This window comes from Numenius arquata, unplaced genomic scaffold (assembly GCF_964106895.1).
Source record: "Numenius arquata unplaced genomic scaffold, bNumArq3.hap1.1 HAP1_SCAFFOLD_257, whole genome shotgun sequence".
Classification (NCBI taxonomy): Eukaryota; Metazoa; Chordata; class Aves; order Charadriiformes; family Scolopacidae; genus Numenius; species Numenius arquata.
Genome location: NW_027414631.1, coordinates 95,834 through 165,632, shown reverse-complemented (window position 1 = coordinate 165,632; position 69,799 = coordinate 95,834). Strand labels below are relative to the sequence as shown.

The following is a 69,799-nucleotide window of genomic DNA, read 5'->3' as shown; positions in this document are numbered from 1 at the left end:
ATTGACTCAGCGGGATCCCTTCCCTCAGCAGGGATAACGGGGGTCCCTGCCTGTCACTCTCTGGGTGTCCTGTCTAATAATAAGCCCAAGAAAGGTGACATTTACATGTAATTCTGAGAGGAGAATAGATACTTCTGGAAAGAAGTGTCTCTCCCCAGCTGAGGGAGGGAACATCAGGGATGACTTCATCCTGTTTCACAGCAGGTTCCCCTGGAGCCCCAGGGACACCTGGAGGGAGCCCAGAGGGGCAGAGGACGTGCTGCCTTGGGATGCTCCCTCTGCTGCTGAGCTGGGCCGGGCTCCTGGGATGGAGGGAGCTGATGGCCATGGGCAGCGCTGCAGAGAGACAGCTCTGCCCAGGAGCAGCTCCTCTGCCAAGCGCAGCAGGGCTGAGGGGGCTCCCAGCGTATCTCAGGGAGGAGAGCATGGCAGAGAGAGAGCTTGAAGGTGCTCAGGACTGGGAGGATGACGGAGAGCTCACTGGAGGAGAAATCTTTGCAGCCCTTGAGAGGGTAAGTCTCCGGGTGCAGGGCAATGCAGGAGTAGTTCCTGGAGGGATCTGCTAAAGCTGGCCCAGCCACAGCTTATGGGATCTGTAAGGGGGGGCATTTGAAAAGCTGTGAAGCTGAGTGTGGAACCAGGGGTGCCCAGGGCTGTCCTTCCGAGCGGGGTCTCTGCACCCCAGGCCTCTGTGTGCCAGGGCAGGGACTCTGCCACCTGCCAGGGTCAGATCTCAGCCTGCCCGAGGAGCTCCCCATGGAGCTGTGGGGAGAAGCTGTGGGTGGAAGGAGCGACCTCTGGCAGGGAAGGGTTTTTCTGTGTGTGCTGTGTGGGTCAGGGCTGCTCACAGCTCCACACCACTACAGGACATTCCCAGGAGACTTTTCAAGAAGCACAGCAAGGAGGGGGCTACATGAAAGGGCAGGATCCTGTTCTTCCAATCTGCTACTCTGCGTTGTCCGGGTGGGCAATGGGACAGAGAATCTCATCTCTCAGTTTAGGAGCAGACACTGAATTTCCAAATCTGTTACTTTTAGGGGTGAATACACTATATGAGTAAACCCCTGGCAGAGAAGGGTTTTTCTGTCAGGAGTTTGCTGTGTGGGTCAGGGCTGCTCACAGCTCCACAGCACTACAGGACATTCCCAGGAGACCTGTCTAGGAATACAGTAAGGCAGGATCTACCTGAAAGGGAAGGAATCTCCTACTCTGGGTTGTCTGGGTGGGCAATGGGACAGAGAAACTCATCTCTGCCTTCAGAAGGATGCACCTAAACTCCAAATCTGTTCCTCTAAGGGGGTCAAGAGTACCAGAGAGTATCAGGAAGCCACACACCCTGGCTTACAGACAGCATCAGCATCGCTTTTCAGCCTCCTCATGTGGCCCTGATGTCCCCACGGAGCCTGCACAGCCAGAGGTGGCCCTGTGCAGTGCCCGGCTGCTGGGAGGTTCTGCAGGGCAGAGCTGAGCCCCAGCGGGTGGGATGGGCTCTGGGAGCAGTGGCAGGAGGAGACCTGGGGAGAGAGAAACAGCTCCTGGCAGGGACAGCCCCGGGCAGCAGAGAGATGGGCAAGGGCTGGGGGGAAACTGCCAACACGCACTGGGGGAGGGTGCCTTCAGGCAGCTCTCTCTTGGCCCTTCCCTGGAGATGTCTTCTGGGCAGTGTCTGCTGGGCAATGAGCTGACTCTCTCTTTAGAACCTCCCACCCTCGGGACCCCTGACTGTCTGCTTTGCCTGTCCTGCTGGCCTTGCGAGCTGCCCCCAGAAAGAAAGGCACAGCTCTCCCCTAGGATCCTCGGGGGGGCTGAGCCTTTCCTTGGGGGGCGGCACTCTCCTCTCGGAGCCCTTTGCTTCTCTCGGAGAGGGGTTGTGTCCTGCTCCCTCCATCACAGCTCCATCTCTGGGCTGGCACCGAGAAGAGTTCACGGATCTGCCCTTCAGAAGAGTGTTTTTCTGCTCCTGTATGAGTTCAGATATTTGTGGTTTTTAAAGAGCGATTTGTGTGTGAAGTCATCTTCAAGGCCGCACAAGTGAAAGCGCAGGGCAGATGGGAAAAGACCGACGGACACTGCAGCTCTCCTGGCTCTGCTCTGAGCCACAGAGAGCTGAGCCCTTTTGCTTGTCCTGTCTCTAGACTCTTGACATCTTCAGTGATATATAAACGAGGATTTCTACCCCTCAAAAGAACACTCACCAGATGTGATGGGGGAAAATACCAAACATGCCAAAATTATGATGAGGACACGCTCAGCCTCTCCTCTGCAGCCCACGCTCTGGAGAGTCCTGAGTGCAGATATTGAACTTTGCATTAAAGGTGGATTCCATCTGACATCCCTTGTGAGCGTGGGAGCTGTCACAAAGCAGCTCCCATGGACCCACTGCAGCAGAGCAAAGCTGACTCCTCAGCAGCACACGGGCTGAGGTCCTGCTCCTCACACCACACTCAGCCAGCACCAACCAGAGAAAGGAAATGCATTTCAGCTGGGGGGGATTTCTATGAAGAATGGAGAGGTTTTGCCTAAAGAATTGTGTCTCATAATTTTCCTCTTTTTATTCTTTGGACAGAGTCCCCAGGGGAAGAAAGAGAATATGTCCAACGGCAGCTCCATCACCCAGTTCCTCCTCCTGGCATTCGCAGACACACGGGAGCTGCAGCTCTTGCACTTCTGGCTCTTCCTGGGCATCTACCTGGCTGCCCTCCTGGGAAACGGCCTCATCATCACCGCCGTAGCCTGTGACCACCGCCTCCACACCCCCATGTACTTCTTCCTCCTCAACCTCTCTGTTCTTGACCTGGGCTCCATCTCCACCACTGTCCCCAAAGCCATGTCCAATTCCCTGTGGGAAACAAGGAACATCTCCTACTGGGGATGTGCTACACAGGTTTTGGTTTTTTTTTTCTGTGCTGCAGCAGAGTTTTATCTTCTCACCGTCATGTCCTACGACCGCTACGTTGCCATCTGCAAACCCCTGCACTACGGGACCCTCCTGGGCAGCAGAGCTTGTGTCCACATGGCAGCAGCTGCCTGGGGCGGTGGGTTTCTCCATGCTCTCCTGCACACGGCCAATACATTTTCACTGCCCCTCTGCCAGGGCAATGCTGTGGACCAGTTCTTCTGTGAAATCCCCCAGATCCTCAAGCTCTCCTGCTCACACTCCTACTACAGGGAAGCTGGGCTTCTTATCTTAAGTTGTTTTTCATCTTTTGTTTGTTTTGTGTTCATTGTGCTGTCCTATGTGCAGATCTTCAGGGCCGTGCTGAGGATCCCCTCTGAGCGGGGTCAGCACAAAGCCTTTTCCACCTGCCTCCCTCACCTGGCCGTGGTCTCCCTGTTTGTCAGCACTGGTATGTTTGCCTACCTGAAGCCCCCCTCCATCTCCTCACCAGTTCCAGACCTGGTGGTGTCAGTTCTGTACTCAGTGGTGCCTCCAGCTGTGAACCCCCTCATCTACAGCATGAGGAACCAGGAGCTCAAGGATGCCCTGTGGAAACTGATGACCAGATGATTTTAGAAGCGATAAACTGTCTTTAAGAATGCTTTATAAAGTCTTTTTATGCAAATGACTCCTAATGTAGCTCCTTATAATCCAAAGACATCTTCTTTAGTTGTTGTTAATTTTGGTCGTGGTTTGGGGTTTTTTGTTTTATTTTGTATAATGTTATCCAGAAAGTAATGTTATTGTGCTGTTTCTAATTGCACGTCTGTCCAACTTTGTGAGGCCCACAGACTGTGTAAATGAGAACCCGAGGTCTCTGCGTGTTTAAACAAAATAAAGAATCTTCAAGTTACTTGTTTGCCCAAGACCCTCTTGTGAGAACTTCCCTGGAGCTGCAGGGTCACTGCCTGTTTGCAGAACGGAGGGGAAAGAGTCTCAGCGCAGCAGTAGTGCAAGGGAGCACATGCGCTTGCTCTGCCCAGAGCTACTCTTTCTCACTCCCACACTCTCCTGAGCCCTGGCCTTGCTGTAAGGACCGAGTGCTCTGGCAGCTCATAGTCCTGCTGTGTGGCAGCCCTGTCACCACCGGCAGGGACAGGCACTGGGCGCTTCTCTGACAGAGCTGGGCTCCCTAACAGCACCTCCATCCTACCCGGGGGTCTCCTCAGGGCAGGGCATGGAGGCTCAGGTCCTCTTCCAAAATTGCTCCCAAGAACCTGCCCAGGAATATGCCCTGCAATCCAAAACACCAGCGTGCAGCTTGACGGTGGGAGTGCACAGGGTGGGGGCCAGCAGCAGTGTCCTTGCTCAGCCAGGCCCCCCGGGAAAGGCATGAAGGACAGAGCAGGTTCTTCTCTGGGCCTGTGTCTGCTGGACACCCCAGGGGAGCTGCCCCAGGGCAATCGTCACACACCCAGCCGGTAACAACCACCATTTCTAGCTCTTGCCTCTCACCCCAGCTCGGGGAGGTTGGTTGTCCCTCTAAGGAAGTCCATGTTTGTATTGTACGGATGAGAAAAATTCATGCACCCTCAGCAAGGCTGCCAACGGCACCGAGCTGTGTGGCACGGTCGACACCCTGGCAGGAAGGGATGCCATCCAGAGGGACCTGGGCAGGCTTGAGAAGTGGGTGCGTGTGAACATCATGAAGTTCAACCCAGCCAAGCGCAAGGTCCTGCACCTGAGTCACGGCTATCCCAGGCACAAACACCAGTTGGGCGGAGAATGGCTCTGAGAAGGATTTGAGGGTGTTGGTGGATGAGAAGCTCAATACCAGCCGGCAATGTGAGCTGGCAGCCCAGAAAGCCCCCCGCATCCTGGGCTGCATCAAAAGAAGCATGGCCAGCAGGTACAGGGAGGTGATTCTGCCCCTCTGCTCTGCTCTCATGAGACCCCACCTGGAGCCCTGTGTCCAGCTCTGGAGTCCTCAGCACACGAGGGACAGGGACCTGTTGGAATGAGTCCAGCGGAGGGCCACAAAGATGATCAGAGGGCTGGAGCACCTGTCCTACGAGGAAAGGCTGAGGGAGCTGGGGTTGTTCAGCCTGGAGAAGGGAAGGCTCCGGGGAGACCTTATAGCCGCCTTCCAATACCTCTTTATCAGGGAGTGTAGCAATAGGATGAGGGGTAATGGCTTCAAACTGAAAGAGGGGAGATTTAGGTTAGATGTCAGGAAGAAATTCTTTAGTGGGAGGGTGGTGAGAGCCTGGCCCAGGTTGCCCAGAGAAGCTGTGGCTGCCCCATGCCTGGAGGGGTCAAGGCCCGGCTGGATGGGGCTTGGAGCAACCTGGTCTGGTGGGAGGTGCCCCTGCCCAGGACAGGGGCCTTGAACTTGATGAACTTTAAGGTCTCTTCCAACTCGAATCATTCTATCATTCTAGGATTCCATGTGTGTGTGCTGAGATGCACTCGAGTGTGTACAAACGCCATCAGCTATTCCTGGGGGTTCCACAAAGACCTGTGGGACAGACAGTGTCTCGAGGTCACGTCACTTGGAGAGTAACGTCCCCTGGGAAAACCCCAGGATGCAGCACTGGGATGGGCTTCCTTGAACCGTGGTCCCTGTGTCCATTCCTCAGCCGTGGGGCATCTCAGAGAGGCGCAGAGCAGGAGACACCCCACAGGGCTGAGGGGCTGCAGCCCCTGGGAGTGGCCACAGGAGGCCAGGGAGTCTGCTCAGGGCCTCTGCCTGTGCCAGGGAAGGACTCGTGTCTCTGAGCAGCCCTGTCAGAGCCCTGGCACTGCTGTGTGTGACGCCAGGAACAGCCCCCACCATCCCAAGGAGATTTCTCTCACCTCACTTGTCCGGGTCATTGCAAATGCCGCCGTGTGCCACATCACCCTCCCCTCTCATTATGGCCTGTCCCTGTCATTACACAGTGTGAGAGAAGCAGGTCTGTGGAGCATGTCACGTGCGCAGTCAGAAAGGGCTCTGCAGGCATGAGCAGCATTGCCCTCTAGAAGGCGATGGCATTTCTCACCTTTCCCATACACAGAGCACGGCCAGGGAGTTTGATGCCGCCAGAGGCTCACGCACCTCCATGTTTCACCTCTCTGAACTTCCTTCACAATTTCTCTAAGCACCAAAGAGAGAAGCAAATGCTCTCACTCCTTGGTATCCTCCCAGGAGAGAAGGGGCATAGAATCATGGAATCGTCTAGGATAGAAGGGACATGTCAGATTGAGTCCAGCCATCAACCTCACACTGACAAAACCCATCACTAAACCATGTCACTAAGCACAGCATCTACCCGTCTCTGAAATACCTCCCGGAAGTGCCGGGTCCTGCATTTCGGTCACAACAACCCCAGGCAACGCTACAGGCTTGGGGAAGAGTGGCTGGAAAGCTGCCCGGCAGAAAAGGACCTGGGGGTATTGGTGGACAGCCGGCTGAACATGAGCCAGCAGTGTGCCCAGGTGGCCAAGAAGGCCAACAGCATCCTGGCCTGTCTCAGGAACAGCGTGGCCAGCAGAAGTAGGGAAGAGATGGTGCCTCTGTACTCGGCCCTGCTGAGGCCCCACCTCGAGTACTGTGTTCAGTTCTGGGCCCCTCACTACAGGAAGGACATTGAGCTGCTGGAGCGTGTCCAGAGGAGAGCCACCAAGCTGGTGAGGGGTCTGGAGAACAGGTCATATGAGGAGAGGCTGAGGGAACTGGGCATGTTTAGTTTGGAGAAGAGGAGGCTGAGGGGGGACCTCATTGCCCTCTACAACTACCTGAAAGGTGGGTGTAGAGAGGTGGGTTTTGGACTCTTCTCCCAAGGTAGTAATGACAGGACCAGAGGAAATGGTCTGAAGTTGGGGCAGGGGAGGTTTAGATTAGATATTAGGAAGAATGACTTTACTGAGAGGGTGGTCAGGCACTGAACAGCCTGCCCAGGGAGGTGGTGGAGTCGCCATCCCTGGAGGTATTTAAGAAATGTGTAGACGTGGCACTTCAGGGCATGCTCTAGTGCCCAAGATTGTTGGGTTGTGTCTGTTTGTGGGTGGGGTCGGGTGTGGTTGTGGGTGTTTGTTTTGGTTTGGTTTTGGTGTTTGGTGTTCTGGGGGTTTTTTTGGGTTTTGTTGGTGTTGTTTTGTTTGTTTGTTTTTTTTTTTGGTTGGTTGGACTTGATGATCTCAAAGGTCCCATCCAACCAAAAAATACTCTGTGATTCTGTGAAATACTCCATGGGGCTCATTACAGTGAAGAAAGCCCTAACAAACCATGTATCTTCCTGTTTCTTTTCTTCTAGTCTTGTACACTTCATGAGAGAGTTTTCCTAGTGGGCTTACGGAGAAAGATTTCAAAGAGCTTCTAATAAAAATGGCTTTTTATTTTCAAGGATGTAGTTTATTATTTTTCAGTTTAGAGAAGAGGTGAGAGCAGCATTCTCTGACTGATATTGATCCAGGGTCTCTCTTGAGGAGATCTGGACTGGTTGGAGAAGCTGTGCCTTGAGGTCTCATGCAGCATGGACAACCTCGCTCCACACCTCCCCAACCCCACCGCGTCTCCCATCGGAGTGGAGTGTCTTCTCCACTGCAGTCTGCGCTGGATGTTACAGCTCCTTTGCACCAGCTCCCACCTGGTGACCTCTTTCCCTAGAGACCGGGCTGCACACGGGCAAAGAGGGACTTTCTCATTTTTGAACAAGCAAAGTAAGACTGATAAGAGTCACCATTAAAATAGAACACGCATACTGTGGAACAGATCACCCCGAGAGCCATTATGTGGCGCATGAAGGACACCCAGCGATCAGGCCCAGCCAGCACGGGTTCAGGAGAGGCAGGTCCTGCTTGAGAAGCCTGATCTCCTTCTATGACAAAGTGACCCACTTGTTGGGTGAGGGAAAGGCTGTGGGTGTTGTTTACCTGGACTTTAGCAAGGCTTTTGACACAGTCTCCCACAGTATCCCCTGGGAGAAACTGGCTGCCCGTGGCTTGGCCAGGAGGACTCTCCACTGGGTTACAAACTGGCTGGAGGCCGGGCCCAGAGAGTGGTGGGGAATGGAGTTAAAGCCAGTTGGCGGCCGGTCACGAGTGGTGTCCCCCAGGGCTCAGTATTGGGGCCGGTTCTCTCTAGTGGAGCAAAGCCAGGGCCACCCCCAAGCTACAGCAGCTTTGCCAGTTTAGGAGACACTTTTCACTGAACAAAAAAAAACCCTAAAAGCAGCAAGGGAGAGAAAAAAACCCCAAAGAACCGAGTGGAACCTCAGTGGGTTTCACTCAGTTTCACTGAGTCAAACTGAGTTTGACTCAGTTTCAGTCAAACCAAGGTGTTGCTGGATTTGTCCCCATGGTGAGACCAGGCTCCTGTCACAGCCTGAAAGAAAGCCTGTCTGGTGTTATCCCTGTGAAAAGAGAGAAATAAAGATGCACTGAGGAGTGGTTCACAAGAACTGTGAATGACTCAGCTTCATCATTGATATCATATGTCATTTTTAAAGGTTACGGATAAGGTCGTATCTTTTCGTGACACTGACTATAAATAAGGGACCTGTTGTGGATCAGTTGTGAAAAGATTTAAGGCAACTGACTTGAATATTTGCTTTGAAAATGCCCAAAGAGCAGGCAGTCACCTGGAAGATTTTCATTTGGAGGGCTTCTGCTTTGTGCGCTATTTACTAGACAGCTCAGTTACACGCTGTGGAATTATTTATCGTATTTAAATATGCTGCGATGTTATTTGTATTCTGAAGTTATTCCAATAAGCATTGTGTGCGCTCTCATAATTGAGGAATACTGATTGATTAGGAGCAATCAAGGCTGCCTTTGAGAGAAATGCAGATCAGGTGGATGGCATTTGACAGTCCCATGACATTAAAGGTGATGTTCAGAAAGATCCCATCTGCTGGTTTGATGGGATCAAAAAAGATGGGTTTTTGTGTTTGTAACAGCAGCTTATTGAAAAAGAAAAATGTCACCAATTGGCCAGTTTGAAAAAGAGACTTCACAAGGTTGCTCTAAAGTGGAGCTAATCCTACCTAACCTGTCTCCCTCCACCTGCTTTGACCAGGGCTGCGAGCACTTCTGGAAGTTTCTCTGTTTTTCCTACAGTTACTTCTATGAGGCAGTGGAATTTTTACCACATTTATTTTCCAAATAAAGTTTTAGCATCGTTGTTCTCCTCAGGCATTGACCCGCAGTGAGGCATCGCGTTGTTTTACAGAGGGAAAAGGGAGAAGAAGAAAAGTCCATGTACTACCTCTTCTTTGGTGGAAGCATTCGGTTCCTCTGTTCACCTTGCACCCTTGTATCTGGTTGGACTCTAAGCAATCACCCCAGCTCTGCCTTTTGGAGATGGATCTTTCCCTGCCTCGTAGGAAATCCAGGGATGGGTAGGATTGGCTCTGAATTTCCTCCACCTCTGGAGGAAAACCCGGGCTCCCTGAGCTTGTTGGTCCAAAATATGTCCATCCTCATTATGAAGAAGTCCCCGCTAACAGAGGTACCAGCTGTTCCCTCTGCTGTTTGGGGCACTTGCACCCTTGAAGAGAGCAGTTACGGCATATTGCGTGAGTGTCGCGACCGGAAAGAATGGGTGCATGGATGCTGGATTGCTGGAAAATGTCTTGCCTGGCTTGTGCGAGCCAGGCCAGCAGCTTCCCGCAGCGGCTCTCCCCACTCAGAGCGCAGACCTGAACCAGCTGTACACAATCCCACACTGTCCCTGCCCCACACCGGCCAGAGGATGCTGCCCAGGCCCCCAGGAGGGTGATGTTTGGGCCAGGGGTGCTGTGAAGGAAACCACCCTGGGAAGGCAGGGAGAGCTGCAGGGCAGGCAGCGGGGAGAGGGAAGAGGACGCAGTGCCCCCGGGGAGGCGGCTCCATCACCCAGGCTGCTCTAAGCCCCCTCCTGCAGGACTCCCCTGCCACCAGGCTTTCCCAAAGGAGAGCAGCACGCTGGGGGTCAGGCTGCTCCCCTCTGGAGGAGGGAGCAGGTCACTGCTGGAGGGAGTGGCTGCCTGGGGACAGGCAGATGCTTCATCGTGTACATCTGAGCGGCCACATCCTGCTCAGGGACAGCGCTGGCCTGGGCCGAGGGTGAGGACATTGAAGGGGCACTCCGTGGGGACAAGGGCCTTTGGTGAGCCGTGGCTGAGTCCCACCCAGGGACCGGGTTGGAGCCAGCACCTTGTTGGGGACGGAGCCGCTGGCACCCGCTGTCTGGGGACAGCTCTGCAGGGTGGGACCCAGGTTATCTGGGAGGGCACGGTGGCCCCAGGCAAGTGGCAGGGTGAGGGCCAGGCAGGGGATGTTCCCCTCTGCTCCGTGCTCTGGGGAGGCCGTGGCTGGGGAGTGGACAAGTTTGGGGGCTGCAGTGCGAGGGAAATGGGTTGGGCTGGAGCTGGGCATTGCCACCACGCAAAGCCTTCCCTGAGCTGAGCCCTCATCTCCCGATACCCGGTATTCACCAGTGCTCCCCATTGGCAGCACTGGAGCAGCCTGCCCAGGGAGGTGGTTGAGTCACACTCCCTGGAGGAATTTAAGAAGCGTGTGGATGTGGCACTTCAGGGCATGCTCTAGTGACCGAGATTGTAGGGTTTTTTTGTGTGTGCGTATGGTTGGAGTCGGCGATCTCAGAGGTCCTTTCTAACCATGACAATTCTGTGATTGTGTGATTGCCTCCAGTGACTGAAGATCCCAGTCACCTGGCTGTCCCCATGGCCCGTTCCCCTCATCGTCCACCCACCTCCCAGTATTCCCTAATCCCGGGTTCCTGGTGCCCCAAGAAGAGGGCTCAGTCTTGAACCCTTGTTTACCCAAGAGGCTGGAGAGGGGTCAGAGATTTTTCTGCTTAGAGACCCCTGGTTTGAGGCTGGCATCACCTCTGGGGCATTCCTGGATGGAAAGTCTGCTCTGGGAGGTGAGAGGCACTGGGAGATGGGGGAATCTGGGTCTGCAGGGCTGTTGGAGGCTGGTTTTCTGTTGGAGCCGTGGGTCATCTCCGTAGGGTGTCCATCTGTCAGGGCCGCTCTGTCCCACCCCCTCTCGCCACCCCAAGGTACCTGGGCCCTTCCCTGCCCGGCTGCCCCATGCAGGAAGCTGGACTGATGCCGGGGAAGGTGGCTGGATCAGTGCCGGGGGCGGAGGTGACTCTGTGCTGAGGCTGGGCTTGCTGCCAGAGCTGGTGTCCCTGCCAAGCCTGGCTTTGCCCTGGGGGCTTTGGGGTGAGGAGTGTGAGGGGGGGTGGAGGGCAAGGAGGAGTCCTGGGGAGGATAAATGTGCCCCTCGCCTTCTCCAGCTTCACCCAGGACTCGCCACACCGCAGAGGAAGATGAAGGTCGCAGTGATCAGCGTGGCCCTGCTCTTCACCATCCTGCTGTGCACCCCAGAAGATGCTCAGGTGAGTCCCCAGTGCCCCGCGGAGGGGCTCAAGGCTGGGGTTGGGTCTGTGCTGCAGGACATCAGCTCTGCTGCAGAATGAAAGCAGAGGGGTGAGTACAAACCCCCTTGACTTGGCCTCTCCCTTTCCTACAAACGGGTATCTGAGGAGAAACTTAGAGGGAAGGGGCTGGGGGGGAGCAGAAGGCATTTCCCGCTCAGGGCAGGGGGAAGCCTTGGGCCTGGGGAGACCGGGGACACCCCTGCCCCACCCACAGCCCCACCACGGTCCCATCAAGACCACCCCTTTGCTCTTTTCCCCTAGGCAATCTTCGAAGCAAGTGGAGGCTACTGCATAGGAGTAAGTAGTAGGGTGGACCCTGAGGGCATCCAGTCTGCAGAACTGGAGGGCCATTTGGTCCTCCCATTGCCTGCTGGGACTGGGGACATCACAGTGACCGGTGAGATCTCATGGTCTCTTTACAGGGGAGTATCGGGCGAGTGAAGAGGGCTGCGGTAGGTACCACAAATTTTGTTGCCCCGGACCCTCCCCTCCCATGGCCATGACACTCCAGGGCATCCCAGTGTGCTCCAGTACACCCCAGTACACCCCAGTGCTCCACACTGCAAAGCCAGAGAACACCCATTGGCCCCAGTGTTTTCCCAGGGAGGCCCCCTTCCCCAGGGCCCCCATTGCATTCCCATCCATCCTATTACAAGCCTGCAGCCCCCAGTGCGCCCCAGTTCACAGACACGCACCCAGGTGGGCCCCTTCCCCGAGACGCCCACTGCTTTCTGTACACCCCATACAAACCCATGGACCCCATCTTTCCTTGGAGGCCCCTTCCCCAAGGACCCCATTGCTTTCCCCTGCACCCCAGTGCACCCAAGCGTGTCCCTGACCCTCCCTTTCTCCCCAGCGCCCGATGGCTGAGAAGCTGGTGGAGCTTGCGCGCCAGAAACGCATGGCTGAAGTCGCTGATGCCTAGGTGAGCAGCATCTGGGGGTCTCCAGCCCCACAAAGGATCCTGGGCCTCAGGGCATCCCCGAGCCCTCAGGGGTGGGCAGACCTTGGCTCTGGGAGAGGGCAACAGAGGGGACTGTCCATGATCCGTGTCCTAGGCTGAGCTGGACAGAGCTGCTCCCATGCCCTTCCTTGCCCTCAGTGGGGCTCTAGGGACCCCAAGGATCCCCCTGGAGGCCAGGCAGGGGCTCTGGTGCCATAGAGACCCCCAGGATCACTGTGAGGGCTGGGCAGGCCCCTGGGAGATTTAGGGGCATCCCCGCGTAACGACACACTGGGCAAAGGGCTCTGGGTGCCAGATGGATCCCAGGAGAGTCAGGTCCTGTCCTGGGCATATTGAGGGCTCCAGTTCCCTTCTCCTTCTCCAGGTCCTTGCAGAGAGAGACAGGGGGGACAAGGCCCCTCTCCTGTCCCAGCAGACACTGGGGGTCACCTTTGGGGCTCTGTCTTTCAGGACTGGAACCAGTGGTGACACCCGTGTCCTGTCCCCCTCCAGCGGCACCAGGAGATGATCAACCTGGATGACCCCACCCGATTCCCTCGGAGCCCGGGACCATTTCCCTCTCATGATCAATAAACCCCTTCAGCAAAGCTACGCTCTGTGTCTGTGTGTGTGTGTGTCTTGCATCCACGTCCCCTCTCCTCTGCCAGCACCCGCGTCTGGGTCCTCTCTGGCTGCACCACCACAAAGAGCAACTGGCTGAGGGAGCCCGGACCCCTGAGGTGTCTCTGTCGAGGAGATCCCCTTCCCACCCACCGTGTGCCCCCAGATCGGGGCAAACTGGAGCGTCCCCCCATGAGGCTGGGGCAGGCAAAGGGCCAATGGTGCCAGCTCTTTGGGGCACCCAGAGCTTTGGAGGCCCAGTGGGAACAGGCTCTTACTGGGACTCTAGTGAGCACCATCCCCCAAGCAGCACAATTTGGTGTTGGGGCAGGAGAGGAGCGTGGACAGACAGCCCGGAGCTCTGGGTCCCCTGCCGCGCTCTGGGAGGGGTGGCTGTTCCCTGCCCCATGGACTCAGAACTCCCTGGTTCACAGGCGATTTCAGAGCCCCACGCTGGGCCCACGTGCCTTCCTGGACCCCCAGGATAAGAGCCGGCCTGTGAATTCCCTGACAAGGGGGAGAGGGCCCTCCAAGCCTTCGATGGGATGCCTCAAACACTGGCAAGGAAATAAATGATGCAGGCCTGACATACAAAGAGCTGATAAGGCTCATAGGCTGCGGGAACACAGTGGGAGGACTGTCTTGTGGAGACAAGATAGTTCTGCCACTCGTGTGCTGAGGCCATGTGCTTCTGCTTGTACCCTTGGGTGTTGCTACAGGCATGTGCTGCTGCCCAGCGCTCCCTGCACAGAGCCAATGTACCGCTTCCATGGCTGGCTGTGCTCGAGCTGCCCTCTAAAGCCTTTGGAAGGTATTTCCCCCTCCAGCCCACTCCGGCTCTCTTGCACGGAGCTGGCAGGGCAGAGCTGTTGTCAGCGGAGCCCAGCGCCGGGCGTCCCTTGCAGAGATGCCTGTTCTTCCCCACAGCTCTCCTCCACGGGTGTCCACAGCTCTTCCAGCAGATAGGGTTACCTCTCATCCTGTTGTCCAAGCTCCAGCACGTGGGCATCAAAAGAATGGGTTGTGTGAAACTATAGATGTGTTCAGTGAAGGTGGGGTTTTCACTTGGTTCTTTGGGTTTTTTTTCTCTCCCTTGCTGCTTTTAGGGTTTTTTTTTTCAGTGAACAGTGTCCCCTAAACTGGATAAGCTGCTGTAGCTTGAGCTGGGTTTGCTCCACTGGTCTGGAGGCTTTCACATCATCCTTGTTCTCAGAAGGAAACATCTTGGGAGCTCCCTTACATGTATGTCCAGAATTCAGGCAGGGCCTGAAGAATCATACAATCATAGAATTAAAGAATCTTAGAATCGTCCAGGTTGGAAGGTACCTTTAAGATCATCGAGTCCAACCATTAATCTAACACTGACAAAACTGCCACTAAACCATGTCCCTCAGCAGCACATCTACTTGTGTTTTAAATACCTCCAGAGATGGAGAGTCAATAAGTTCCCTGGGCAGCTTGTTCCAGCGCTTGGCCACCATTTCAGAGAAGAATATTTTCCTAATCTTCAAACTAAACCTCCCCTGATATCCCTTGAGGCCATTTCCTCTTGTCCTATGACTTCTTAGTTGAGAGAATGGACTGACCCCCACCTCGCTACACCCTCCTTTCAGGTAGTTCGAGGGAGCAAGAAGGTCTCCCCTCAGCCTCCTTTTCTCCAGGCTGAACACCGCCAGCTCCCTCAGCCATTCCTCATAAGGCTTGTGCTCCAGACCCCTCAGCAGCTCCGTTGCCCTTCTCTGGACACGCTCCAGCACCTCAGTGTCTTTTTTGTAGTGAGGGGCCCAAAACTGGACACAGCCCTCGAGGTGGGTCCTCACCAGTGCCCAGTACAGGGAGATAGTCACTGCTCCAGTCCTGCTGGCCACACTATTGCTGATACAGACCAGGATGCTGTTGGCCTTCTTGGCCACCTGAGCACACTGCTGGCTCATACTCAGCTGACAGTTGACCAACAGCCCCAGGTGACCAACAACCCCAGCCTCACAGTGAAGGGTTAATTCACAATCTCCACTCGGACCAGAAACCAAGTTCATCTTCAGTCCAGCCCTTGGTCTCAAATACGTCACAATGAGACACCTCTTTTCTCCCAGATCCATAGAGAAAGAGACCTTTTGGGCAGCAGTTGCTCGTGTCGGTTCTTGGCATCAGCTTTGGGGAAGGAACCCAACATTCAGGCACCGCACCGAGCAGATACCGTTTTATTGCAGAGATGCTCTGAGAGGGTCAGTTTGGTCCCAGTGTCAGATGACCATGACTACGGGCACCAGGTGAGACAAAGGAGGTTTGTTCCTCACTAGCAGCAAGTGGAATCCCAGCTTTTGTGAAGATACATAATAGCCACAGATCACCACAAAATTATAATGATAGTGATGATAATGCAAAAGAAAATGCTAATGAAGGTAGAATAATATGTCTAAAAAGAGTAATACCAACAAAAACAATAGGATTGAAATGGGATAGCTGCTCCAGTTCGTAGGGGGCGGTTCTCCGGTCCAGGTAGAAACTCATCTGCCAATTATAGACGTTAGAGGTGCCCTGCCTCCAGCCAGGAGGAGGAGAGGGATAACCGAGTTTATTGGACTGTGTGGATTCGACGGCCTGGCACATTAGAGCCACAAAAGTACAGAGCACCACAGTGTACCCTATTGCCATCGAATCATAGAGGGACAGAATCTGTCACTATTTCTGGTGTGACTGGTGGGTCTCAGGAACTGACTGTACTGGAGGCTGAAGTGAGCCTAACTGGGAATGAATGGGAGAAGCACCCCATTATCACTGGCCCAGATGCTCCGTGCATCCTCGGCATAGACTTTTTCAAGAGAGGGTATTTCAAAGACCCAAAAGGGTATCGATGGGCTTTTGGTGTAGCAGCTGTAGAGACTGAGGACATTACACAGCTGTCTACCTTACCTGGCCTTTCAGATGACCCTTCTGTTGTGGGATTGCTGAGGGTTAAAGAACAGCAGGTGCCAATTGCTACTGCCACAGTGCATCGGCGACAGTATCGCACGAACCGAGACTCCCTGATTCCCATTCAGAACCTGATTCGTCGGCTGGAGACCCAAGGAGTGATCAGCAAGACTCGCTCACCCGTTAACAGCCCGATATGGCCAGTGCGAAAGTCTGACGGGGACTGGCGTCTAACAGTAGACTATCGTGGCCTGAATGAAGTCACACCCCCACTGAGCGCTGCTGTGCCAGACATGCTAGAACTGCAATATGAACTGGAGTCAAAGGCAGCCAAGCGGTATGCTGCAACTGACATTGCTAATGCCTTTTTCTCTATTCCTTTAGCAGCAGAGTGCAGGCCACAGTTTGCTTTCACCTGGAGGGGTGTCCAGTACACCTGGAATCGACTGTCCCAGGGGTGGAAACACAGCCCTACTATTTGCCGTGGACTGATCCAGACTGCACTGGAGAAGGGTGGAGCTCCAGAACACCTGCAATACATTGATGACATCATTGTGTGGGGTAACACAGCAGAAGAAGTTTTCAAGAAAGGTAAGAAAGTAATTGAGATTCTTCTGAAAGCAGGTTTTGCTGTGAAAAGAGGTAAGGTCAAGGGACCTGCACGAGAGATCCAGTTCTTAGGAATTAAATGGCAAGATGGTCGTCGGCAGATCCCAATGGAGGTGATTAACAAAATAACATCAATGTCCCCACCTACTAACAAAAAGGAAACACAAGCCTTCTTAGGCGTTGTGGGTTTCTGGAGAATGCATATTCCAGGTTATAGTCAGATTGTGAATCCTCTCTATGAAGTGACTCAAAAGAAAAATGAGTTTACGTGGGGTCCTGAGCAACGACAAGCTTTTGAGCAAATTAAACAAGAGATTGTGCGTGCGGTAGCACTTGGACCAGTCCAAACAGGACAGGACATTAAAAATGTGCTCTATACTGCAGCCAGAGATAATGGTCCTTCCTGGAGCCTCTGGCAGAAAGCACCAGGGGAAACTCGAGGTCGACCCCTAGGATTTTGGAGTCGGGGATACAGAGGATCTGAAGCCAACTATACTCCAACTGAGAAAGAAATCTTGGCAGCATATGAAGGAGTTAGAGCTGCTTCAGAAGTAATTGGTACCGAAGTACAGCTCCTCCTGGCGCCCCGATTACCAGTGTTGGGTTGGATGTTCAAAGGTAAAGTTCCTTCTACTCATCATGCCACCGATGCTACCTGGAGTAAGTGGGTTGCCTTAATCACACAGCGAGCTTGAATAGGAAACCCAAATCGTCCAGGAATTGTCGAAGTGATCACAAACTGGCCTGAAGGCAGAGACTTCACAATGCCACTAGACAAGGTGGTAACACGTGCTGAGGAGGCCCCACCATATAATGAACTCTCAGATAATGAGAAACAGTATGTTTTGTTCACTGATGGATCTTGTCGTATTGTAGGAAAACATCGAAAGTGGAAAGCTGCTGTACGGAGTCCCACACGACGAGTTGCAGAAGCAACTGAAGGAGAAGGTGAATCAAGTCAATTTGCAGAGGTAAAAGCTATCCAGCTGGCCCTAGACATTGCTGAACGAGAAAAGTGGCCAATGCTCTATCTCTATACTGACTCATGGATGGTGGCAAATGTTCTGTGGGGATGGTTAAAGCAGTGGAAGCAGAGCAACTGGCAGCGCAGAGGTAAACCCATCTGGGCTGCCGAATTGTGGCAAAATATTGCCGAACAGATAGAGAAACTAGTTGTAAAGGTACGTCATGTAGATGCTCATGTACCCATGAGTCGAGCCACTGAGGAACATCGAAACAATCAGCGGGTGGACCAGGCTGCTAAGATTTTCCAGACAGATTTGGACTGGGAACATAAAGGTGAACTATTTTTAGCTCGATGGGCCCATGACACTTCAGGTCATCAAGGAAAGGATGCAACATACAAATGGGCCTGGGACCGAGGGGTGGATTTAACCATGGACGCTCTTGCGCAGGTTATCCACAATTGTGAAACATGCGCCGAAATCAAGCAAGCTAAAAGGTTAAAACCTTTGTGGTATGGGGGACGATGGTTAAAATATAAGTATGGAGAGGCTTGGCAAATAGACTACATCACACTCCCTCAAACACGCCAGGGTAAGCGTTATGTGCTTACAATGGTGGAAGGAAGCACCGGATGGTTGGAAACCTATGCCGTGCCCCATGCCACTGCCCAGAGTACCATCCTGGGCCTTGAAAAGCAAGTCTTGTGGTGACATGGTACTCCAGAGAGAATTGAGTCAGACAATGGGACTCATTTCAAAAACAATCTGATAAGTACTTGGGCAAAAGAACATGGCATCGAGTGGGTATATCATATCCCCTATCATGCACCAGCTTCTGGCAAAATTGAGAGATACAATGGATTGCTGAAAACCACCCTGAAAGCAATGGGGGGTGGAACCTTTAAAAATTGGGACAAGCATCTAGCACAAGCTACCTGGTTAGTTAACACCAGGGGATCCATCAATCGAGCCGGTCCTGCTCAATCAGACATTTTACATAATGTAGAAGGGGATAGAGTCCCTGTGGTGCATGACAGGAATATGTTGGGAAGAACTGTTTGGGTTTTCCCTCCTTCAGGCAAAGGCAAACCCATTCGTGGGACTGTTTTTGCCCAAGGACCTGGATGTACTTGGTGGGTGATGCTAGAGAATGGAGAAATTCAATGTGTACCTCAAGGAAATTTAACCCTAGGTGAGAATACTCAATTCTGAGCTGTATGATATTAATTGTTATATAATACTAACTTTATCTAATAAGTGTTTTTCAGGATAAATAGCGGTGGTGAAACCTCAGCTAGCTTCTCCAAGTGATGTCCAGCAAACTCTTCAAGAGGGACATGCTACCTGTGGATATGGACCACAATGAATTTCATATCATCTTTTCTGCCCTGAGAGTCTGCTATGACAAAAACCTGCAATTATGGACTAAAAGAACTCAATGAACTTTTGTGTATAAAGATAAATCATAAATAAGGGACTTCTGTATATATGTTTGTATGTATCTGATGGATAAGATGTAATGATAATCAGAGCACGATGCAAATGGTATGGAATAAGGGGTGGAATGTCCTGGTTTGAGGTAAAACAGAACTAATTTTCTGTTCAGTAATTTTTCCTTTTTAGCTGGGCCTCTTCTAACTAACTAAACTCTGAAATTAATGGCATATTGTTCAGAAACTGCTCGCTCTCATAGTGATAAGACCTGATAATACCAAGGAATGGTGAGCAGAGAGGCCCTTGCTTATACTTATTGCTATAACAACCAAGGTCAGGTAAATTTGTTATTTGCCCCATTGGAGGGTCGGAAGCGGAAAAGCGTAGAGGGGTCACACCTGTGGGGAGGAGCGGACAGGACAGGTGACCCAAAACTGACCAATAGGGTATTCCATCCCATCTGCATCATGCTCAGTATAAAAGCTGAGGGATCAAAGGGTTAACTCTCTTCCTTCAATGGCCGACATCTGAGGAGGACCCTGTCTGTTCGTCTGCCTTTGATTCCGATCCGAGCAATCCTGACTCAAGATCCGGAATCCAGCTCCTGTCCATCACCGAGTCCAGCCTGGGACTTTCCCCTGTGCCTGCTGGTGACGTGATCATCACCCTGGGAGCTTGATACGGTTTTGTATATACTGTGTTTATTTTTTTTTCCTTTTTCCCTTTTTTTTAATTATTTATTATTTCATTATTTATTAATATTTTCATTAAAGTAGTTTAGTTTTTTCTAAACTCATAAATCTCTTTTATCTCTTCCTCTCCTCTCTTTTCCTTGGCGGGGGGGGAGGGGCCATCTGTCGCTCTGATTGGTTAATCTGGTCAAAACCATGACAGCCCAGTACAGGGAGATAGTCACTGCTCCAGTCCTGCTGGCCACACTATTGCTGATACAGACCAGGATGCTGTTGGCCTTCTTGGCCACCTGAGCACACTGCTGGCTCATACTCAGCTGACAGTTGACCAACAGCCCCAGGTGACCAACAACCCCAGCCTCACAGTGAAGGGTTAATTCACAATCTCCACTCGGACCAGAAACCAAGTTCATCTTCAGTCCAGCCCTTGGTCTCAAATACGTCACAATGAGACACCTCTTTTCTCCCAGATCCATAGAGAAAGAGACCTTTTGGGCAGCAGTTGCTCGTGTCGGTTCTTGGCATCAGCTTTGGGGAAGGAACCCAACATTCAGGCACCGCACCGAGCAGATACCATTTTATTGCAGAGATGCTCTGAGAGGGTCAGTTTGGTCCCAGTGTCAGATGACCATGTCTACGGGCAACAGGTGAGACAGAGGAGGTTCGTTCCTCACTAGTGATGTGCGGAAAGCAGACTCCACAACCTGTGGGGTTGTAAAGTAGGTATGTTTATTCAGCGCCGGGCAGCACGGGGGGTCACCCCACCAAAATCGTGCGCGCCCACCGTGGCAGTTAGCTTAGGATTTATACAATCAGATCTTACATATTCAAGGGGCGCCTATACATATCCATAACCTTTCCCCGAAAAGGCGGTCTTTATTACAATGAGTTACGAGAAATCATTTCCATAGTCTCCACCTTTAACTCCCCCCCAGCTGCACGTGCGCAGTGTTTCCCGGTGGTCGTGGGCTGGGGTCTCGGGGATGAAGGCCATGTCTTCCTCGCTGTGTACTTCTCGCTCTTAATGTTAATGTGTTGCTCCAGGCCACGGGGTTGGGAAACCAGATGATCACTCTGTCAGGACAACTGAATACCAATTGTTCCCTTATCTTCCATCGAGGCCGACATGACCACTTTATGGTTTCAACACATCCTTTCTTTGCCTAAACACCTTGGCAATGGCTTTAGGCTATAGATACACAGTTTAAGCCAAGCAATGGCCCTGCTATTAACCCTTGAGTGTTATTTCCCCTTATCACTAGCAGCAAGTGGAATCCCAGCTTTTGTGAAGACACATAATAGCCACAGATCACCACAAAATTATAATGATAGTGATGATAATGCAAAAGAAAATGCTAATGAAGGTAGAATAATATGTCTAAAAAGAGTAATACCAACAAAAACAAAAGGATTGAAATGGGATAGCCTGACAATCTTTTGCAGAGAGTGATGGGAAGCTTATCATTATTGAGGAACACCCATGAGATCAGTTTCCACAGGGCATCCTTGAGCTCCTGGTTCCTCACACTGCAGATGAGGGGGTTCACAGCTGGAGGCACCAACGAATACAGAATTGCCACCACCAGGTCCAGGGATGGGGAGGAGGTGGAAGGGGGCTTCAGGTAGGCAAACATGGCAGTGCTGATAAACAGGGAGACCACGGCCAGGTGAGGGAGGCACGTGGAAAAGGCTTTGTGCCGCCCCTGCTCAGAGGGGATCCTCAGCACAGCCCTGAAGATCTGCACATAGGAGAAAAGAATGAAAAGAAAACACCCAAATGCAAAAGAGACACCAAGGACAAGAAGCCCGACTTCCCAGAGGTAGGACTCTGAGCAGGAGAGCTTGAGGATCTGGGGAAGTTCACAGAAGAACTGGTCCACAGCATTGCCCTGGCAGAGGGGCAGTGAAAATGTATTGACCATGTGCAGGAGAGCATGGAGAAACCCACTGCCCCAGGCAGCTGCTGCCATGTGGACACAAGCTCTGCTGCCCAGGAGGGTCCCGTAGTGCAGGGGTTTGCAGATGGCAATGTAGCAGTCATAGGCCATGATGGTGAGAAGACAATACTCATCTACAATCAAGAAGACAAAAAAAAAGAGCTGGACAGCACATCCTGCGTAGGAGATGGCCCTGGTGTCCCACAGGGAATTGGACATGGCTTTGGGCACAGTGGTGGAAATGGAGCCCAGGTCAAGAACAGAGAGGTTGAGGAGGAAGAAGTACATGGGGGTGTGGAGGTGGTGGTCACAGGCTACGGCGGTGATGATGAGGCCGTTTCCCAGGAGGGCAGCCAGGTAGATGCCCAGGAAGAGCCAGAAGCGCAAGAGCTGCAGCTCCCGCCTGTCTGCGAATGCCAGGAGGAGGAACTGGGTGATGGAGCTGCCGTTGGGCATTTGCTTCCTCTGCGCAAAGGGCCTGGTCAAGGACGAAAACACAGATGAGGACAAGTTTGGAGAGATTTATCCGTGCAAAACCTATTACATGTCTTAGAGAAACCACCCACGTAGCCTCTGCCTTTCCAGTGGTGTAGTGGAGAGGAGGGGACTCTTCTTTGAAGAAGGCGGTCCTGCTGTGCAGCAACAGCTAAATAGGAACCGGGAGTGATCTCAGGGCAAATCTACTCGTGCTTTCAAAGAGCTTTTCAGCATTGTCCTTCCCAATTCACCAGATTGCAGAACTGTGGAGGTTTCATTTTGTTTATATTTTTCCTGTTACTCTTCTCACGTCTGGGGAGTGTTTTTTGAAGGCAGACATCCCTGGTGCTTCTGCTACACTGCAAGTGCTATCCTTAGAGTCCTGGGAGGCAAAGGGACAGACCCCTGGTGGAGCTGGAGGAGAGCTGGTCTGTCCAGCAGTCTTGCTCCCAGCTGTCCTTGGCTCACACCTCTTTGGTCCGCATGATGACCCCACTCAGATGTTCCCCTGAAAGGAAATTGGACGCTGCTGGGAACAGGGGAATCCAGATTCAAAGTGCAGGTGATCCCCACACAGCCCTCCCCAGGGAAGATCTGTGTTCTTGTGGATGCCCTAAAAATGGGGTGTCCTTAACGGACAGTCAGCCTCTTCCCCATGCCCTGGACTGCTTTGCCCAGAGCCACCTTGCACCCACGGAAACATGGGCATGGCAGGACCTGCAGGATCAGCTGGTGAGTTGCAGCTGAAACCCCCCTTTCCCAGCAAACCTGAAAACAAGAGCAGCAGCAACACCGGGAGGGGTGGAGAAACAAGGAGGAATGTTCCAGGCACTTGGGAGAGTCTCCTCTGTCGCAGAGGAGGCAGCGCCTGCCCTGGACCCTGTGAGCTTGAGGGCAGAGGCTCTGCTGGGTGGGAGAGGAGACCGGTGCTCCTCGACTGGGGGAAAAACATGTTCAGCGAAGGGCTGACCAGGAGGTGCCCAGATCTCCCCTCCCAGCCTTGGCTGCCAGCAATTTCCTCTCACCCACTGCCCCTCTCTCCGCTGCCTGGAGCTGTGCTTGCCAAGAGCTGTTTCTCTGTCCCAAGGTCTCCCCCCGTTACTGCTCACAGACCCCATTTCACCCTCTGGGTGCTCAGCTCTGCCCTGCAGACCCCTCCTGGCAGCAGGGCACTGCCCAGGGCCATCTGTCTCTTGGCAAATCCTAAGGAGCAGATCAGATGAATCCAGAAGAGACCATAAAGGTGACATTGGTGCTTTCTGTAGACTTTATCAGGTTCCTTGGGAACTTATTGATAACTCACTGTAATGCTGGAGGAATCTTGGAGATTTGTCCAAAACTGAAGGAACCACCACCGTTCACCACCACCACCACAGCAGGAATCTGAGAACACCTTTACATAAGGTAGCCCCTGCCTTGATATGCTCCTTGAAAAGTCCCCTGTGAAAAGATCCTGGTGGTAATGTGGAGCTGTGAGCAGCCCTGACCCATGGAGAACCCTCTTGAAGACAGAGTGACTTTGCCCTGATGGGGGTCACGCTTTCCATCCACAGCTTCTCTCTGCAGTGCCATGGGGAGCTCCCCGGGTGGCTGAGAGCTGACCCTGGCAGGCGGCAGAGTCCCTGCCCCGGCACACAGAGCCCTGGGGTGCAGGGACCCTGCTCGGAAGGACAGCCCTGGGCACCCCTGGCTGCACACCCACCTTCACCCCCTGCAGCCGTCCCTGGGAAAAGGCAGCCGTCATGCCCTGTCCCTCTGAGGGTGCATCAGGAAAGACGTGCTCTGGAGCACATCCTCTTCTTCTACAGCAGAGAAACTAAGAGAGTCCTCCTGACGGATCCCATCAGCTGTCAGATGTACCAGCTGTAGGAGATCCCTCCAGGAACTGCAGCTGCGTTGCCCTGCACCCAGAGACTTACCACGTAGAGGGCTGTGAAGATTTCTGCTCCAGTGAGCTCTCAGCATCCTCCCACTCCCAACTGCCTTTACACTCTCTCAGCCGTGCAGGTCTCCCCTCGCTGCCTGCAGGCAGCGCCCCCAGCCCTGTTCCTGGGCAGAGCTGTCTCTCTGCAGCGCTGCCCATGGCCATCAGCTCCCTCCATCCCAGGAGCCCGGCCCAGCTCAGCAGCAGAGGGAGCATCCCAAGGCAGCACGTCCTCTGCCCCTCTGGGCTCCCTCCAGGTGTCCCTGGGGCTCCAGGGGAACCTGCTGTGAAACAGGATGAAGTCATCCCTGATGTTCCCTCCCTCAGCTGGGGAGAGACACTTCTTTCCAGAAGTATCTGTTCTCCTCTCAGAATTACATGTAAATGTCACCTTTCTTGGGCTTATTATTAGACAGGACACCCAGAGAGTGACAGGCAGGGACCCCCGTTATCCCTGCTGAGGGAAGGGATCCCGCTGAGTCAATGGAGCATCTCATTCTGTGTTTCTATTCCGAGCATTGGAACAAACCTCAGCTCCCTTTCCATGCCTGCCACAAACCCACAGGAGGTGGGATTCCTCTGGCGCAGGGGTTGAGGTGTGCACAAAACCAGGCTCCCGCGTGTGAGCTCCTTGTCTCAGCTCCCACGTTCATCCATGGAGATGGAGGGCGGGATTGGGCTGTTCAGACACAACGCTGGTGACATTGAAGGTGTCAGGGGTGATCAAAGATACGTGCGGGGAACTGCAAGCTCTACTGGAGCCGTTCATAGAGACAGGGCAACATCTCGGGGATCCTATATGAGCCTGGTGGGAAATCCTTTGGCCAAGTGAACTGACCGCTGATGCCCAAATAAAGGCCAGAAGAATTTTCTCCTACTCGTTATGTTCATGGCAGTTTTTTGGAGTTCTTCATTTGAACAACTGCAGTCCTGTGCCCCGGGGAGAGCAAGGTCTCTCTCCTTTCCATCAGCTGAATTTACCAGATCTCCAGTGCCTATAGTGGCATTTGACCCATGGTCAGCCCCACGTTGCCTGACAGAATTGAGGGCACCTACTCAATTTAATGTTCAAATCCAGACCCACAGAGCTACATGAGATGCCGAGGATGCCATGGACTACACAGGACCTACAGGAACGCAGTTCCCCCCTTCAGGGCAGATTCTTTGCCGCAGTTACCACCAGTGAGGTCTCCCAGGCCCTTGTGCTTTGAGGCAGGACTCTGGAGGAGAAGAACCAGCCGTGGATGGGGATCAGACCAAGGGTTACTTGAGCAAACTACACCCTTAAAAGTCTATGGGACCAAAGGGTTTGCCTCCAAGGGTGCTGAAAGTGTCTCTTTTCACCAGGAGGTGCTGGACTTTGATGATCCCAGTAAGAAAGGCACTCAGACACCATAAGGCATCCTTTAAAATGCTCTTCATGAGGTCTAGCACTTGTAAGGGGAGTATCACAGAAGCAATCTCGCGTCCTTTTTGATGGTGGGAACCCCAGGAGATGTAGCATTAAATGGACATTTGATGCAAATGCAGCAAACCATGCAGATCCCATCCACAGAAGACTGTCTCCTGGTTTGGTGTCGTGGTTTAGCCTCAGACGGCAACAAAGGACCAGGTGTCAGCCGCTCGCTCAGATCGGGCCCTCCCCCCGCCAGCGCGGCCGGGAGGGGAGAATCGGAAGAAAAAGGCAAAAACTCGTGGGTTGAGACAAAGGTAATTTAACAGAACAGCAAGGGGAGCAAGAAACAACAACAATAATAACACCGACAGGGGAATATACAACCACGAGTACGATACCACCGCTTGCCGACCGCACCCGGGATGCCCCCCGACCGCTCCGCTCCCCTGGGGGATGACTTCCTCCTCCCCCCGCCCCCGACTTCCTGCCCCTCCCCTTCCCCGGCTAGCTCCTGTTATCCCCTGGGCATGGCTCACATGGGATGGAATACCTGTGTCCCTGCTAGGTCCTGGGGAGAATTAACCCTATCCCCACCAGACCGAGGACATCATCCACCCCTTATTCCATATCATTTCATGCCATTCCCAGATCTTACAGTTTCCAATTAAATACTATCAGTTTCCCCTGACATGCATATATATATATATATATGTATATCTCCATACAGGCGTAATGTCCTTAGTCTGTGGGCCATCACTCTAAAATGTCCGTTGAGTTCATTTAGTCCATGACTTCGAGCTCTATCTGTTAGAACAGTCCCTCAGGGCATGTAAGATGGCGTGTGTGGAGCTGGACTGTCGCATGCTGTATTCTTGGGGCTTGTGGCTGATGTATCTGGTGCGGCTCATGTCCATGGTCCATGGGTTGAAGATGTTGATCTCAATTAAGTTGCTGGACGCCAGCTGCTGAGGTCAGTTCTGGTCCCTTCGCTGCTGCACTTTACTTGGTTTTTCATCAGAGTCCATTTGTCATTAGTTTGGGTGATTCTTACTATAGTACCACCAATAGCAGTTACAGAAATGAGATGTACAGTGGCAGGGTCATTTAGCAATTAACATCATACAGTTTCATTCACTGGCTATTCTCGCCCAAAATCAGGTCCCCGTGTGGTACACATCGAACTTCCCCATCCTTCCGCATCACCCACCAAGTGCACCCGGGTCCTTGAGCAAAGGCAATCCCACGGACGGGTTTGCCTTTGCCTGAGGCAGGACTAACCCAGACTGTCTTCCCTAACATATTCTTCATGTGCACTACGGGGACTTTATCTCCCTCCACAGTATGTGGAGGTTTTGATTGGGCAGGGCCAGCTCGGTTGGTAGACCCCCTGGTGTTAACTAGCCAGGTAGCCTTTGCTAAATGTGTATCCCAATTTTTTAAAGTTCCACCACCCATTGCTCTCAGTGCAGTTTTTAACAGTCCATTGGACCGTTCTATCTTCCCAGAGGCTGGTGCATGATAAGGGATGTGATAGACCCGTTCAATACCATGCTCTTTGGCCCAGGTATCAATGAGGCTGTTTTGGAAATGAGTCCCGTTGTCCGACTCAATTCTCTCTGGGGTGCCATGTCGCCACAGGACTTTTTTTCAAGGCCCAGGATGGTGTTCCGGGCGGTGGCATGGGGCACAGGATATGTTTCCAGCCATCCAGTGGTTGCTTCCACCATTGTGAGCACATGGCGCTTGCCTTGACAGGTTTGTGGGAGTGTAATATAATCGATCTGCCAGGCCTCCCCATATTTGTATTTCAGCCATCGTCCTCCATACCAAAGAGGCTTTAATCGCTTGGCTTGCTTGACTGCAGCACGTGTCTCACATTCGTGGATGACCTGTGCAATAGTGTCCATGGTCAAATCCACCCCTCGGTCACAAGCCCATCTATATGTAGCGTCTCTTCCTTGATGGCCTGAGGAGTCATGGACCCATCGAGCTATGAATAATTCACCCTTATGTTGCCAGTCCAGATCCACCTTGGCCACTTCAATCTTAGCAGCCTGATCCACTTGCTGGTTGTTCTGATGTTCCTCAGTGGCCCGGCTCTTGGGTACATGGGCATCTACATGACGTACTTTCACAACCAGATTCTCTACCCGGGCAGCAATATCTTGCCACAATTCAGCAGCCCAGATAGGTTTGCCTCTGCGCTGCCAATTGCTCTGCTTCCACTGCCGTAACCACCCCCACAAGGCATTTGCCACCATCCATGAATCAGTGTAGAGATAAAGTACCAGCCATTTTTCCCGCTTGGCAATGTCCAAAGCCAGCTGAATTGCTTTCACCTCTGCAAACTGGCTTGATTCATCTTGTCCTTCAGTGGCTTCTGCAACTCGTCTCGTAGGACTCCGCACGGCAGCCTTTCACTTTCTATGCTTTCCCACGATCCGGCAGGACCCATCAGTGAATAGGGCATATCTCTTCTCATTTTCTGGTAGTTCATTGTACGGTGGAGCCTCTTCTGCATGCATCACCTCCTCCTCCGGTGACATTCCAAAATCCTTGCCTTCTGGCCAGTCCATAATCACCTCTAGAATTCCTGGGTGACTGGGGTTTCCCATTCGAGTTCGCTGCGTGATCAATGCAATCCACTTACTCCATGTAGCATCCGTTGCATGATGTGTAGCAGGGACCCTTTCTTTGAACATCCAACCCAGTACCGGCAGCTGAGGTGCCAAGAGGAGCTGTGCTTCCGTACCAACCACTTCTGAAGCAGCTCAAACCCCTTCATATGCTGCCAGTATCTCCTTTTCTGTTGGAGTATAGCGGGCTTCAGATCCTCTGTAGGCCCGACTCCAAAACCCTAGGGGTTGACCGCGTGTCTCCCCTGGCGCTTTCTGCCAGAGGCTCCAAGTAGGGCCGTTCTCCCCAGCTGCAGTGTAGAGAACGTTTTTAACATCTTGTCCTGCCCGGACTGGCCCCAGAGCTACTGCATGGACTATTTCCTGTTTAATTTGTTCAAAAGCTTGTCGCTGCTCAGGACCCCATTTAAAATCGTTCTTCTTCCGGGTTACTTGATACAGAGGGCTCACAATCAGACTGTAATCTGGGATATGCATCCTCCAAAAACCCACAATGCCCAGGAAAGCTTGTGCTTCCTTTTTACTAGTTGGTGGAGACATAGCTGCGATTTTATTGATCACGTCCATTGGGATCTGACGGCGTCCATCTTGCCATTTTACTCCTAAAAACTGGATGTCCTGTGCAGGTCCCTTGACCTTACTTCGTCTTATGGCAAAACCAGCTTTCAGAAGGATTTGAATTATTTTATTCCCCTTCTCAAAAACTTCTTCTGCTGTGTTGCCCCATACGATGATGTCGTCAATGTACTGCAGATGTTCTGGAGCTTCACCCTGTTCCAGTGCAGTCTGGATCAGTCCATGGCAAATGGTGGGGCTGTGTTTCCACCCCGGGGCAGTCGGTTCCAGGTGTACTGGACACCTCTCCAAGTGAAAGCAAACTGTGATCTGCACTCTGCTGCCAGAGGGATTGAGAAAAACGCATTAGCGATATCAATTGTGGCATACCACTTGGCTGCCTTGGACTCCAGTTCGTATTGAAGTTCTAACATGTCCGGCACGGCAGCACTCAGCGGTGGAGTGACTTCATTAAGGCCACAATAGTCCACAGTTAGCCTCCACTCTCCATTAGATTTCTGCACTGGCCATATGGGACTGTTAAAGGGCGAGCGAGTCTTGCTGATCACTCCTTGAATCTCTAGTTGACGAATCAGCTTATGGATGGGGATCGGAGAATCTCGGTTAGTTCGATACTGCCGCCGATGAACTGTTGTGGTAGCGATTGGCACCTGTTGTTCTTTGACTCTCAACAGCCCCACAACAGAAGGGTCCTCTGAGAGACCAGGCAAGGTAGACAACTGTTTAACTTCTTCCGCCTCCAAGGCAGCTATGCCAAAAGCCCACCGGTACCCTTTCGGGTCCTTAAAATACCCTCTCCTGAGATAATCTATACCAAGGATGCATGGAGCGTCTGGACCAGTCACAATGGGATGCTTTTGCTACTCATTCCCAGTTAGGCTCATTTCAGCCTCCAGTACAGTCAATTCTTGGGATCCACCTGTCACTCCAGAAATACAAATGGGTTCTGTCCCTCTATAGCTTGATGGTATTAGGGTACACTGTGCACCTGTGTCCACTAAAGCTCTATACTCCTGTGGCTCTGATGTGCCAGGCCATCGAATCCACACTGTCCAATAAATCCGGTTGTCCCTTTCCCCCACCTGGCTGGAGGCAGGGCCCCCCTAATACTGGTCATAGTATCCGTTACTCGCCTCTTGCAGAAATGCTCTGGAAGTTCCTTCAAGGGGATCAGAAGTAGGCTCAGGCCTTCTATTCTGTTTGGGGAACTGCACATTGGAAACCGGGGCAGCACTTTTCCTGGGGAGATCCACTTTTGTGGTTGTTCTTCCTTGCAATTCCTGTACCCGTGCCCGTAGGATTGAAGTAGGTTGTCCGTCCCACTTCCTCATGTCCTCTCCGTGGTCACGCAAGCAGAACCACAGGGTGCTTCGTGGGGTGTACTCCCTGTATTCTCTATCTTGAGTGGAAAAACGTCTGTTCCTAACAGCTGAGATACTGGCTCGTACAGGTGGGGAGGACATATTCTCTTCAAGTTGCTGGACCTTCCGGGACAGTTTCTCCACAGCTGAGACGAGGGGAGAAGAGAGATTTTCTTCATATTGCTGAAGTCGGGCAGCCACCTCATCCACTGTTGGTCCCTCTTCGCCTTTCCATTCCATCACTGCTAATGAGTTGGCATATGATGATGCTGCGCTCCGTACAAACTTCCGCCACATGGACCTTGTGCATTGGATCTCATCAGGATCTGTGGGAAACTGGGCATTGTCCAGGTCATAATAAATCATCTCCCGCACGGCTAATTCTCTCAGGTACTGAATACCTCTTTCCATGGTGGTCCACTTGCTTGGATGACATACAACATCTTCACTGAAGGGATACCTTTCCCTCATGCCTGACAGGAATCGCCTCCAGAGGCTGAGAGCTTGTGTCCTTTTCCCAATTGCCCTGTCAATGCCCCCCTCTCTAGACAGAGATCCCAGCTGCCTGGCTTCCCTACTCACCAATTCCAAGCTACCAGCTCCGTTGTCCCAGAACCGGAGCAGCCAGGTGACAAGGTGCTCACCTGGAAGTCGACTGAAATCTTTTCGCATGTCCCGCAGCTCACTCAGGGACAGGGATCGAGTGATTATCTCTGGTTCTGCCTCTTCCTCTTGTTCTCATGACAACCCTGGATCATCGTCATCCTTCGCTGAGCGAACTGATTTCTTGGTGTATTTCTTCTTCTGGATAGGGGCAACTGATACGGGCACAGGTTGGTTTTCTGGTTCAGTTGCAGTGCCTGCCACTGGGGTTAGAGTAGCTGCAGTGCCTGCCGCAGGGGCTGGAGTAGCCGCAGTGCCTGCCGCAGTGCCTGCCGCAGGGGCCGGAGCAGCCACCATGCCTGCCGCAGGGGCCAGAGCAGCCACCGCACCCGCCGCAGGGGCCGGAGCAGCCGTAGTGCCTGCCGCAGGGGCCGGAGCAGCCGCAGTGCCCGCCGCAGGGGCTGGAGCAGCCGCAGTGCCTGCCGCAGGGGCTGGGGCAGCCGCAGTGCCTGTCGGCCTGGTTTCCATCTCTTCCTCCTGAGGATGCTGCGCAACATTGAGCAATGCTTGGTAGATACTGGCCAGGGCCCAGCACAATGCAGTGAGTTGTGCCTCTCTGGAGTAGCCACAGCATTTTCCTTTCAAATATTCTATCACTTTATCAGGGTTCTGTAATTGTTCGGTGGTGAAATCCCAGACCATTGGAGGTGAAAAACTCTCTAGATACCTGCCCATGTTCTCCCACATGCCATGCCATCCATGACTCTCCAGCCTTGGGGCAGATCTCGGTGTGGTAGTCTTAAATAGTTGCTTAACCCTAAACAAAAACTGAAAAACATTCAGGAGACCTAGCAATAGGACCAAGCTGGTCTGCGTGTCCCAAGAGTATTCAAAATTCTCAAAAACTGGCATATCCAGCACGAAGGAGAAAAGGGAGGTGAAAGAGCTGGGAAAAGTATCCCCCCCTGCTTCCCCCATAGACTCAGTGTATTTATTAATAAATTCCCCGAGATATGGGCAGGAAAGCAGTGCCAAATAAACAACCCAACATAACCATCTGAACAGTGATGCTATCATATCATAAGTTGATATCGCACAGGACAGCAAAATTATAATCCTGAGCCCTCTCCCAGAAGTGATAAACATCATCACGGGGAGTACATAGAGCATGTAAGAGTTTACATAACACAGCCATGAAAACAAACGAAGCAACATTATCCCCAGTAAATAATACAATAAATACCGATAACAAATTCCTTTTAGCACGCTCTGGTCAGATCTGTCTTTATCTCAACCCTCCGAGTTGCCCCACGTTGGGCGCCAAAAAGGACTGTCGTGGTTTAGCCTCAGACGGCAACAAAGGACCAGGTGTCAGCCGCTCGCTCAGATCGGGCCCTCCCCCCGCCAGCGCGGCCGGGAGGGGAGAATCGGAAGAAAAAGGCAAAAACTCGTGGGTTGAGACAAAGGCAATTTAACAGAACAGCAAGGGGAGCAAGAAACAACAACAATAATAACACCGACAGGGGAATATACAACCACGAGTACGATACCACCGCTTGCCGACCGCACCCGGGACGCCCCCGGACCGCTCCGCTCCCCTGGGGGATGACTTCCTCCTCCCCCCCCCGCCCCGACTTCCTGCCCCTCCCCTTCCCCGGCTAGCTCCTGTTATCCCCTGGGCATGGCTCACATGGGATGGAATACCTGTGTCCCTGCTAGGTCCTGGGGAGAATTAACCCTATCCCCGCCAGACCCAGGACATTTGGTCATTCAAACTTCTACAGGATTTTCTTACAAGGAAAGAACGCTATTCCTCATCTCTACAGTCAAACACAATGTTTTCACGAGAGCTTCCTGCTGCAGCATTGAATACTGGGAAGGCCACGCAGGAGGCATAATGTCCGGTAGAGAGTGGGACCTGTCTGCAGGCTCTTGTGTGACAATGTCTGCTGAGGTTGTCCTGCGCCCAAGGGATCTGACAGCACAGCACAGGGGTGAAGGCACTGCCAGGAGGAGCCTCGTATCTTGTCACGGCACTGTGATGGTTTTGGAACAAATGCGATGTGGTGGGACAGTTTGCTGAGCTGTGGTGCTGCAATGGAAGGATAGAGGCTCTGCTGGAGAGAGTGGCAGGGAGGATGAGGATGGGGTGATGCCACCTGTGTGAAGGAGCAGCTCAGATACATGGAGCTCCTCTATGAGATGGGAATACGTTGAGTGAGCTTGTGGAGGGAGGATGAGAGGAGAAGCCAGTAAGGGTGACATTGTCTGGGAAGGTCTGCCTCCTGCTTGAGGGTAGGAAGGCTCCGCAGAGGGATCTGGGTGGCCTGGAGTGATGGAACTGAGGCCAATGGTGTGAGACTCACCAAGTGCTGAGTCCTGCACTTGGGTCACGACAACCCCTTGGCTTGGGGCAGAGTGGCTGGAGCTGCCTGGCAGGAAAGGACCTGGGGGTGTTTGTCGACTGTCGGCTGAACATGAGCCAGCAGTGTGCCCAGGTGGCCAAGAAGGCCAACAGCATCCTGGCCTGGATCAGGAACAGTGTGGTGAGCAGGACTAGAGAAGTGACGGTCCCCCTGTACTCAGCCCTGGTGAGGCCCCACCTCGAAAGGGTTGTCGAGCATTGGAACAGGCTGCCCAGGGAAGTGGTTGGGCCACAATCCTTGGAGGTATTTAACAGAGGTTTAGATGTGGTTCTTAGAGACATGGTTTAGGGGTGGACTTGGTAGTGTTAGGATAACAGGTGGACTCGATGGTCTTAAAGGTCCTTTCAAACCAAAATGATTCTATGATTCTATGACCATAAGCACCCAGTGCAACCCTCTAGAGGCCCCAGTGTATCTGAGGTATTTGCCCGGCACTGGCAGTTATCAGAGAAGGCTGATAGATCCACGCCTCTTCCATCATTTGCCTCTACTCTTCAGGACATATAAGCTTAATTAGAAAAGTTTCAAGAGTTTAGTTAAAGAGGAAAGTCCATAAAGAGAACTTTGAAGAAGTGAGAGAAGACTTCTCCAATCTATATTGATACAGAGTGTCTCCTAAAGAAGGTGTGTGGAAAGGTAAGAAAAGCAGTCTCCTTGATGTCCATCACTGTATGGATGACCTTGCTCCTCACCTCCCCAGCCCTGCCATGTCTCTGTGTTTGTATGGCTGGCTATGTTAGTGGAAAATATATATATATCTGTATGACACACGTGGAGTCAGAGCAGGTCTTAGATTTGCAGTCTATCCAGAAATTGACCTTGGACCCCCTCATCTCCTCACTTACCCCAGAAACAACAAGCACACACACACACAAATGGCTCTGGAATGGACTATTCTTGACCTTGGAGATCATACAATCGTAGAATACCTCGAATTGGAAGGGAGCCATAAGGATCACCAAGTCCAACTCTCTCCTCCTCGCAGAACTACCTAATGCTAAACCATATGACTAAGAGCGTCGTCCAGACACTCCTTGAACTCTGACAGGCTTGGTGCAGGGACCACTTCTCCATGGAGACTCTCCTGGTGACTGACCACCCTCTCAGTGAAGAACCTTTTCCTAAAGTCCAATCTCAACTTCCCCTGTCGAAGCCTCATTCCCCTTCCCTGTGTCCTATCGCTGGTGACTAGAGAGAGGAGATTAGCACCTCCCCTTCCACAGCCCCCCTTGAGGAAGCTGTAGACTGGGATGATGGCCCAGCCCAGCCCCAGCCGTGTGGGTTTAGTTGGTGGGTGCTTTTTTTTGTTGTTGTTGGGTTTTTTTTTTTTGGTTGTTTGTTTTTTTGTTTGCTTGTTTGTTTGTTTTTGTGTGTTGTGGGGTTTTTTTGGTTGTTTTTTTGTTTTTTATGTGGTTGGACTCGATGATCTCAAAGGTCCCTTCCAACCACTAGGATTCTGTGATTCTGTGATTCTGTGATTCTGTGTCCCATGCAGGGGTCTGCAGGCAGCCTGGCTCTCAGTCTGCCAAGGTCTGGGCAAGAAGAGATGCCAGGTGGGACTGGCTGTTCACTTGACACAGACACAGAGTCCAGCAGGAGGAAGAAGATGGCCAGGGAGAAAACCTCACCCATAAACTGGGGCGAGCGGTCAGTGCTGGAGATGGTGATGTGAGAGACAAATGCCCTGGGGCACCTTCCCAGTCTGTCCGTACCGCCAAGGGCACAGACTGGCCTCCTCTCTCCTGCACCCATGTAGCTTGGCTCTGCAACTCACAACCTCGCTCCGCATGGTCACACGGCCCAGCCAACATTGGTGGTGTTCCTCTCCCAGGCACTTTCCAGCTCAGCCCGGGCCCTCCCCATCTCTCCCCGCAGTCCCTGCTTTCCCTCCAGCTCACCCAAGAAGAGCAGCCCAGTCTGGGCTGGCCCCATGGCAGTGCCCACCACAGGGTGCTGCAGAGCTCTGGGTGCTCACCCCACAGCCCCTCGGAAGGGCACAGCAGCTGCTGGGGGACAGAGAAAGGTCTTAGCCTCCCCTTTCAGCCCCAGGGCTGAAGGCTGGATGTGACACACAAAAAGTGGAGACTGCACTGGCCATGCCGGTCAGGGTGGAAGTAGACTCAGCTGGATGGGGATCACTGCTGCTGGACACTCTTCATCTTCCCTAATTGCTCTGTAGCCAAGGACAGGGATGGGCAGGACCAAGGGGTGTCTCCAACGGCATGACGGGCAAGGGAGGGCTGCACTAGATCCAGCCCGTGGGGCTTTCCAAGAGGGTGTCCTGAACTATGCTCCCATCTTATGTCCCTTTACCTGCTGGCTCCTCACAGCCTCTCCTGGCATTGAAGGGCTCTCATTTGCCCATGGGCTCTTCAAGTTCCTCCATTTCTTTGGGAAACGTTCCCTTGGACAGTCACTCATTTGATGAGGTGCCACTCACTGCCCACCCAGGCTCACACACTCTCCCTGGAGATCCCCTGAGCTCTCCTGGCAGCTCCCGATTCCTCTCCAGGAGGGCATTGGCCAGCAGCCCCAGCACAAGTGGGACACTGCCAGGCAGATAAGTCAGAGACCATTTACCATCTGCTTGGACATGTCTCACCAAGAAAGGAGGTCTTCATCCAGCCCTTGGTCCCTAACAGATCCCCCGGGACTCTGAACCTGTCCCACTGAACCCATACAGAACCCCAGAACACCAAGAGGACCTTTCATAGAGCAGTTCCTTGCTAGAATTCCTGGCACCAGCTTTGGAAGAGGCGTCCAGCCTCTGGCCCTGCCTTGAGAAGTCCCTTTAGTGACAGCAGAAACCAGCTCTGACACAGTGGTTCACGTGGCCTGCTCCTGCCCACAGCCACAGAGATGCCACTGCAGAGACAACAGGAGTGTCACAAGTTACACGAGACCTTAGGGGTAACGCAAAGGCAAGGGCACAGCAAGGACTGTGGATGTGAGGAGAGACCAGCCCTGGAAAGGCCGCATCCTGCTGCTGTCCTTGGCCATGGCTCCAGGGAAGCAGCAGCCCCGACTTGCAGCCGACAGAGACAGAGTGCCCAGCGAGGCAGCCAGGGGCAGCCCCAAGGGCCCCCGGGGCTGATCCTCCATGGGGCAGCTGGGCATTGGCTTCCTGAACCCCTCCTGCATGATGGGGCTGGTCACCCAGCTCCCGAGGAGATGTGCAGAGATGGGAGCCGAGACAAATGATCTTGTGCTGGCTTCTTCATTGAGTTTATTTAAAAGGGAGCATGGATCCCTTATTATTATCATCTTATTGGCATTACTGAGACGTGGTGGGATGGCTCTTATGACTGGAGTGTTGGAATGGAGGGTTACAGACTCTTCAGGAAGGACAGGCTGGGCAGACGGGGTGGGGGTGTTGCCCTCTTTGTAAACGACCAGCTGGAGTGTGTGGAGCTCCACCTGGGGATGGATGAAGACCTGACAGAGAGCTTATGGGTCAGGATTAAAGGGAGAACAGGGGCAAGTGATGTTACAGTAGGGGTCTGCTACAGGCCACCAGATCAGAGTGACAGGGAGGATGGGACCCTCTATAGGCAGATAGAAGCAGCATCGCGCTCGCACACCCTGGTCCTCATGGGGGACTTCAACCACCCCAATATCTGTTGGAAGGACAACACAGCAGGGCACGTGAAATCCAGGAAGTTCTTGGAATGCGTTAATGATAACTTTCTACTTCAAATGATCAAGGAGCCAACGAGGAGAGGAGCCGTGCTGGACCTTGTCCTTACCAACAAGGAGGGGCTGGTGGGGCATGTCAAGCTCAAGGGTAGCCTTGGCTGCAGCGACCACAAAATGATAGAATTCAAGATTCATAGGAAAGCGAGGAGGGTGTGCAGCAAGCTCACTACCTTGAACTTCAGAAGAGCAGACTTTGGTCTCCTGAGAGATCTGATTGGCAGGGTAGCGTGGGAGAAAGAACTGGAGGGGAGAGGGGCCCAAGAAAGCTGGTTGGCATTCAAGGATCGCCTCCTCCAAGCTCAGGAGAGGTGCATCCCAAAAAAGAAGAAGTCAGGCAAAATAGCCAGCAGGCCTGTGTGGATGAACAAGGAGCTGCTGGACAAGCTCAAGACCAAAAGGGAGGCCTATAGAGGGTGGAAGCAGGGACAGGTAGAATGGGCAGAGTATAAAGAAACTGTCCGAGTGGCCAGGAACCAGATCAGGCAAGCGAAAGCCCAGGCAGAACTAAATCTAGGCAGGGACATCAAAAACAATAAGAAAAACTTCTACAGATATGTCAGGGACAAAGGCAAGACTAGGGAAGTTGTGGGCCCTCTCCGGAAGGAAACGGGAGACCTGGCCTCCCAGGATATGGATAAGGCTGAGCTACTGAACAACTTTTTTGCCTCAGTCTTCACCGGCAAGGGCTCCGACCACACTGCCCAAGTCACGGAAGGCAAAAACAGGGGCTCTGTGAATGAAGAACTGCCCACAGTAGGAGAAGATCAGGTTCGAGACCTCTTAAGGAACCTGAAGGTGCATAAGTCCATGGGACCTGACAAAATCCACCCACGGGTCCTGAGGGAGCTGGCGGACGAATTTGCTAAGCCGCTTTCCATCATATTTGAGAAATCGTGGCAACCTGTCGGAGTTCCCGCTGACTGGAAAAAGGGGAACATAACCAGAATATTCAAAAAAGGAAAAAAGGAAGACCCAGGGAACTATAGGCCAGTCAGCCTCACCTCTGTGCCTGGCAAGATCATGGAGCAGATCCTCCTGGAATCTCTGCTAAGGCACATGGAAAATAAGGAGGTGATTGGAGACAGCCAGCATGGCTTCACCAAGGGCAAATCGTGCCTGACAAATTTGGTGGCCTTTTACAATACTGCCACAGACTTGGTGGACAAGGGCAGAGCAACAGATGTCATCTACCTGGACTTATGCAAAGCATTTGACACTGTCCTGCACGACATCCTGGTCTCAAAATTGGAAAGCCATGGGTTCGATGGATGGACCACTTGGTGGATAAGGAACTGGCTGAATGGCCGCACTCAAAGGGTTGTGGTCAATGGTTCACTGTCCAATTGGTGGCCAGTGACGAGTGGAGTTCCTCAGGGGTCGGTACTGGGACCAGTGCTGTTCAACATCTTTGTCGGAGACACGGACAGTGGGATAGAGTGCACCCTCAGCAAGTTTGCCAACAACACCAAGCTCGGTGGCGCGGTTGACACGCTGGAGGGAAGGGATGCCATCCAGAGGGACCTGGACAGGCTTGAGAGATGGGCTCGTGTAAATCACATGAAGTTCAACCAGACCAAGTGCAGGGTCCTGCACCTGGGACGTGGCAATCCCAGGCACAAATCCAGGTTGGGCAGAGAATGGCTGGAGAGCAGCCCTGAGGAGAAGGACTTGGGGGTGTTGGTGGATAAGAAGCTCAACATGAGCCAGCAGTGCATGCTGGCAGCCCAGAAAGCCAACCGCACCCTGGGCTGCATCAAGAGAAGTGTGGCCAGCAGGTCGCGGGAGGTGATTCTTCCCCTCTACTCTGCACTCGTGAGACCCCACCTGGAATACTGTGTCCAGCTTTGGAGTCCTCAGCACAGGAAGGACATGGACCTGTTGGAACGGGTCTAGCGGAGGGCCATGAAGATGATCAGAGGGATGGAGCACCTCCCCTATGAAGACAGGCTGAGGGAGCTGGGGTTGTTCAGCCTGGAGAAGAGAAGGCTCTGGGGAGACCTCATAGCAGCCTTCCAATATCTGAAGGGAGCCTACAGGAGAGCCGGAGAGGGACTCCTTGTCAGGAGATGTAGTGACAGGACAAGGGGTAATGGTTTTAAATTGGAAGAGGGGAGATTTAGACGAGATATTAGGAGGAAATTCTTTACTGTGAGGGTGGTGAAGCACTGGAACAGGTTGCCCAGGGAAGTTGTGGATGCCCCATCCCTGGAGGTGTTGAAGACCAGGCTGGACGGGGCTTTGAGTAACCTGCTCTAGTGGAGGTGTCCCTGCCAATGGCAGGGGGGTTGGAACTCGATGATCTTTAAGGTCCCTTCCAACTCTAACCATTCTATGATTCTATGATCCTTATTTCCCTGAGGACTTTGGATCAAGAAAAGAAAAGACAGGAGGCCAAGAATAATATCATCAGAGGAACAGAACAAAAAGGGGAATTAGAAAAAAAAAAAATAAAGACAGAAATAAAAAAAAAATAGTCCTGGCGTTTTCTGAGATACAGTGGGAGCCATAGTGGGATAATGGGCATTTTATTCATTTGAAGTAGATCCTATTGCAATAGTTTCCACATGGCATCCTTGATTTCCTTGTTCCTCATACTGTAGATGAGGGGATTCACTGCTGGAGGCACCATTGAGTAGAGAATTGCCACTACAACATCCAGGGATGGGGAGGAGATGGAGGAGGGCTTCAGGTGAGAAAATAGGCCAGTGCTGACAAACAGGGAGACCACGGCCAGGTGAGGGAGGCAGGTGGAAAAGGCTTTGTGCTGACCCTGCTCAGAGGGGATCCTCAGCACGGCCCTGAAAATCTGCACATAGGACAACATTATGAAAACAAAACATCCAAAAATTAACAAAGTACTTAATATAAGAAGTCCAAGTTCCGTGAGGAAAGCGTCTGAGCAGGAGAGCTTGAGGATTTTGGGGATTTCACAGAAGAACTGGTCCACAGCATTGCCCTGGCAGAGGGGTAGTGAAAATGTACTGGCCGTGTGCAGGAGAGCATTGAGAAACCCACTGCCCCAGGCAGCTGCTGCCATGTGGACACAAGCTCTGCTGCCCAGGAGGGTCCCGTAGTGCAGGGGTTTGCAGATGGCAACGTAGCGGTCATAGGACATGACGGTGAGAAGGGCACACTCTGCTCCAAGAAAGAACAAAAGCAGAAAGACCTGTGCAGCACATCCAGAATAGGAGATGTCCCTGGTGTCCCAAAAGGAATTGGACATGGCTTTGGGGACTGTGGTGGAGATGGAGCCCAGGTCAAGAACAGAGAGGTTGAGGAGGAAGAAGTACATGGGGGTGTGGAGGTGGTGGTCACAGGCTACGGCGGTGATGATGAGGCCATTTCCCAGGAGGGCAGCCAGGTAGATGCCCAGGAAGAGCCAGAAGTGCAAGAGCTGCAGTTCCCGCCTGTCTGCGAATGCCAGGAGGAGGAACTGGGTGATGGAGCTGCCGTTGGACATATTCTCTTTCTTCCCCTGGGGACTCTGTCCAAAGAATAAAAAGAGGAAAATTATGAGACACAATTCTTTAGGCAAAACCTCTCCATTCTTCATAGAAATCCCCCCCAGCTGAAATGTGTTTCCTTTCTCTGGTTGGTGCTGGCTGAGTGTGGTGTGAGGAGCAGGACCTCAGCCCGTGTGCTGCTGAGGAGTCAGCTTTGCTCTGCTGCAGTGGGTCCATGGGAGCTGCTTTGTGACAGCTCCCACGCTCACAAGGGATGTCAGATGGAATCCACCTTTAATGCAAAGTTCAATATCTGCACTCAGGACTCTCCAGAGCGTGGGCTGCAGAGGAGAGGCTGAGCGTGTCCTCATCATAATTTTGGCATGTTTGGTATTTTCCCCCATCACATCTGGTGAGTGTTCTTTTGAGGGGTAGAAATCCTCGTTTATATATCACTGAAGATGTCAAGAGTCTAGAGACAGGACAAGCAAAAGGGCTCAGCTCTCTGTGGCTCAGAGCAGAGCCAGGAGAGCTGCAGTGTCCGTTGGTCTTTTCCCATCTGCCCTGCGCTTTCACTTGTGCGGCCTTGAAGATGACTTCACACACAAATCGCTCTTTAAAAACCACAAATATCTGAACTCATACAGGAGCAGAAAAACACTCTTCTGAAGGGCAGATCTGTGAACTCTTCTCGGTGCCAGCCCAGAGATGGAGCTGTGATGGAGGGAGCAGGACACAATCCCTCTCCGAGAGAAGCAAAGGGCTCCGAGAGGAGAGTGCCGCCCCCCAAGGAAAGGCTCAGCCCCCCCCGAGGATCCTAGGGGAGAGCTGTGCCTTTCTTTCTGGGGGCAGCTCGCAAGGCCAGCAGGACAGGCAAAGCAGACAGTCAGGGGTCCCGAGGGTGGGAGGTTCTAAAGAGAGAGTCAGCTCATTGCCCAGCAGACACTGCCCAGAAGACATCTCCAGGGAAGGGCCAAGAGAGAGCTGCCTGAAGGCACCCTCCCCCAGTGCGTGTTGGCAGTTTCCCCCCAGCCCTTGCCCATCTCTCTGCTGCCCGGGGCTGTCCCTGCCAGGAGCTGTTTCTCTCTCCCCAGGTCTCCTCCTGCCACTGCTCCCAGAGCCCATCCCACCCGCTGGGGCTCAGCTCTGCCCTGCAGAACCTCCCAGCAGCCGGGCACTGCCCAGGGCCACCTCTGGCTGTGCAGGCTCCGTGGGGACATCAGGGCCACATGAGGAGGCTGAAAAACAATGCTGATGCTGTCTGTAAGCCAGGGTGTGTGGCTTCCTGATACTCTCTGGTACTCTTGACCCCCTAAGAGGAACAGATTAGGAGTTTAGGTGCATCCTTCTGAAGGCAGAGATGAGTTTCTCTGTCCCATTGCCCACCCAGACAACCCAGAGTAGGAGATTCCTTCCCTTTCAGATAGATCCTGCCTTACTGTATTCCTAGAAAGGTTCCTGGGAATGTCCTGTAGTGGTGTGGAGCTGTGAGCAGCCCTGACCCTCACAGCGCTCTCTGGACAGAAAAACCTGCCCTGCCGGGGCTCACTCCTTCCACCCACAGCTTCTCCCCACAGCTCCATGGGGAGCTCCCCGGGCAGGCTGAGAGCTGACCCTGGAAGGCGGCAGAGTCCCTGCCCTGGCACACAGAGCCCTGGGGTGCAGAGACCCTGCTCGGAAGGACAGCCCTGGGCACCCCTGGTTCCACACTCAGCTTCACAGCTTTTCAAATGCCCCCCCTTACAGATCCCATAAGCTGTGGCTGGGCCAGCTTTAGCAGATCCCTCCAGGAACTACTCCTGCATTGCCCTGCACCCGGAGACTTACCCTCTCAAGGGCTGCAAAGATTTCTCCTCCAGTGAGCTCTCCGTCATCCTCCCAGTCCTGAGCACCTTCAAGCTCTCTCTCTGCCATGCTCTCCTCCCTGAGATACGCTGGGAGCCCCCTCAGCCCTGCTGCGCTTGGCAGAGGAGCTGCTCCTGGGCAGAGCTGTCTCTCTGCAGCGCTGCCCCATGGCCAGGAGCTCCCTCCACCCCAGGAGCCCGGCCCAGCTCAGCAGCACAGGACCAGCCCAAGGCGTTTTATCGACCCCTCTGGTGGGTTTGATGCTGAGTCCGTGAACCTCAGATGCTGAGAGGAAACTGAAGAAACCTCTCCAGAAGTCCAAGTCAGAGTCAAGCTCCAAAGTTCCTTGTAGTGCTAATGGGTCCTACTGAGGGACACTACTGAGAAATTGTCCCCAGGGTCCGGTTAGAGCAGAAACCTGGAGGCAGTGATGTTAGGTCTTGAACAGCAAGGTGAAGGTGGCTCTGATGTGTGCCCACCCAGACAACCCAGAGTAGGAGATGCCTTCCCTTTCAGGTAGATCCTGCCTTACTGTATTCCTAGAAAGGTCTCCTGGGAATGTCCTGTAGTGCTGTGGAGCTGTGAGCAGCCCTGACCCACACAGCACTCTCTGGACAGAAAAAGCCTGCCCTGCCGGGGCTCACTCCTTCCACCCACAGCTTCTCCCCACAGCTCCATGGGGAGCTCCCCGGGCAGGCTGAGCGGCAGAGTCCCTGCCCCGGCACACAGAGCCCTGGGGTGCAGGGACCCTGCTCGGAAGGACAGCCCTGGGCACCCCTGGCTGCACACCCACCTTCACCCCCTGCAGCCGTCCCTGGGAAAAGGCAGCCGTCATGCCCTGTCCCTCTGAGGGTGCATCAGGAAAGACGTGCTCTGGAGCACATCCTCTTCTTCTACAGCAGAGAAACTAAGAGAGTCCTCCTGACAGATCCCATCACTGTCAGATGTACCAGCTGTAGGAGATCCCTCCAGGAATTGCAGCTGCGTTGCCCTGCACCCAGAGACTTACCACGTAGAGGGCTGTGAAGATTTCTGCCCCAGTGAGCTCTCAGCATCCTCCCACTCCCAACTGCCTTTAAGCTCTCTCAGCCGTGCAGGTCTCCCCTCGCTGCCTGCAGGCAGCGCCCCCAGCCCTGTTCCTGGGCAGAGCTGTCTCTCTGCAGCGCTGCCCATGGCTATCAGCTCCCTCCATCCCAGGAGCCCGGCCCAGCTCAGCAGCAGAGGGGGCATCCCAAGGCAGCACGTCCTCTGCCCCTCTGGGCTCCCTCCAGGTGTCCCTGGGGCTCCAGGGGAACCTGCTGTGAAACAGGATGAAGTCATCCCTGGTGTTCCCTCCCTCAGCTGGGGAGAGACACTTCTTTCCAGAAGTATCTATTCTCCTCTCAGAATTACATGTAAATGTCACCTTTCTTGGGCTTATTATTAGACAGGACACCCAGAGAGTGACAGGCAGGGACCCCCGTTATCCCTGCTGAGGGAAGGGATCCCGCTGAGTCAATGGAGCATCTCATTCTGTGTTTCTATTCCGAGCATTGGAACAAACCTCAGCTCCCTTTCCATGCCTGCCACAAACCCACAGGAGGTGGGATTCCTCTGGCGCAGGGGTTGAGGTGTGCACAAAACCAGGCTCCCGCGTGTGAGCTCCTTGTCTCAGCTCCCACGTTCATCCATGGAGATGGAGGGCGGGATTGGGCTGTTCAGACACAACGCTGGTGACATTGAAGGTGTCAGGGGTGGTCAAAGATACGTGCGGGGAACTGCAAGCTCTACTGGAGCCGTTCATAGAGACAGGGCAACATCTCGGGGATCCTATATGAGCCTGGTGGGAAATCCTTTGGCCAAGTGAACTGACCGCTGATGCCCAAATAAAGGCCAGAAGAATTTTCTCCTACTCGTTATGTTCATGGCAGTTTTTTGGAGTTCTTCATTTGAACAACTGCAGTCCTGTGCCCCGGGGAGAGCAAGGTCTCTCTCCTTTCCATCAGCTGAATTTACCAGATCTCCAGTGCCTATAGTGGCATTTGACCCATGGTCAGCCCCACGTTGCCTGACAGAATTGAGGGCACCTACTCAATTTAATGTTCAAATCCAGACCCACAGAGCTACATGAGATGCCGAGGATGCCATGGACTACACAGGACCTACAGGAACGCAGTTCCCCCCTTCAGGGCAGATTCTTTGCCGCAGTTACCACCAGTGAGGTCTCCCAGGCCCTTGTGCTTTGAGGCAGGACTCTGGAGGAGAAGAACCAGCCGTGGATGGGGATCAGACCAAGGGTTACTTGAGCAAACTACACCCTTAAAAGTCTATGGGACCAAAGGGTTTGCCTCCAAGGCTGCTGAAAGAGTCTCTTTTCGCCAGGAGGTGCTGGACTTTGATGATCCCAGTAAGAAAGGCACTCAGACACCATAAGGCATCCTTTAAAATGCTCTTCATGAGGTCTAGCACTTGTAAGGGGAGTATCACAGAAGCAATCTCGCGTCCTTTTTGATGGTGGGAACCCCAGGAGATGTAGCATTACATAGACATTTGATGCAAATGCAGATCCCATCCACAGAAGACTGTCTCCTGGTTTGGTCATTCAAGCTTCTACAGGATTTTCTTACAAGGAAAGAACGCTATTCCTCATCTCTACAGTCAAACACAATGTTTTCACGAGAGCTTCCTGCTGCAGCATTGGATACTGGGAAGGCCACGCAGGAGGCATAATGTCCTGTAGAGAGTGGGACTTGTCTGCAGGCTCTTGTGTGACAATGTCTGCTGAGGTTGTCCTGCGCCCAAGGGATCTGACAGCACAGCACAGGGGTGAAGGCACTGCCAGGAGGAGCCTCGTATCTTGTCACGGCACTGTGATGGTTTTGGAACAAATGCGATGTGGTGGGGCAGTTGCTGAGCTGTGGTGCTGCAATGGAAGGATAGAGGCTCTGCTGGAGAGAGTGGCAGGGAGGATGAGGATGGGGTGATGCCACCTGTGTGAAGGAGCAGCTCAGATATATGGAGCTCCTCTATGAGATGGGAATACGTTGAGTGAGCTTGTGGAGGGAGGATGAGAGGAGAAGCCAGTAAGGGTGACATTGTCTGGGAAGGTTTAAACTACTTGATCAGGCATGTTAGGCAGAGTAAGTCTTCTATCAGCGGGCTGAAGAAGTCTCCAGGTTAATGAGCAGGTTCCTATGGGGAACCATAAGTTCCCCAGCATCCACTGGCCAGGGAAAGTAACAGGGTGCCAGCATCCTGGAGCATCTTGGGACAACTTGTTAGCAGAGCTGCCCGGTGGGCCAGGAAGGGTGATGCTCACCTGGATCAGGTCCTGGCCAACAAGCAAGAGCTGGTCAGGGATGTGACAAAAAGTGTCAGCCTTGCTGTACTGACCAGGAAATAGTGGGGTCCCAGGTGCCAAAGAGGAGTGAGGAAGGCCAGCAGCGGAGTACAGAGGGGTGGACTCCAGAGGAGAAGACTTTGATGTACTCGGGGGAATGAGACAAGTGGTGCCATGGGAAGCAGCTCTGAAGGGTGAAGGAGCTCTGGGGATCTGATAGGCATTATGGGACAGCCTCCTCCAAGCACAAGAATGATCTATCTGAATACCCATGAAGAGAACCATTCATCTCAGGAGGCTGCTGGTATAAACTGACCGGGCTCCAGGGCAAAAAGGCATCACACAGGAGGGGGAAGAAGGGGAAGCTGCAAAGGAGGCATTTAGAAACCTTGTCCCAGGATGTAGGGATGATGCCAAAGCCAAAGCTCCCGTAGTCTTGAGAGTCGCAGGGATGGGCAGAGGAAGGAAAATGAGCTGATACAGGTCAAGCAGAGTAAATCATACTCTGCCTGGAGGCCTGTGATAAGTGGGCACTGCAGAGGTTTGCATCTTGAAGGCATGGCTCAGCCTGGGAGATGGGGATTCCCCCTAATGGAGTGTGTGTGTATGTGCGTGTGTGTGTCTTTGCCAGTCCATCCACATGGGTCTAGATGGTTCAGTCACTACTTGAAGACGTTCCTGCAACCCAAATATGTTGGGATTAATGCAGAACTGGCTACTCAAATGAAGCGTTTAATTCACTTGGCCTCTTTGCTTTGACATCTTTTCACTTTGACTACACTCCTGAAATCTCTCCCATAAGCCACTTAAGAGTTGAAGACTGAAGGAAATTTATGCCCAGGCTCCTGGGCATTGGCTCCTCGGGGTGTTCTGTGTGGTAACGAGCCCTCGGGTGCTGAGTTCCTGAACTGCAGAGCCTGAAAGATTGACCAAGCCTCTAGAGAAGTAAAAGATATCATCGTCCAGGTTTCTGAGGGTGTTAGAAGACCCTACTGAATTAGTTCATTGAAGAGCCCATGAGCAGACAAAGTTCCTGTCCCTGTGGCTGGTGAAGCAAGAAGTCGCAGACACTTGGTACAGCAGGAAATGTAAATGTGGAGATCCCTGTGAAAGCCTTTGATGTGCTTCACCAAGCAGGGTGGCCAAGCCCAGACGCCCAGCCTCTGGGGAGAGGTATCCTTTGCCTCTGGGGATGCTCTAGGGTCTTCCTGGAGGCCCTAATGTGGAAGTGATCAATGTCAGCAGCAGGACACCTCCCAGACTCTGTGGAGGGTGGGCAAGGAGGCAGCAAGGTGCTGGAGGTGTAAGAACATGGGGCTCTCATGGGGCTCAGTGGAAGAGACAGAAGCCATAGCTGAGTGGAAAAGGGTCTCACTTCTGTTGGAGTGTCAAAGGCCCACTGTTAACCAGGAGAGGTCCCACAACAGTGACTTTCCATTTGTGGACACTGAAATTGTCAGGGACCAGCTGTGCCAGCTGAATGTTCACAAGTCCATAGGGCCTGATGGGGTTCCTCCCAGAGCACTGAAGGAGCTGGTAGATGTGATGGCCGGACCCCTCTCGATCATCTACCAAAGGTTTTGGGCGTTAGGGGAGATCCCCTCTGACTGGAAGCCAGCCAATGCTATTCCAGTTTAGAAAAAGGGTGTGAGGGAAGACCCAGGGAACTACAGAGCTGTTAGTCTAACCTCAGTTCCTGGAAAAATGCTGGAGAAGATTATACTGGGTACTACTGAAAGGCACTTAAAGAGCAGTGCAGTCCTCAGGCACAATCAACCTGAGTTCACAAAGGGAAAGTCCTGCCTAACTAATTTGATAGCCTTCTATGATAAGGTGACCCACCCAGTGGATGAAAGGAAAGCAGTGGTTGCAGATTTTCTGGATTTTAGAAAGGCTTTTGATATTGTCCCTCACAGCATCCTTCTGGACGAGTGGGCTCACGTGGTGCTGGGCAATGAACTGGCTGAAGGGCAGAGCTCAAAGGGTTGCAGTGGATGGGGCTACCATGGCGCTCCTCAGGGTTCAATTCTAAGGCCAGCTCTGTTCCATATATTTATCAGTGATCTGGATGCAGGAGTTGAATGCACCATGAGCAAGTTTGCTGATGGTCCCAAACGGAGAGGTGCTGTTGAGTCTCTTGAGGGGCAAGATGCCTTGTAGAGAGATCTAGATAGGTTGGAACGTTGGCCAATGATTAACGCGATGAAATTTAACACATCCAAATGCCAGATCCTGCACCTAGGATGGAATATTGCCAGGCACAAGTCTAAACTGAGAGAGGAGTGGCTGGAGAGCAGCCCTGCAGAAAGGGATCTGGGGATGCTGGTTGGCAGCTGGAGTCCCTGGGAATCAGCAGTGAGTCCTGGGGGCCAAGAGGACAAACCGGATCTGGGGTGCATCAAACGCAGTAGAACCAACTGCTGAAAAAAGGTGATTATCCCAGTGCATTCAGTGTTGGTGCAGCCTCACTTTGAATACTGTGTGCAGTTCTGGGTCCCACCATTTAAGAAGGATGTGAAGGTCTTTGAAGGCATCCAGAGGAGGGCAACAAAGCTGGCGAAAGGGCTGGAAGGCATCTCCTCTGAGGAGCAGCTGAGGCCTTTGGGCTTGTCTAGTTTGGAGAAAAGGAGGCTGAGGGGCAACCTCCTTGCTCTCTACACCTTCCTGAGGAGGGGAAATGGAGAGGGAGGTGCTGGTCTCCCTGAGAACCAGTGATAGGACATGTGGGAATGGGTCAAAGCTGCACCAGGGGAGGCTTAGACGGGGCATTAGGAAGCATTTCTTTACTGAGAGGGTGGTCAAAGACTGGAACAGGCTTCCTGGAGAGGTGGTTGATGCCCCAAGCCTGTCAGGGATTAAGAGGCATTTGGAAATGCTCTTAATAACATACTTGGTCAGCCCTGAATTGGCCGGGCAGTTGGACTAGATAATTGTTGTAGGTCCCTTACAATTAAAGTATTCTATTCTATTCTATTCTATTCTATTCTATTCTATTCCTTTTCCAGAGTTGTCAGCACCCTTGGATGCTGCCTCTCCAGTTTTGGGGACTGTTCATGTCTGAGGTGGCTCAAGTAATCCCTGATTTGATCCACATCCACTGCTGGTTGTTCTCCTCCGGAGTCCTGCTTCAAGGAGCACAGGCCTGGGAGACCTTATGGCTGACGACAAAGAGGACAAAGAGGACCTCAGACACATCTGCAACTTCTCTTACCAAATTCAGCAGTGGCCACACATTATTCTTGATGATTATTTTTTAATTGTAACTTCAGTATTAACAGCTCCTCTTGATGCCTTTGGACCCTTGTGGAAGAATTAACTCCAGGGGAGCTTTGGTTTTTCCAAAACCCTCCCGATTTCTAAATTCCTCCTTTGAGGTGAGGTCCTCTATCCACACCCTCTCTGTTTCCCTTTTTCTATAGAGCTTCCCGGTGAGTTGCCTGTTTAGCCAAGCCGGTGTCCTGAGAGTTCCGCTTGTTTGCTGGAGTATCGGCAGGGACACTTTCTGCGCTCAGAGGATGCTGCCCTTGAAAAGCAGCTGCACTGAATTCTGCTCCCCTGGAGGGACACTGCCCACTGAAGGTTCCCAGCATAGGCCAAAGTCTGCCATGCTGAGACCGGGCATCCGCACTCTGCTCCTCTTCTTCCTCACTCCCCCTGGCAGCTGGGACTCCACTGTGTCTTTGCTACTAGAGCCGAGGCTGACAGGGATGACACACAGGTTTTCAGATCCAGGTGAGCATCACACTTGTTGACCCATCTGGCAGCTGTGCTCAAAAGCTGATGCAAAGAACCTCCAGACACCTAAAGGAGCACTTGCTCTGTGCTGTCCTGTGAATGTCAGGGGCTGGTGGGGTGACTTTTGGCCACCAGGTGCCCACCAAGCTTCACTCCAACTCCCCCTCCTTCTTCACTCATCTCGGTGTCTGCAGGGTTGTTTCTCTCACGTGTTTCTCACTCCTCTCTCTTACAGCTGCCGCACACTCTTTGTCATCTTTTCTTTACAAGGTTATCACAGAGGTGCCAAGAGATTTGCTTCTTGGCTCGGCTTTGGGCAGTGGCTGGTCCGTTTTGGAGCCAGATGAAACGGTCTCTGTCAGACATGGACTCAGCTCTTGATCTCTTCTCACCTCAGCCGCCCCTGCAGCCCCAACCACCACTACCAAACCCTTGCCATGTAAACCCACAGGGTCGTTAAAGCCCCAGAAAGACATGAGGTCGTTGACCCCAAGACTTCCCCAGGCCAGTTAAATAAGACTTTGTCCCCTTCCTCTCCCTCATTAGAGGTTCTTTATGTCAGAGCAGAGATGAGCTTGACCTCAGCCAATGCACCAGGGCCAAGCTCAGACGTGTAACAAAGCAAGCCGCTACCAAGTGCCCAAGATCTCATGCAAACCAGGGGTTTGCTCCAGAGCAGCTGGGGTGGATGGCAGATGGCAATGTATAGAGGAAATGAGGTGTCCCTGAGGAGAACAGGACCAGAGACATGCAGGGTTGGACCTTGCAGCCCTGGCAGGAGAAGGCTTTGCTGCCTGTGGCATCTCTGCAGCCCCAGAGGGCCTGTTGGTGCAGGTGAAGCTGATCTCCAGGAAGGACAAGGTGCTTTGGAAAATGTCCTTGGCTATGGACTTCCCATGATCCAAGAACACTGTGAAAATCATTGCTCTGTTCCTTGATCGCATCATCGAAGGGATGACTAAAGGATGTGGGAGCAGCACTGCCAGCATCTACTGGTTGGAGATGGGACAGGACTTGCCTCCCCGCAGTTGCTTGAAGGAAAGCACTGAACGTGTCTGAGGTTCTCCTGGGGTCTGTGACGTGGCTGCTCTGAATGGGGACGGTGTTCCTGCAAGTCTTGTGCTGTCCCTGCTGGCTGCATGTGGTTGTGCTGGAGAGCACTGGCACCTCAGGTAACACCACAGGATGGCGTTAAACTCTAAAATGAGCAGCTGCCCTGAATTAGGTTAAGCATGGGTGTCTCTGAGAAACCTGCCCTCACTGCCACTGGAGATCTGGTAAATACAGCTGGTGGAGAAGAGAGGGAGACTTAGCTCTGCTGATGGCAATGACTCCATTTGCCCAGAGGAATAGCTCTATGGGCTGCCCTGGACAGAATGAGCAGGATCAGCTTCATTGTCCTAAAGATGGACATCCCCAGTCACTTCAACTGGCCGAAAGAACGCCCCATCAGCCTCCAAAATGATCACCCCAGGTGCTGCCCTGTCCCCTTGAATTGCTCCATCAGAGCTTACAGCTACCCACAAGTGGTTTGGACCATCTCTGGCACCTCCAATGTCACCTGTGGTTTGCACGGTTACAGGAGATTCCTCCCTTTCAGTGCCTTGGAGAGTCCCACTGTCAGTGTGGGACAAGAAGAAATGATTCTTGGAACTAACTGTCTCTGAGAGGGGAAAGAACACTGCTGGAAAGAAGTGTCTTTCCTCTACCGAGGGAGGAAACATCATTAATGACTTCAGGTTGTTTCACAGTTGGTTCTCCTGGAGCCCCAGGGACATCTTTGAGGGAGCCCAGAGGGGACAGGCAAAGTGACACCTTGGGCTGGAGCTCTGCTGCTGGGCTGGGCTCCTGGATGGAGGGAGCTCATGGCAAGCGGGCAGCGCTGCAGAGAGATGGCTCTGGAGGACAGAGGAGAGCTCACCCGGGGAGAAACCTTCACAGCCCTTCACATGGTAAGTCTCTGGCTGCAGCGCAATGCAGGTGAGTTCCTGGAAGTGTCTCCTAGTCCTGGCACATGCCACAACCCATAGGGCCTGTCAGGCTGGCTCTCCTGGCTTTTCTGGTGTGGAGCAGGAGGACACGCGCCAGAGCAGGGCTTGGGGCTGCAGAGGTGTGAAGATGGGTATGCAGCCGGGGGTGCCCAGAGATGTCTTTCCGAGCAAAGCCCCTGCAGCCCGGGGCCCTGTGTGCCAGGGCAGGGACTCCTCTGCCTGCCAGGGTCAGCTCTCAGCCTGCCGAGGGCACCGTGGGGAGAAGCTCTGGGTGGAAGGAGCCACCCTCACCGTGGTGGGGCAGGGATGAACAGAGCGGGGCAGGGTTCTTCTGCTGTCAAGAGAGGGTTGCATGGGCCAGGGCTTCTCACAGCTTCAGCTCTACCTCATGACATTTCTCAGGGGACTTCTCATGAAGCACATTGACTCAGCCACATCTTCCCCTTCACAGCCCCATCAGGTTTTCTGTGATCTGGTCTTCACCCCCTGCACACTCAGAGATGCCCCTGGCAGTGCCCTGCCCCTGGGAGGTGTTTGCAGGCAGAGGTGGGCGCACAGCGGGTGGGATGGGGTTTGTGAGCACTGGCAGGGAGTTGAGCTGGGGACAGGGAGACAGGCAGCAGGGACATGGGCAGGATTGAGAGGGAGCTGCTGCCAGAAACGCTGGGGAGGGGGACATGGGCACCTCCCTGCTGTCCCTGCAGCACAGACATCTTCCCCGGAGCAACTCCTCCCTGGTCTCCTTTCCCAGCCCAGGCAGAGCCTCTGTCCTCCAGCCCATGGGATCTTGGGCTTTCATTGCCCCTGCAGCAGCCAGAGCCCAGGAAAGGGCAAAGCCCTGATTTCCCCCCTTGGCAGGAGCGTTGTGGCATTTTACTGCCGTCCCCTCCTGCCTGTGCTGCCCTGCTTCTCGCCGTTGCTTTTGCTGAGTCATTTGGAGGGGAGGGGGGGAGGGTTGCGGGTGGCAGCTTCAGCTCCCGTTCAGATGCAGACCCTTTGGGTCCTGCGATACAGACGTGTCTATGGGAGAAACGTGCCCAGGTCTCCTCCAGGCAACTCCAGCACATTCGACTATTTCCCTGGGGTGTCCTGTGGGGCTGCAGAGTGCTCTCCAGAAGGGCACAGCTCTCCCATAGTATCATCTCTGTGTTACCCAGGATGCCCATGGAGAAGATGTCTCGGTGCTAAGGTCATGGAAAAGCTGCTGGGCAGCTGTACATGGGCAGCTGCAATGACCCCTCTGTGTCCCAGTCCGGGAGGGGAGAGATGAGAAAAGGTGTGGAGTCTGTCAATCTGCACTTCAAACCTGGACCCCTCTGCTCTCAGCGGTGTTCTGTTTCTTTTTAGGGGAACACCTGAGTGTGATCGTCCCCCAGGCCCAAGCTGGCAGCAGAGGACAGCTGAGAACAGGACTGGTGGGCAGAGCAGGTCTCCTCTCTCTGTACTACGGGACAGTCCCTTTGCCTCTCAGGACCCACAAGATTTCACTTGGAGTGCATGAGAGATGTCAGGGATTTCAGCCATCCAAAACCACTCCTAAATTTGGCAGGTGAAACTAGAACACAATAAACAAGACAAAATCCCCTCAGCTCAGTTCTGCAGTTGGGCAAATTGCAGAGAGCAACGATGAAAAGCTCTTTGATGTATCACAAGTTCATTTCATTTGAGATCACCCTGCATTGCTGGTTCCCACACACTGCCCAGCAAGAAGGACTCCTTGGGAGCCTGTTACAGAGTCCCTGCTCCCAATGGCAGCCTCAGCCAGAAAAACCCGGAGCTCAAGTGAGGGAGCTGCAGAGAGGTCTTCCAGAAAAGAGAGAGTCCAAATGTGGGGTGTCAATGAGACAGACAATACGTTTTACTGGGAGAAATCTGGTCTAACTCAGTACTGCCTTTTCCTTCTTACCAGATACCCACAGCTAACAGATACCCGAGGAAGCAAATGTCTAACAGCAGCTCCATCACCCAGTTCCTCCTCCTGGCATTCGCAGACAGGCGGGAGCTGCAGCTCTTGCACTTCTGGCTCTTCCTGGGCATCTACCTGGCTGCCCTCCTGGGAAACGGCCTCATCATCACCGCCGTAGCCTGTGACCACCACCTCCACACCCCCATGTACTTCTTCCTCCTCAACCTCTCTGTTCTTGACCTGGGCTCCATCTCCACCACATTCCCCAAAGCCATGGCCAATTCCCTCTGGAACACCAGGGCCATCTCCTCCTGGGGATGTGCTGCCCAGGTCTTCTTTGTATTCTTCTTGATTGGTGCAGAGTTTTCTCTTCTCACCGTCATGTCCTATGACCGCTACGTTGCCATCTGCAAACCCCTGCACTACGGGACCCTCCTGGGCAGCAGAGCTTGTGTCCACATGGCAGCAGCTGCCTGGGGCGGTGCGTTTCTCCATGCTCTCCTGCACACGGCCAATACATTTTCACTACTCCTCTGCCAGGGCAATGCCGTGGACCAGTTCTTCTGTGAAGTCCCCCAGATCCTCAAGCTCTCCTGCTCACACTCCTACCTCAGGGAAGCTGGGTTTCTTGTGGTTAGTGCCTCTTTATACTTTGTTTGTTTTGTGTTCATGGTGTTGTCCTATGTGCAGATCTTCAGGGCCGTGCTGAGGATCCCCTCTGAGCAGGGACGGCACAAAGCCTTTTCCACCTGCTTCCCTCACCTGGCCGTGGTCTCCATGTTCCTCAGCACTGGCACGTTTGCCTACCTGAAGCCTCCCTCCATCTCTTCACCAGTTTTAGACCTGGTGGTGGCAGTGCTGTACTCAGTGGTGCCTCCAGCTGTGAACCCCCTCATCTACAGCATGAGGAACCAGGAGCTCAAAGAAGCATTGAAGAAACAGATTCCATGGGTTCACCTTCAGCAGCAGTAGAGCTGCCCATCTCTCCTCACAGGCTGTTCTTAGCTTTTCTCAGGGTGTGTTTGTGCTTCATTTGTTTTTCACCTGTGATGACCATGTTCCCACTGGACTGTTGCTATTCACTCCATCTCCAAAAGCACGATCCTACTGTGCTGAATAATACAGAGGCTTTTGGTAAATATCACAGTGTCAGAGCTGCCTTCCCGAGGAGCATCTCTGTAATAAAAGGGCAGCTCTCCCAGGGGCAGGCCTGGAACTCTGGGCTCTTCTTCCTGCTGAAGTCAGGACGAGGCTCCAGGAACTGCACTCGCACTGGCTGTTGCTGAGCTCGGGTCTCAGTGGGCTCATGAGTAGAGGGCACTGGGAGATGTGTCGAGGAGGGAGGCCTGGACTCAGCTCTCACTTGTGGGTGCCCAGTGCCACTGGAGACAGTGAATGGACACTGAAGGGCCTGCCTAGGCCTGTCCTGCATTGCAGCAGAGCTGAAAGGTAGCTGCCTGTCTTTCTGGGGGGGAAACTGGGGACCCCGAGAGAGCAGAGGGCATCTAGAGGGACACCATGTGCCAGGGGTTGGGCTTCCCAAAAGAAGGGACCATCCAAGCTGGAGTCACTGTGTGAACCAATGCAAGCAGGACGCAGAAACAACCACAAAACCATGGATTAAAGGCAAAGAACAAATTTAATCTCAATACCTCATGGATCTGGGAACCTCTGAACTAGCCCCCAGGCAGAGGCAGGCAAGCAGGAGATGCAGGCACCACCAAGCGAGTGAGAGTCCTTGTTAGCAAGAGAGTCCTTATTTGCAAGAGCGTGAGGGAGCGAGAGAGCTCCCACTTGCTGTTCGGACCTGTATTCCAAGAATTCCGGCAGGCAGAGTTTCCCGCTGTGCTTTGAGCTCTTCAACAGCAGGGCAGGAATCTTGGGCACGTTCCATAAGGTGCCCCTGAGTCCGTCCCAGGCCTGTGTCATCTAAGTGCAGATCTTCTACTTGTTGAGCACACAAAACTAAGCAACGAGTGCGATACATGTCTTTTCTAGCACCCCACCTGCGAGTCACTTGAGTGTGTTTACAGTCCTCCTCACCGATCTTCCCTTACTTTCCCATAGGAGCAAAGAGCTCAATGTGCTCTTTTTGCCCCTCAGAGACTGAGGGTTGGGTTTAGGACTTACCCATTGGTGTCAGTGACAGTGGAGATGGTGAGTGGTCCTCGAGTCAGTGAGGTTCACACCCAGGGCAGGCACCAAGATCTGTTGTGCAGACCGTGCCGGGGGGACATCTCCCCACCCCTGAACGCACACGGCACCATGGGATGCCTGCACAGCTTGGCTGTGGAGCCACATGTGGTACAGCAGGGCTCTGCTGGTGCTCTGCTGGTGCAGGGGTGAGGATGTGAACGAGGCTCCTGGAAGTTCACACTCGGCCAGGAAATCCCCAAATTCATTTCCTTCATAGTAGCTTGTATGGTACTATGTTTGGGATTTGTGCTGAAAACAGTGTTGATAGCACAGGGATGTTTTAGTTGCTACTGAGCAGCGCTTCCACAGTCAGGGCCTTTTCTGCTTCTCGCTCCGCCCCACCAGTGAGTGGCCCAGGAGTGGCCCTGGTGCCACATCTGAGGTGCTGCAGCCCAAATGTTCACCACAGCCCGCAGGCTGGGGCACAGAGAGGAAGAGCCCCGTGTGCTGTCACAGAGCTGTGACATCAGTGCAGCAAGAGCTGGGGTGGGGAAGGGCAGTTCCCACGGCTTCTGTGGTAGATGGAGGTACCGGGTCTGTAGGAGAGACTGACGGGGATGATGAGGAGCCGGGGATGGCCTGTGTGATGCCAGGGCAGCTCAGGTACACGGGGCTTTTCTAAGGGACAGGAAACAGGTTCAGAAAAAGCTTGTGTGTGGGTCCTGACCAGCAACCAAACACTCAGAGTCACTTGCTTCTTTCCCCCTGACACCTCCAAGCGGACAGGGGAGGGAATGAGAAGTGCAAAGGCAAAAACCTCAAGGATGAAGGCAAACAGAGTCTAGTAGTTGAAGCAAAAGCTGTGTGTGCAAGCAAAGCAAAATGAGGGATTCACCTGCTGCTTCCCATCGGCAGGCAGATGTTCAGCCATTTCCAGGAAACCAGGGCTTCATCACATGCGTCGGTGACTTGGGAAGACAAACACCACGACCAGGAATGACCCCCTTTTCATCCTTTTTTCCTTGAGTTGTTGTTGCTGAGTACAATGTCCTATGGCGTGGAATAACCCCCTATCCCAGCTGTGCCCCTGCCAACTTCTTGGGTACCTACGTGCAGTGGGGGCAGAGTGTGAGAAAGAGAAAGCCTTCACGCTCTGCAGGGACCGTTCAGCAATAGCCAAAACACTGGTGTGTTTCCAGTGCTGGACCAGTAACACATCCAAAGCAGAGCACATTGTGATCTGCTATGAAGAGAATAACTCCATCCCAGCCAGATCCAGGACAGAGCCACAGATCACACAGTGGGGGTGAGCAATGAACAATATCTTCTTTAAATGACCCCAGGGACTCCGTGGATCGCAGAACCTGGCTCTTTGGGGGGCGCTGTCTCCCTGGTATTCACTGGGCAAGTGATGCAGCAGGATGCAAACAGTCCAGGAGGTTTCTTGTGGAGTCTCTGGAAAAGATCTTAGCACAGCTGCCAAACAGGCGTCACGGTCTGATGCACAGCTGGAGCTGGTACTCCCAAAAGAGGAAGAGCTGGTCAGAGGTGTGAAGACCGGTCTCAGCCTTGGCTGTAGGGACCATGAAATGGTGGTCTCCCAGATCTCCAGGGCAATGGGGAAGGAGAGTAGCAGAGCACAGACCCTGGGCACCAGAGAATGATAACTTGGCCTATTGAGGGCACTGGCAGGTGGGATCCCATGCCATCCCATGTCAGGGCCCTGAAAGCATCCATGGCCCTGACCAGCTTCACCTGGGCACTTGTCGTGGTTTGGTCTCAGACAGCAACAAAGAACCAGGTGGCAGCCACTCTCTCAGACCAGACCCCCCACCACCAACACGGCTGTGAGGGGAGAATTGGAAGAAAAAGACAAAACCCGTGGGTTGAGACAAAGGCAATTTAACAGAACAGCAAAGGGAACAAGAAACAACAACAACAATAACACTGACAGAGGAATATACAACCCCGGCTACGATACCACCACTTGCCAAGTGGACCCAGGATGCCCCCACCCGCTCCGCTCCCCCGTGGTGACTTCCTGTCACTTCCCCTTCCCCGGCCAGCTCCTGGCTACCCCCTGGGCATGGCTCACATGGGATAGAATACCTGTGTCCCTGCTAGATCCTGGGGAGAACTGACCCTATCCCCACCAGACCCAGGACAGCACTCCACCCACACCTCGGTCCATAGACCCAGGAGACCATTTCAGCCCAGGCCTGAGTTTCAGCCCCAAGTCGATCTATGCTGTAGGTGTAAAGGTCTCCAGACACAGCAATAGACACAGCCTTGCCTGTCCACGGACCTTGTTGATTCAGACTTGCAGAACCACTTCCCATCTTGATGCTTTATTGGGTAATACAATGAAATCACTGACATTCACTGAATGGCCCTCCAAGTGCCAGACCCCAGCTGATTCACAGAGGCCAAGGGCCTTTCTGCTTCCTTTCTTCATATCACTAGGTCAAGATTTGGGAGGAGGGGAAGAAAAGCAGGTGAGGTTTCTGGGTGCCAGTGACTGAAAGTGGGGAGCAGAGCCATTCCATGCAAAATGATCTAAAGGCTAGGCTAGTCCAACACTCTTACCTTCAACTCCTTTCTTGGAGGCCAACAATCTTCCACAGGAGTCTGGAAGTTGTGAGCTCCCTCCATCTCTCGCTCTTTTAGCAATTAAGTTGATAGTACCCAAGTCAGAAGCTTTGTTTGAATTCTGTTTACAGCCTAAATCACCACGTGGTCTGGAGATGTGGAGAAGCTTCTAGAAGAATCAGAGTCAAAAGAATCAAAGTCTTGTCCACCTTCTGGACAAGAAGGTGTAGGTTCCCAGGCATCTCAGGAGGCATGGCATACCGATAGCTGGCGTGAGGGAGCTGCCTCATCTCCATTTCTGTAACGGTGGCTTAGATGCCTGGTTTGTGGGTAAACTCTCTCTGTGGCTGCTGACATTTACTGAGTAACCTGGTCTGACCTCAGATGTGGCTCTCCTTGGAGCTGGGCATTGGACTTAAGACCTCCTGAGCTCCCTTCCACCCTCGGTTGTCCCTTGATGTAGAGACTCTCACTTCCATCTTAATCTCTTCTCTTATGGCACGTTGCAAGGCACAGGCTCATGGAAGCGTTGGTGGGAAAGAGACTGCTGGGAGGGATCTCTAGTCCAACCTCCAGGCTGGCTGTGTCTTTGTGGATCGGAAAGCTGGAGAGCTCCAAAGGTGGACATCACAGCAACGCTCCTCCCAGTCCATTTTATTTTTCCTGAGGCTCAGCCTAAAGCTCTCAAGAGGCAGTTTGTGGCTGTTGCCTCTGTCATATCCATGGCCACTGCAGAAGAGAACTTGACTGTCATCTCTCCAAGTAGCTGTAGGCTCCTACTAGGTCACCCTGTGCTTCCACATCAGCTGGCTAGAGAGGCCCAGTTCCCTCAGACTCCCCACACAGCTCATGCATTAGGCCCCTCGCTCGATCTTGGCAGACCTCCTCTGGACCATCTCTAGTTTCTGCTCATTCATTTTTAAATGGGAGGCCCACTGGCTCCTATCGCCCCTGCCATGGTGCCCAGACACTTGTCCTCCGAGCACTCCTTAATCGGTCAGGTCCCTGCCCGTGCTGCTGCATGGAGTTATTCTCCAGCTTTTCCTTCTAAACCTTCAGGTTTCTGTTGGCCAAATTCCCAGGTGTGCCAAGGTCCCCCTGGACTGAACCTCCAACAGTGCAGCTTTTAAAGTATGTGTGCCAATGGTCATCCTGAGTCATGGTGCTTCTAACAGGACCATAAATTAAGTCGTTGACATATGAAAAAAGGGACTAGTGTAATGAGGTTGCTAAACAAGGTAGAAGGCACCGTGGTGGTGATCTATGAAAGGAGCATTCAAAGTGAACAAATGCAGGCCCAGTGGGGAAATGGTAAAAAAGAGTTGGCTTTCCTTTGTGTGGGAGGAGAAAAGGACAGTTAGAGAGTAGAACTGGAGAGATGGGAAGAGTGAAAAGGGAATGAAAGGGGGAGCAAAGAAAATGACCAAGACTTTTTTGGACCCACTTGTCAAGCAGCCCTGCATCTGAGCAACACCGCCTGGAGCAGGCAAAAAGCTGCAGCTGGTCTGGCTGTACTGACATCTGTCTGACTTCCATGGTCGTGGGAAAGTAATGGATGATTGGCGAGGAGGACTGTAAATACGCTCAAGTGACTCGCAGGTGGGGTGCTGGAAAAGACATGTATCACACTAATTGTTGCTTAGTTTTGTGTGCTCAACAAGTAGAAGATCTGCACTTAGATAACACAGGCCTGGGATGGACTCAGGGGCACCTTATGGAACGTGCCCGAGATTCCTGCCCTGCTGTTGAAGAGATCAAAGCACAGCGGAAATCTCTGCCTGCTGGAATCCTTGAACTACAGGCCCAAACAGAAGTGGGAGCTCTCTCGCCCTCTCAGTCCCTTGCTAACAAGGACTCTCTTGCTAATAAGGACTCTCTCTCCACGGTGCCTGCATCCACTGCTTGCCTGCCTCTGCCCGGGGGCTGCTTCAGAGGTTCCCAGGTTCATGAGGTATTGAGATTAAATTTGTTCTTTGCCTTTAATCCATGGTTTTGTGGTTGTTCCTGCGTCCTGCCTGCATCGGCTCACACAATGGTCATGGGGAACCTGAGAGCTTTCCCTACTGTCATCAAGGGAAGACCCAGCGGGGAATGAACCACAGCATCATTTAGGTCTTCGGTCTCCCGAACAGGACTTCAGGAGGTCTCTGTTCTGACCTCATGCTCACAGCGGGATCAGCTGCGGAGTTAGACAACATTGCTCAAGGCTTGATCCAGTGGGAGCTGGAAAACATCCAAGGGCAGAGATGGCACAATGTCTCTGGAAACCTCTTCCAATGCTTGGATGCTCTCACGGAGAAAAAGATTTTGCTTTTCTCTGTCCTGAACCTTCATTATTCCAACATCTGACCATGGTCTGTTTACCTCCTGCCAAGCACCACAGTGACAAGACTGGCTCCACGGCCCTGAAAACCTCCCCGTAGGAACAGACAGGCTGCTACGAGGTTCCCGAGACCTTCCCTTCTCCAGGCTAAACAAGGCCCTTCCCTTCAGTTTCTCCTCCCAGGAAAGTGCTTCAGTCCCTAAGCATCTTGGTGGCCCACCCCTGAACTCACTCCCAGTTATCAGGAACTTCCTTTCTGTGGGGGGTTGACTCTGGCCAATGGCCAATAGCCCAGCAGCCACACAGTCGCTCACTCTTTCCTCCTCCCTCCCCGGTGGGACAGGGGAGAGAACAGGAAGAAATAAAGCGTGAAAAGTTTTGGGTCCACATAACAACAGTGTAATAGGTGAAGAGATTAAAAAAAACCTCACCAAGTGAATCAAAGAACATCACTTATCACCTCCCACAAGCAGAGTGATGCCCAGCCAGTCTCCAAGCAGCAGACTCCTTGAACAACAAAAACTCCACCATCTTCCTCATCTGTCTCAAGCTTTTGTTCCTGAGCATGAGCTCATGTGGTATGGAATATCCATCTGGTATATTTGGATCAGCAGTCCTGGCTGGGTCCCCTCTCAACTTCTTTCTCACCTCCCACCTGGAGGGAGGAGAATGAGGAAGGGAGAGGGCCTTGACACTGTGCAAACACTTCTCAGCAATACCCAAAACACTGGTGTTTTATCAACACTGAGTTTTCTCAAGTCCCATGAGCATAGGAAACAGCCATCCTCTGGGACTTCTTGTGGTCTGGTCCAGCAGAGAAGCCACGCTGGGCTGGCCTTTTTCTTTACAATACATCGACCTGCAGCCCATGGAGGATCACGGTGGAGCAAGCTCCTGGCAGGAACTGCTGTCCAAGGAGAGGAGCCCTTGGTGGAGCAGGTTTTCTGGCAGGACCTGGGGCCTGCGGGGGACCCACACTGGAGCAGTCCATTCCTCAAGGACTGCACCCCGTGGAAAGGATTCACGCTGGAGCAGATGGAGAACTGCAGCCAGGGGGAAGGACCCGCAGTTATGAAGTGACCACAACTCCCATTCCCCATCCCTCCTGTGCCACTCAGGCGGGAAGGTAGAAGAGTTAGGAATGAAGTTGAGCCTGGGAAGAACAAAGGGAGGGAAGGAGGGAGGAGGGAAGGTGTTTTTAGTTTTGCTTTATTTCTCACTATCCTATTCTGTTACAATTTATTGGAAATAAATTTAATTAATTTCCCCAAGATAGGTCTGTTTTGCCCATGATGGTAATTGGTAAATTAATTGGTAAATAAATCATCCTCCCAATTTATCGCTACAGACAAACGTGGTGAGAGTTGCCCTCATGCGCAAATGCAGTTACTTCATCATGAAGGCAATCAGGTTGACGAGGCACGATTCACCCTTGGTAAGTCCATGCCGATGGCTCTTGGACATGTTCTTCTGTCCTTGTTGCCCAGAAATGTCACCCAAGAGGACTCCCACTGATGGCACACTCCTCACCAAAGTGAGCTTGTGCAGCCTGTGGTTCCCCAGGTTGCACTCTTGGACTCTTTCACAGACGGGGGCAACACTTGCTTGTGCTCTCTCACAAGAGACCTCTGCCAATCCCACGACCTTTCAAAGGGGATATTCCAAAGAAATGTTCATCTTCCCCTGTACCCTCATTACCACTATTCTCCCTGTTACAGGATGTACTTACTTTCTCTAATCTTTCATCTCCTTACACTTGTCCTGATACAATGATCATTTCTAAAGTCAACTTTTCAGATGCAGACTGTCTAGGCAAAGGCCCTTTCCCTTGTTCTCCAAATTCTCCTCCCTTTACTCTTTGTTCATTCAGACACCTCCGATGCTGCAGCTTTGACCTTCAGGGAGTTGAAAGCTTGTCTGTCTTTCAACAATGCAATGGTCTCATTAGCCAGCTCTTTAATTATTTTTATATCTGCCTGTTTTATCTATGTACCTAAAATATTTCTCCTAAGAAATCCCTTGTAGAAAAGCAACCTCATTAGAGGTAGCTTGTACTGAGCAGATGATTGCAGAGTGAATTTTATTGTTTATGACAACTGATTCTGCTTTACTTTCCTCTTCCTACAAGAAGGAACAATTCCCCTGTGCCTGCGTGCAGCCAGGTCTCTGAGGAGCGCGGGAGGGAGACGGTGCAATGGAGCCGTAACATCCAGACTTCGGTGGAGAAGTCGGATGCAGGGAGCAGTGGTGTAAGTCCCAGGTGGGCAATGTCAGACCTGGTAGGGCTGGGGAGGTGAGGAGCAAAGCTGTCTGTACAGAGTCAGACCTCCAGGGACTGCTTTTCCTGCCTGTCCAGACCTCCTGAGGAAACTCTCTGTGTCAATATCAGTCAGAGAATGCTTCTATCACCTCTTCTTTAAACTGAAAAGGAAGAAAATATATCCTTTAAAATCAAGAATTCCTTTTCATTAGATGCACTTTGAAATCTTCCTCCTTAACTGCACTGCAAAACATCTCGAATTAGCTGTACAAGTCTTGAAGACTTGAACAGAATGACAAAAAGATAAATACCTTGTTAGGGCTTTCTGTCTTTTAACGAGCCCCACGGGGTATTTGGTGCTCAGTCCATGAAACTCAGATACTGAGAGAAGATTGAACAAAGTGCTCAAGAAATCGGAAGCAGAAGTCCAAGTACCTGGAAGCATTAATGATCCCCACTGAGGGCCATTGCTGACAAAGCCTCCCCAGGGACTCGTTAGAGCAGATAGCTGGAGGCTGTGATTGCAGGTAGGCAAAGGCAGAGTGCAGGTGCCTGCAATGCTGAGGAAACCCTGGCCTTGTCTGATGAAGCAGAAAGGCCAAGCCCTCACCCTCAGGCCCTGGGAAGGCAGATCCTGTCCCTCACTTGTGCCTCAGGGTCTTCCTGGTGGCAGTGGGATGTGAGGGGGAGCAATGCCAAGCGTAGGAAAATTTCGTGACACCTCCTGGCCTCCCAAAGAAGGGACAAGAGCCCCGAGTCTAAAAAGAATCATAGAATCATGGGGTCGTTTAGGTTGGAAAAGACCTTTAAGATCATAAAGTCCATACTGTGATACCCTAACATGGCCAAGTCTGCCACTAAACCATGTCCATAAGCACCACATCTACAGGTCTTTAAAATGCCTCCAGGGATGGTGACTCAAACACTTCCCTGGGCAGCCTGTTCCAGTGCTTGAAAGCCCTTTCAGTGCAGACATTTTTCCAAATATGCAATGTAAACCTCCCCCGGCAGAACTTGAGGCCATTTCCTGTTGTCCTATCACTTGTTACTTGGGAGAAAAGGCTGACCCCCACCTCGCTACCACCTCCTTTCAGGTGGTTGTAGAGAGAGAGAAGGTCTCCCCTCAGCCTCCTTTTCTCAAGGCTAGACAATCCGAGTTCCCTCAGCTGCTCCTCATAAGACTTGTGCTCTAGACCCCTCGCCAACTTCATTGCTCTTCTTCGGATGCCCTCCATCACCTCAAAGACTTTCTTGGAGTGAGGGGACCAAAACTGGACACAGCACTTGAGGTGGGGCCTCACCAGTGCCGAGTACAGGAGGACGATCACAGCCCCAGTCCTGCTGGCCACACTGTTCCTGATCCAGGCCAGGATGCTGTTGGCCTTCTCGGCCACCTGGGCACACTGCTGGCTCATGTTCAGCCCACAGTCGACCAACACCCCCAGGTCCTTTTCACCAGGCAGCTCCAGCCACTCTTCCCCCAGCCTGTAGAGTTTGTGGGGTTGGTGTGATCCAAGTGCAGGACCCAGCACTTGGCCTTGTTGAACCTTATCCCATTGGCCTCAGCCCATCAATCCAGCCTGTCCAGATCCCTCTGTGGAGCCTTCCTACCCTCAAGCAGATCAACACTCCCACCCAACTAGGTGTCATCTGTGAACTTCCTGAGGGTGCACTCGATCCCATCCTCCAGGTCATTGATAAAGATGTTAAAGAGAAGAGACCCCAGTACTGAGCCCTGGGGAACACCACTCGTGACCGGCCACCAACTGGATTTAACTCCATTCCCCACCACTCTTTAGGCCTGACCCTCCAGCCAGTTTTTTACCCAGCAAAGTGTATACCCGTCCAAGCCATGAGCAGCCAGTTTCTCCAGGAGAGTGCTGTGGAAAATGGTGCCAAAAGCTTTACTAAAGTCTAGGAAGAAAACATCCAGAGCCTTTCCCTTGTCCACTGAGTGGGTCACCTTGTCATAGAAGGAGATCAGGTTGGTCAAGAAAGATTTGCATTTCACAAACCCATGCGGACTGGGCCTGATCATCTGGTTGTCCTGTACGTGCTGCATGATGGCATGCAGGGTGATCTGCTCCATAACGTTCCCCTGCACTGAGGCCAGACTGACAGGCCTGGAGCTCCCTGGATCCTCCTTCATGGCCCTTCCTGTAGATAGGCACCATTTTTGCTAACCTTCAGTCACCTGGGACCTCCCTGGTTAGCCAGGACTGCTGGTAAATGATGGCAAGTGGCCTGGTGAGCACTCCTGCCCACAGGGCTGTGAGGTATGCAGAGAAAGACTTTGGGGGTGGACAACCTTTGATGAAGCCACTCTGGGAACATTGTTATCATCTTCCCTCTTTGTATCCTCAGGCAGGGGAGTAGAGGTTCAGAGAGAGGAGAATGGTCAAGGGTGGAGAAGGCAGGTACAGGGGAGGGCACCCTGGTGTGATCTCCTCCCTGTCCTGCAGCAGCTCATGGTGTAGAGGGCATGGACCTTGCATTTGTGCCATGGTGTTGGTCTTCAGGTTCCTGCAGAAGGGCACTGGGCCCCTTTGGGAGGCCCTGGGATGTCTGTGCTACCCCAGCTGCCACAGGGCACGGCTCTCCTGGAAGTCCTGTGCTGTGTTTGCCCGTAGAGTGGAGTTGTGTTTGGCACTCCAGGCACCTGGCAGACAACTAGAGGCTTTTGTTTTGTTTTTTTTAAATGAGAGCCCTGAAATAAATGTCCGCAGTGCAGGGGTGGGAATGTGCCTCAGCTTTACAGTGACTGGAGCTCTAGTGAGTAAATGAACAAAGACCTGCATCTCCTTCTGGGGCACCTTTCTGTCTGGTCAGCTGAAGAGCTCTGCATGCTCCAGGGCCATATTTGAGAAGGCAGTTGGATTAAATCATCTGTGCAGGTCCCTCCCAACTGAAATACTCTTCAATTCTCTTTGAAGGCACATTGAGGCGCCCTATAGGTAGGGGTCTGGTATCATGTAGGATGGTCACTTCCCTCTCTGGCCCTCAGCTGATGCTCAGGAAGGATGTGGGTTTTCTCAGAGCTTTTTCTATCACAGCTCTCATAAACACTTGCACACATCTTGAACCACCCTTGGCACCTCAGTCATCACCAGATGTCAGTGGGTGAGAAACTGGCTGCCCACAAAGGGCTCGGAGCAGGAGCTCCCCCTCTGGCAACTACTTTGGGCGCCCCTGAAGTGAAACAAGAGGGATCTCAGCTCTGCTGGGCCTGGGGGGTGCATGGGGAGAGCTGAATCCTGCTTCAGCCCAAGGGCTTCCAGCTTGGGATGAGCTCACAGCGTTGCCTCAGATGAGGCACTGCCCTGCAGAGGGAAAGGGACCCCTATCCCCGTCTTTCCTTTCTGTTATTGATCAAGAATAGCCACATCCAGAGGGGAATATTTCTGTGCCCCCACAGACAACGATGTTCTGGTAGGACAAACCCTGCTGCTGGAATCAGTCTCTCTCTGCTCTTCAGAGAGGGACAGTCGGCAATTACATCAGTTGACTTCAAAGCACGTTCTCCAGGGGTGACCGTGATGCCTTTCTGGGTCCTCAGGGACACCTCAAGGGAGCCCTGAGAGGGAGGAGAAAATTACGTCTTGGGCTGGTCCTCTGCTTCTGCTCTGGGTTGTGCTCCTGGCATGGAGGGAGCTCATGGCCATGGGGCAGCGCCGCACAGAGACAGCTCTGCCCAGGAGCAGCTCCTCTGCCAAGCGCAGCAGGGCTGAGGGCACTGCCTGCAGGCACCGAGGGGAGAAGCAGGGAGAGGGTGGTGGGAGGACGACTGAGCTCTCAGTGTGGGAGAAATCTTCACAGGTCTCTGCCTGGTAAGTCTCTGGCCGCAGGGCAACACAGCTGCCATTCCTGGAGGTATCTGCTAAAGCTGGCACAACCTGTGGGGTCTCTCAGTTTGACTCTCACAGTTTCTCCAAAGCAGGGACTCCCTGCTGCACTGTCCCAGGGACAGGCAGGACGGCTGCTTTCTCCCAGCGATGGCAGCAGGGAGGCTGTGCAGCCCAGGGCTGTCCTTCAGAGCAGGGTCCCTGCATTCCACGGGGCTGGAGGCAGCACAGTGTGCAGGGGGACTTTTCAAAAGGAAGGTCAGAGGTACCTACTTGAGGCTGGGATGGCCTAGGTCTACGCTTTCAGTTTTCTCCTGTTTGGCTCAGAGGGAATAGAAAGAGACACATTATTGAAGAGAAAGGGCTTGAAACTCCTAAACCATCTCAACGATGGTTTTGAGGAGCCGCAGCAACTGCCTTTTCTGCCCCTCAGCCTACAGAGAGGACCATCATCCCATTTCCAGTGTCATCAGGGTTTGTGCAACCTGGTCTTTTGGCCCTGCACACACACAGATGTCCCTGAGCAGTGCCCTGCTGCAAGAAGGTACCTGCGGAGCATGGCTGAGGACACAGCGTGTGGGACGGGGTCTGTGAACATTGGCAGGGAGGAGTCATGGGGACAGAGAAACAGCCCCTGGCAGGGACAGCCCCAGCAGCAGAGAGATGGGCAGGGAAGGAGAGGAAAATGCTCTCTGGAGCAGGAATGGGTATTTGGGTACCTCCCTGCCTTCCCCTGCACTGCAGATGCCTTCCCCAGAGCAACCCCCTGGTCTCCTCTCCAACCCAGTAGAGCCTCTGCTCCTAAGACCACAGGGACCCAGTCACATTCTCAGCAGCCCAGCCTCTGAGGAGGAGAAACTAGCCTGATTATCGTTCCCCGTCCAGCCTCCACCAGCAGTGGTGCTGGGGCATTTCTCCTGGCCATGCTGTCCTTTTTCTTATCGTTGGGCTCATTGGGATGAGAAGAACAAGAGTTGGGCTGCAGTTCTGGGACCAGCCCTGGGGGTCTTGCCATACTGATGTGTCCATGGGAGTAAATTACCGATGTGCCCTCCTCATCTGGGGGCTCCGGGCAATGCAAATGAGCCAACTCTCTCTTCAAGATATCCTACCTTTTTCCCTGGGGTGGTTGGTTTTGGGCTGCAGGCTGCGTTCCATAGCTCTCCCATGGCATCTTTGTGCTCTCTAGGAGCCCCATGGAGAAGACACGGCAGCGATAAGGTTGTGGAAACGCTGCTCATCATCTCTACAGGGCTAGTTGCAATGAGCCCTCTGTGTCCCTGGGCAGGAGAGGAGAGCTGAGATCCTCCTCGGGTACGATGAGACGGGGTGGGGGATTTGGACATCTGCACTTGGAAACTGGATTCGTCTGCTCTCAGGAGTGTCCAGTTCCTTCTCAGGGGAACGTCTGAGATGGACTGATTGTCCTCCAGCTTAAAGAAATGCTGGAGGGCATTTCTTTAAGGACAGCTGAGAACAGGGCTGATAGACAGACAGAGCTTCTCACCCTGCACTAAGGGACAGTCCCTTTCCCTCTCAAGACCCACAAGGTTTCACTTCAAGAGGAGCAGAAATGCCAAGGATTTCTGCCTTAAAAATATGTCTCAGTTGTGGTGGGGCCACTAGAGTCAGATGTCACAAGACAAAATCCCCACAGCTCTGCTCTGCAGTTGGCAGAATTGGGAGCAATAACGCTGAAAGCCTCTGGTATCACAAGTGGATTTAGTCAGAGATTTCCCCATTTACCTTTTGCTGTAGAGAAGGACTGACTTCTGTGCAGCCCACAGAGAGCCCCTTTCTCCCACTGGCATCCTCAGCCAGCACCAGTCAGAGCTCACAAAAGGGACCTGCCAAAGGGGCAAGGCAGATTGCAGGGTTTCTATGAGAAATGGAGAAGGTTTTCCTCAGAGACTTCTGTCCTTGCTTGTCACTGCCTTTTCCTCCGTGGACAGGTCCCCGTGTCCAGAAGAAGCAAATGTCCAACAGCAGCTCCATCACCCAGTTCCTCCTCCTGGCATTCGCAGACAGGCGGGAGCTGCAGCTCTTGCACTTCTGGCTCTTCCTGGGCATCTACCTGGCTGCCCTCCTGGGAAACGGCCTCATCATCACCACCGTAGCCTGTCACCGCCACCTCCACACCCCCATGTACTTCTTCCTCCTCAACCTCTCTGTTCTTGACCTGGGCTCCATCTCCACCACGGTCCCAAAATCCATGGCCAATTCCCTCTGGAAGACCAAGGCCATTTCCTACTCAGACTGTGCTACCCAGGTCTTTCTGTATCTCTTCTGGATTGGGGGAGAGTATTTTGTTCTCACAGTCATGTCCTACGACCGCTACGTTGCCATCTGCAAACCCCTGCACTACGGGACCCTCCTGGGCAGCAGAGCTTGTGTCCGCATGGCAGCAGCTGCCTGGGGCAGTGGGTTTCTCCATGCTCTCCTGCACACGGTCAATACATTTTCACTGCCCCTCTGCCAGGGCAATGCTGTGGACCAGTTCTTCTGTGAACTTCCCCAGATCCTCAAGCTCTCCTGCTCAGAGTCCTACCTCACGGAACTTGGGCTTACCATGTTTTCTGCCTTTTTTGTGCTTGGTTGTTTTGTGTTCATCGTGCTGTCCTATGTGCAGATCTTCAGGGCCGTGCTGAGGATCTCCTCTGAGCAGGGACGGCACAAAGCCTTTTCCACGTGCCTCCCTCACCTGGCCGTGGTCTCCCTGTTCCTCAGCACTGCATTGTTTGCTGGCCTCAAGCCCCGCTCCATCTCCTCCCCATCCCTGGATCTTGTGGTGACTTTTCTGTACTCGGTGGTGCTTCCAGCTGTGAACCCCCTCATCTACAGCATGAGGAACATGGACATCATGGAGGCCATTAGGAAAGTGATTCCAGGGACATTTTTCAGTAATTAAAATTTCTCATCACTCTCCAAGTATGATTTTCTGGTATCTGATTCCAGGCATGTACTTCCTTTTATTGTCAGTTCTCATGGTATAATAGAATCACAGAAAGGTTGAGCCTGGAAGGAACCTCCAGAGATCATCTGGTCCAAACCCACTGCTCAAGCAGGGCCACCAAGAGCCATAGTCCAGATGGCTTTTGAAGATCTCCAACGAGGGAGACTCCACAGTCCCTCTGGGCAAACTGTGCCAGTGCTCAGTCACCCTCACAGTGAGAAAGTGTTTCCTGATGTTCAGAGGGAACCTCCTGTGTTTCAGGACCATTTCCCCTGGTCCTGTCGCTGGCCACCACTGAAAAGAGCCTGGCTCCATCTTTTTGCACCCTCTCTTCATATGTTTATAATAAGATTCATCCTTAGCCTTCTCTTCTCCAGCATACACAGTCACGTATGTGAGATTCTCTGGTCCCTTCATCATCTTTGTGGCCCTTTGTATGTTCATGTCTTTCTTAAGAGCCCAGAACCAGACACAGTACTCCAGGTGTGACCTCACCTGTGCTGAATAAAGGGAAAGGATCACCTCAGTTTTATCTTTATTGTTATTGCTATCATTATTGTTGTTCTTCATAGAATCAGAAAATCAGAGAATGGTTTGGGTTGGAAGGGACCTTCAAAGGTCATCTAGCCCACCCCCCCTGCAATGGCCAGGGACATCTTCAACTAGATCCAGTTGCTCCGAGCCCCATCAAACCTGACCTTGAATGTTTCCAGGGCTGGAGCATCTATAACCTCCGTGGGCAACCTGGTCCAGTGTTTCACCACCCCCATCGTAAAAGAATTCTTCCTTATATCTAGTCCTACTTGTGGTTATTGCATTTCTGCACAGATGTTCAGATCTGTTGCGCTTCAACTGAAGAGTTAACCTGGTCTGTCTCACCTGGGGGCCGTATGAAGGTTTCATCTGACCCTCATATAAAAGTCTATCTAGGAGGACGTC

The 69,799-nt window shown here is 52.8% G+C and overlaps 5 protein-coding genes across 5 annotated transcripts; 3 read left to right on the top strand and 2 right to left on the bottom strand.

Annotated features, from left to right (window-relative positions):
• Window positions 1–2,590: 2,590 nt before the first annotated feature.
• On the top strand, window positions 2,591–3,508 carry LOC141478098 (olfactory receptor 14A16-like). The gene has a single exon (XM_074167233.1). It carries the CDS (start codon window positions 2,591–2,593, stop codon window positions 3,506–3,508), a length of 918 nt encoding a protein of 305 aa, XP_074023334.1.
• A 17,333-nt stretch (window positions 3,509–20,841) lies between these two features.
• Window positions 20,842–21,903, bottom strand: LOC141478097 (olfactory receptor 14J1-like). Its single transcript, XM_074167232.1, has one exon. It carries the CDS (start codon window positions 21,877–21,879, stop codon window positions 20,842–20,844), a length of 1,038 nt encoding a protein of 345 aa, XP_074023333.1. The 5' UTR covers window positions 21,880–21,903.
• A 17,160-nt stretch (window positions 21,904–39,063) lies between these two features.
• LOC141478101 (olfactory receptor 14A16-like) lies at window positions 39,064–39,978 on the bottom strand. Its single transcript, XM_074167237.1, has one exon. The coding sequence runs from the start codon at window positions 39,976–39,978 to the stop codon at window positions 39,064–39,066; it is 915 nt and encodes a 304-aa protein (XP_074023338.1).
• A 12,815-nt stretch (window positions 39,979–52,793) lies between these two features.
• LOC141478100 (olfactory receptor 14A16-like) lies at window positions 52,794–53,729 on the top strand. Its single transcript, XM_074167236.1, has one exon. It carries the CDS (start codon window positions 52,794–52,796, stop codon window positions 53,727–53,729), a length of 936 nt encoding a protein of 311 aa, XP_074023337.1.
• Window positions 53,730–67,867: 14,138 nt separating this feature from the next.
• Window positions 67,868–68,815, top strand: LOC141478102 (olfactory receptor 14J1-like). The gene has a single exon (XM_074167238.1). The coding sequence runs from the start codon at window positions 67,883–67,885 to the stop codon at window positions 68,813–68,815; it is 933 nt and encodes a 310-aa protein (XP_074023339.1). The 5' UTR covers window positions 67,868–67,882.
• Window positions 68,816–69,799: the final 984 nt, after the last annotated feature.

Bases quoted from the DNA above. Each gene is read 5' to 3' on its own strand.
- LOC141478098 (XM_074167233.1), top strand. From the start codon at position 2,591: ATGTCCAACGGCAGCTCCATCACCCAGTTCCTCCTCCTGGCATTCGCA.
- LOC141478097 (XM_074167232.1), bottom strand. From the start codon at position 21,879: ATGCCCAACGGCAGCTCCATCACCCAGTTCCTCCTCCTGGCATTCGCA.
- LOC141478101 (XM_074167237.1), bottom strand. From the start codon at position 39,978: ATGTCCAACGGCAGCTCCATCACCCAGTTCCTCCTCCTGGCATTCGCA.
- LOC141478100 (XM_074167236.1), top strand. From the start codon at position 52,794: ATGTCTAACAGCAGCTCCATCACCCAGTTCCTCCTCCTGGCATTCGCA.
- LOC141478102 (XM_074167238.1), top strand. From the start codon at position 67,883: ATGTCCAACAGCAGCTCCATCACCCAGTTCCTCCTCCTGGCATTCGCA.